The sequence below is a fragment of the Oncorhynchus masou genome, chromosome 14 (genome assembly GCF_036934945.1).
Source record: "Oncorhynchus masou masou isolate Uvic2021 chromosome 14, UVic_Omas_1.1, whole genome shotgun sequence".
In the NCBI taxonomy this organism is placed as follows: domain Eukaryota; kingdom Metazoa; phylum Chordata; class Actinopteri; order Salmoniformes; family Salmonidae; genus Oncorhynchus; species Oncorhynchus masou.
The window spans coordinates 33,175,128-33,246,999 of NC_088225.1; the positions used below are offsets into that span (position 1 = coordinate 33,175,128).

The following is a 71,872-nucleotide window of genomic DNA, read 5'->3' on the forward strand; positions in this document are numbered from 1 at the left end:
AGGAGGGTGTTGTGTTAAACAGGTCCTCTCAGAGAGGTAGTAGGAGGATGTTTAAAACAGGGCCTCTCAGAGAGGTAGTAGGAGGGTGTTGTGTTAAACAGGTCCTCTCAGAGAGGTAGTAGGAGAATATTTAAAACTGTTCCTCTCAGAGAGGTAGTAGGAGGATGTTGTGTTAAACAGGTCCTATCAGAGAGGTAGTAGGAGGGTGTTGTGTTAAACAGGTCCTCTCAGAGAGGTAGTAGGAGGGTGTTGTGTTAAACAGGTCCTCTCAGAGAGGTAGTAGGAGGATGTTGTGTTAAACAGGTCCTCTCAGAGAGGTAGTAGGAGGGTGTTGTGTTAAACAGGTCCTCTCAGAGAGGTAGTAGGAGGATGTTGTGTTAAACAGGTCCTCTCAGAGAGGTAGTAGGAGGATGTTTAAAACTGTTCCTCTCAGAGAGGTAGTAGGAGGATGTTGTGTTAAACAGGTCCTCTCAGAGAGGTAGTAGGAGGGTGTTGTGTTAAACAGGTCCTCTCAGAGAGGTAGTAGGAGGATGTTGTGTTAAACAGGTCCTCTCAGAGAGGTAGTAGGAGGATGTTGTGTTAAACAGGTCCTCTCAGAGAGGTAGTAGGAGGATGTTGTTTAAAACAGGTCCTCTCAGAGAGGTAGTAGGAGGATGTTGTGTTAAACAGGTCCTCTCAGAGAGGTAGTAGGAGGATGTTGTGTTAAACAGGTCCTCTCAGAGAGGTAGGAGGAGGATGTTGTGTTAAACAGGTCCTCTCAGAGAGGTAGTAGGAGAATGTTGTGTTAAACAGGTCCTCTCAGAGAGGTAGTAGGAGGATGTTGTGTTAAACAGGTCCTCTCAGAGAGGTAGTAGGAGGATGTTTATAACAGGTCCTCTCAGAGAGGTAGTAGGAGGATGTTGTGTTAAACAGGTCCTCTCAGAGAGGTAGTAGGAGGATGTTGTGTTAAACAGGTCCTCTCAGAGAGGTAGTAGGAGGATGTTGTGTTAAACAGGTCCTCTCAGAGAGGTAGTAGGAGGATGTTGTGTTAAACAGGTCCTCTCAGAGAGGTAGTAGGAGGATGTTGTGTTAAACAGGTCCTCTCAGAGAGGTAGTAGGAGAATGTTGTGTTAAACAGGTCCTCTCAGAGAGGTAGTAGGAGGATGTTGTGTTAAACAGGTCCTCTCAGAGAGGTAGTAGGAGGATGTTGTGTTAAACAGGTCCTCTCAGAGAGGTAGTAGGAGGATGTTGTGTTAAGCAGGTCCTCTCAGAGAGGTAGTAGGAGGGTGTTGTGTTAAACAGGTCCTCTCAGAGAGGTAGTAGGAGGATGTTGTGTTAAACAGGTCCTCTCAGAGAGGTAGTAGGAGGGTGTTGTGTTAAACAGGTCCTCTCAGAGAGGTAGTAGGAGGATGTTGTGTTAAACAGGTCCTCTCAGAGAGGTAGTAGGAGGATGTTGTGTTAAACAGGTCCTATCAGAGAGGTAGTAGGAGGGTGTTGTGTTAAACAGGTCCTCTCAGAGAGGTAGTAGGAGGGTGTTGTGTTAAACAGGTCCTCTCAGAGAGGTAGTAGGAGGATGTTGTGTTAAACAGGTCCTATCAGAGAGGTAGTAGGAGGGTGTTGTGTTAAACAGGTCCTCTCAGAGAGGTAGTAGGAGGGTGTTGTGTTAAACAGGTCCTCTCAGAGAGGTAGTAGGAGGATGTTTGTTAAACAGGGCCTCTCAGAGAGGTAGTAGGAGGGTGTTGTGTTAAACAGGTCCTCTCAGAGAGGTAGTAGGAGAATATTTAAAACTGTTCCTCTCAGAGAGGTAGTAGGAGGATGTTGGGTTAAACAGGTCCTATCAGAGAGGTAGTAGGAGGGTGTTGTGTTAAACAGGTCCTCTCAGAGAGGTAGTAGGAGGGTGTTGTGTTAAACAGGTCCTCTCAGAGAGGTAGTAGGAGGGTGTTGTGTTAAACAGGTCCTATCAGAGAGGTAGTAGGAGGATGTTGTGTTAAACAGGTCCTCTCAGAGAGGTAGTAGGAGGATGTTGTGTTAAACAGGTCCTCTCAGAGAGGTAGTAGGAGGGTGTTGTGTTAAACAGGTCCTCTCAGAGAGGTAGTAGGAGGATGTTGTGTTAAACAGGTCCTCTCAGAGAGGTAGTAGGAGGATGTTTAAAACTGTTCCTCTCAGAGAGGTAGTAGGAGGATGTTGTGTTAAACAGGTCCTCTCAGAGAGGTAGTAGGAGGGTGTTGTGTTAAACAGGTCCTCTCAGAGAGGTAGTAGGAGGATGTTGTGTTAAACAGGTCCTCTCAGAGAGGTAGTAGGAGGATGTTGTGTTAAACAGGTCCTCTCAGAGAGGTAGTAGGAGGATGTTGTGTTAAACAGGTCCTCTCAGAGAGGTAGTAGGAGGGTGTTGTGTTAAACAGGTCCTCTCAGAGAGGTAGTAGGAGGGTGTTGTGTTAAACAGGTCCTCTCAGAGAGGTAGTAGGAGGATGTTGTGTTAAACAGGTCCTCTCAGAGAGGTAGTAGGAGGATGTTGTGTTAAACAGGTCCTCTCAGAGAGGTAGTAGGAGGATGTTGTGTTAAACAGGTCCTCTCAGAGAGGTAGTAGGAGGATGTTGTGTTAAACAGGTCCTCTCAGAGAGGTAGTAGGAGGGTGTTGTGTTAAACAGGTCCTCTCAGAGAGGTAGTAGGAGGATGTTGTGTTAAACAGGTCCTCTCAGAGAGGTAGTAGGAGGACGTTGTGTTAAACAGGTCCTCTCAGAGAGGTAGTAGGAGGACGTTGTGTTAAACAGGTCCTCTCAGAGAGGTAGTAGGAGGATGTTGTGTTAAACAGGTCCTCTCAGAGAGGTAGTAGGAGGGTGTTGTGTTAAACAGGTCCTCTCAGAGAGGTAGTAGGAGGATGTTGTGTTAAACAGGTCCTCTCAGAGAGGTAGTAGGAGGGTGTTGTGTTAAACAGGTCCTCTCAGAGAGGTAGTAGGAGGGTGTTGTGTTAAACAGATCCTCTCAGAGAGGTAGTAGGAGGATGTTGTGTTCAACAGGTCCTCTCAGAGAGGTAGTAGGAGGGTGTTGTGTTAAACAGGTCCTCTCAGAGAGGTAGTAGGAGGATGTTGTGTTAAACAGGTCCTATCAGAGAGGTAGTAGGAGGGTGTTGTGTTAAACAGGTCCTCTCAGAGAGGTAGTAGGAGGGTGTTGTGTTAAACAGGTCCTCTCAGAGAGGTAGTAGGAGGATGTTTAAAACAGGGCCTCTCAGAGAGGTAGTAGGAGGGTGTTGTGTTAAACAGGTCCTCTCAGAGAGGTAGTAGGAGGATGTTGTGTTAAACAGGTCCTCTCAGAGAGGTAGTAGGAGGATGTTGTGTTAAACAGGTCCTCTCAGAGAGGTAGTAGGAGGATGTTGTGTTAAACAGGTCCTCTCAGAGAGGTAGTAGGAGGATGTTGTGTTAAACAGGTCCTCTCAGAGAGGTAGTAGGAGGATGTTGTGTTAAACAGGTCCTCTCAGAGAGGTAGTAGGAGGACGTTGTGTTAAACAGGTCCTCTCAGAGAGGTAGTAGGAGGATGTTGTGTTAAACAGGTCCTCTCAGAGAGGTAGTAGGAGGATGTTGTGTTAAACAGGTCCTCTCAGAGAGGTAGTAGGAGGGTGTTGTGTTAAACAGGTCCTCTCAGAGAGGTAGTAGGAGGATGTTGTGTTAAACAGGTCCTCTCAGAGAGGTAGTAGGAGGATGTTGTGTTAAACAGGTCCTCTCAGAGAGGTAGTAGGAGGGTGTTGTGTTAAACAGGTCCTCTCAGAGAGGTAGTAGGAGGGTGTTGTGTTAAACAGATCCTCTCAGAGAGGTAGTAGGAGGATGTTGTGTTCAACAGGTCCTCTCAGAGAGGTAGTAGGAGGGTGTTGTGTTAAACAGGTCCTCTCAGAGAGGTAGTAGGAGGATGTTGTGTTAAACAGGTCCTATCAGAGAGGTAGTAGGAGGGTGTTGTGTTAAACAGGTCCTCTCAGAGAGGTAGTAGGAGGGTGTTGTGTTAAACAGGTCCTCTCAGAGAGGTAGTAGGAGGATGTTTAAAACAGGGCCTCTCAGAGAGGTAGTAGGAGGGTGTTGTGTTAAACAGGTCCTCTCAGAGAGGTAGTAGGAGAATATTTAAAACTGTTCCTCTCAGAGAGGTAGTAGGAGGATGTTGTGTTAAACAGGTCCTCTCAGAGAGGTAGTAGGAGGATGTTGTGTTAAACAGGTCCTCTCAGAGAGGTAGTAGGAGGGTGTTGTGTTAAACAGGTCCTATCAGAGAGGTAGTAGGAGGGTGTTGTGTTAAACAGGTCCTCTCAGAGAGGTAGTAGGAGAGTGTTGTGTTAAACAGGTCCTCTCAGAGAGGTAGTAGGAGGGTGTTGTGTTAAACAGGTCCTATCAGAGAGGTAGTAGGAGGATGTTGTGTTAAACAGGTCCTCTCAGAGAGGTAGTAGGAGGATGTTGTGTTAAACAGGTCCTCTCAGAGAGGTAGTAGGAGGGTGTTGTGTTAAACAGGTCCTCTCAGAGAGGTAGTAGGAGGATGTTGTGTTAAACAGGTCCTCTCAGAGAGGTAGTAGGAGGATGTTTAAAACTGTTCCTCTCAGAGAGGTAGTAGGAGGATGTTGTGTTAAACAGGTCCTCTCAGAGAGGTAGTAGGAGGGTGTTGTGTTAAACAGGTCCTCTCAGAGAGGTAGTAGGAGGATGTTGTGTTAAACAGGTCCTCTCAGAGAGGTAGTAGGAGGGATGTTGTGTTAAACAGGTCCTCTCAGAGAGGTAGTAGGAGGATGTTGTGTTAAACAGGTCCTCTCAGAGAGGTAGTAGGAGGGTGTTGTGTTAAACAGGTCCTCTCAGAGAGGTAGTAGGAGGGTGTTGTGTTAAACAGGTCCTCTCAGAGAGGTAGTAGGAGGATGTTGTGTTAAACAGGTCCTCTCAGAGAGGTAGTAGGAGGATGTTGTGTTAAACAGGTCCTCTCAGAGAGGTAGTAGGAGGATGTTGTGTTAAACAGGTCCTCTCAGAGAGGTAGTAGGAGGATGTTGTGTTAAACAGGTCCTCTCAGAGAGGTAGTAGGAGGATGTTGTGTTAAACAGGTCCTCTCAGAGAGGTAGTAGGAGGATGTTGTGTTAAACAGGTCCTCTCAGAGAGGTAGTAGGAGGATGTTGTGTTAAACAGGTCCTCTCAGAGAGGTAGTAGGAGGACGTTGTGTTAAACAGGTCCTCTCAGAGAGGTAGTAGGAGGATGTTGTGTTAAACAGGTCCTCTCAGAGAGGTAGTAGGAGGGTGTTGTGTTAAACAGGTCCTCTCAGAGAGGTAGTAGGAGGATGTTGTGTTAAACAGGTCCTCTCAGAGAGGTAGTAGGAGGATGTTGTGTTAAACAGGTCCTCTCAGAGAGGTAGTAGGAGGGTGTTGTGTTAAACAGGTCCTCTCAGAGAGGTAGTAGGAGGGTGTTGTGTTAAACAGATCCTCTCAGAGAGGTAGTAGGAGGATGTTGTGTTCAACAGGTCCTCTCATAGAGGTAGTAGGAGGGTGTTGTGTTAAACAGGTCCTCTCAGAGAGGTAGTAGGAGGATGTTGTGTTAAACAGGTCCTCTCAGAGAGGTAGTAGGAGGGTGTTGTGTTAAACAGGTCCTCTCAGAGAGGTAGTAGGAGGATGTTGTGTTAAACAGGTCCTCTCAGAGAGGTAGTAGGAGTGTGTTGTGTTAAACAGGTCCTCTCAGAGAGGTAGTAGGAGGGTGTTGTGTTAAACAGGTCCTCTCAGAGAGGTAGTAGGAGGGTGTTGTGTTAAACAGGTCCTCTCAGAGAGGTAGTAGGAGGATGTTGTGTTAAACAGGTCCTCTCAGAGAGGTAGTAGGAGGGTGTTGTGTTAAACAGGTCCTCTCAGAGAGGTAGTAGGAGGACGTTGTGTTAAACAGGTCCTCTCAGAGAGGTAGTAGGAGGATGTTTAAAACAGGGCCTCTCAGAGAGGTAGTAGGAGGATGTTGTGTTAAACAGGTCCTCTCAGAGAGGTAGTAGGAGGATGTTGTGTTAAACAGGTCCTCTCAGAGAGGTAGTAGGAGGGTGTTGTGTTAAACAGGTCCTCTCAGAGAGGTAGTAGGAGGATGTTGTGTTAAACAGGTCCTCTCAGAGAGGTAGTAGGAGGGTGTTGTGTTAAACAGGTCCTCTCAGAGAGGTAGTAGGAGGATGTTGTGTTAAACAGGTCCTCTCAGAGAGGTAGTAGGAGGGTGTTGTGTTAAACAGGTCCTCTCAGAGAGGTAGTAGGAGGGTGTTGTGTTAAACAGGTCCTCTCAGAGAGGTAGTAGGAGGGTGTTGTGTTAAACAGGTCCTCTCAGAGAGGTAGTAGGAGGATGTTGTGTTAAACAGGTCCTATCAGAGAGGTAGTAGGAGGATGTTGTGTTAAACAGGTCCTATCAGAGAGTCGATGATTCATGACTGATGGTTTCCTTTATTTATTTTCCCTGATTCCCTGTATCTTGCTGGGTCTACAACCACCTAAAAGGAAGCGATTCCCAAACCTTCCATAACAAAGCCATCACCTACAGAGAGAGGAACCTGGCAAAGAGTCCCCTAAGCAAGCTGGTCCTGCGGCTCTGTTCACAAACACAAACAGACCCTACAGAGCACCAGGACAGCAACACAAATAGACCCAACCAAATCATGAGAAAACAAAAATAAAATTACTTGACAGACTGAACAAAAAAAATGAGCCAACTAGAATGTTATTTGTCCCTTAACAGAGAGGACACAATGCCTTTGACTCACCCAACATTAAGAAAGCTTTGACTATGTACAGACTTGTTATTGGCTCTCAAGAGAAGACAGGCGATGTGCTCACTTCCCACAAAATGAGGTGGAAACTGAGCTGCACTTCCTAACCTCCTGCCAAATGTATGACCATATTAGAGAGACATATTTCCCTCAGATTACACAGACCCACAAATCATTTCAAAACAAATCAATTTTGATAAACTCCCATATCTACTGGGTGAAATTCCACAGTGTGCCATCACAGCAGTAAGATGTGTGACCTGTTGCCACAAGAAAAGCCCAACCAGTGAAAAACCAACACCATTGTAAATACAACCCATAGTTATGTTTATTTATTTTCCCTTTTATACTTTAACTATTTGCACTGTATATATACATAATATGAGATTTGAATTCTCTTTATTCTTTTGGAACTTCTGTGATGTTTACTGTTCATTTTTGTTTATTATCTATTTCACTTGCTTTGACAATGTAAACATGTGTTTCCCATAACAATAAAGCCCCTTAATTGAATTGAGAGAGGGGGGTGAGAAAGAGAGAGATTGAGAAAGGGGCAGAGAGAGAGAGAGGGATTGAGAAAGGGGCAGAGAGAGAGAGAGAGAGAGAGAGAGAGATTGAGAAAGGGGCAGAGAGAGAGAGAGAGAGATTGAGAAAGGGGCGGAGAGAGAGCGAGATTGAGAAAGGGGCAAAGAGAGAGAGAGAGATTGAGAAAGGGGCAGAGAGAGGAGGTGAGAGAGAGAGAGAGAGAGAGAGAGAGAGAGAGAGAGAGAGAGAGAGAGAGAGAGAGTGAGAGTGAGAGAGAAAGGGGCAGAGAGACTGTCTTATGTCAGGTTTTTGCAGAGTTGAATATATTGTAAATGTTCCCTGAGTTGTTCTTTGCTCTGTGCTCTGCACCCGGTGTTCCACGGTCTGCTTTCTGCTTCCAAACACACCTACGTCCCTGTCTGAGTCACCAGTAATAAAACATACATGAGACCTGCTACACAACCAACAGAGAGGGAGGGAGGGAGGGAGGGAGGGAGGGAGGAGTAAGGGGAGGGAGGGGGGAGGGAGGGAGGAGTAAAGGGAGGGAGGGAGGGAGGGAGGGAGGAGTAAGGGAGGGGAGGGAGGGGGAGGGAGGGAGGAGGAGTAATGGAGGGAGGGAGGGAGGGAGGAGTAAGGGAGGGAGGAGGGAGGGAGGGAGGGAGTAAGGGAGGGAGGGAGGGGGAGGGAGGGAGGAGTAAGGGAGGGAGGGAGGAGAAAGGAGGGAGGAGTAAGGGAGGGAGGAGTAAGGGGAGGGAGGAGTAAGGGAGGGAGGCGTAGGGAGGGAGGAGCAAGGGAGGGAGGGAGGAGGGGGAGGGAGGGAGGAGAAAGAGAGGGAGGAGTAAGGGAGGGAGGAGTAAGGGGAGGGAGGAGTAGGGAGGGAGGAGCAAGGGAGGGAGGGAGAAGTAAGGGAGGGAGGAGTAAGGGAGGGAGGAGTAAGGGAGGGGGGAGGGAGGAGTAAGGTCTTTCTGAGGATGATGTGTAGAATAATGTCTATTTACAAGCAGATTTCATTCAAACTGTATATGCAACTAACCAACTAACCCACACCTCTCCTCTCCCCCTCTCTCCTCTCTCCCCTCTCTCCCCCTCTCTCCTCTCTCCCCTACCTCCTCCTCTCTCTCCCTCCCTCCTCTCTCCCCCTACCTCCCTCCCCCTCTCCCCTCTCTCCTCTCTCCCCTACCTCCTCCACTCTCTCCCCCACTCTCCCCTCCCTCCTCTCTCCCCCTACCTCCCCCTCTCTCCTCTCTCCTACCTCCTCCCCTCACTCCCTCTCTCTCCTCTCTCCTCCCCTCTCTCCCCCTCTCTCCTCTCTCCCCTACCTCCCCCTCTCTCCTCTCTCCCCTACCTCCTCCCCTCTCTCCCCCTCTCTCCCCCTCACTCCTCTCTCCCCTACCTCCTCCCCCCTCTCTCTGCCTCTCTCCTCTCTTCCCTACCTCCTCCCCTCTCTCCCCCTCCCCTACTTCCTCCCCTCTCTTCCCCTCTCCCCTCTCTCTCCTCTCTCCTCCCCTCTCTCCCCCTCTCTCCCCCCTCCTCCCTCCCTCAAGTGTACGGCCACAACATGAAGAGCAGTAATGATTTTGTGGGGAGGATCGTGATTGGCCAGTTCTCCACGGGTCCCCCTGAGACCTCCCACTGGCGCCACCTGTTGGCCAGTCAAAGAACTCCGGTTGAACAGTGGCACAGCCTGCGCTCACGGGCAGAGTGTGACCGCGTCTCCCCCGCCTCGCTGGAGGTCACATGATAGAGCTGGAGAGGGATCAGGAGTTAGAGGTTAAGGGTCAGAGGTCAGGAGGAGAGGTATAAGCTCAAAGTGTTGAGGTACACAGTAGGAAAGAGGAAGAGGAAAGGGGGTCAGGATTTAGAGGTTAGAGGTCGGGGTTTGATGTCAGGGAGGTGAGAAAAGGGGGTGAGAGGATGAGAGAGAGAGAGACAGGGAGAGGGACACAGAGAGAGAAGAGAGAGGGACACAGAGAGAGAAGAGAGAGGGACACATAGAGAGAAGAGAGAGGGAGAGAAGGAAGGAGAGACAGAGGTCAGGGTCAAGGCCACCAGCAGGGCCGGATTAAGAAATCATAGGCAGGGGCTCAACATTTTTAATGAACCTAATAGTAAAGACGTTATTTAACTGTAAAATATATATATTTGTCTCAGCCCCGGGCCCCAGGCCTACGGTTGGAGGTTCCAGTAAAAAATAATAATAGATGTATACATTTCTATTTTTCTCTGCCTCAAGGGCCTCGGGGCTTCAGCCCCTGCATTAATCAGGCCCTGCATTAATCAGGCCCTGCATTATTATTCAGGCCCTGCATTAATCAGGCCCTGCATTAATCAGGCCCTGCATTAATCAGGCCCTGCATTAATCAGGCCCTGCGTTAATCAGGCCTGCATTAATCAGCCCCTGCATTAATCAGCCCCTGCATTAATCAGGCCCTGCATTAATCAGGCCCTGCATTAATCAGGCCCTGCGTTAATCAGGCCTGCATTAATCAGCCCCTGCATTAAACAGGCCCTGCATTAATCAGGCCTGCATTAATCAGCCCCTGCATTAAACAGGCCCTGCATTAATCAGGCCCTGCATTAATCAGGCCCTGCATTAATCAGGCCCTGCATTAAACAGGCCCTGCATTAATCAGGCCTGCATTAATCAGCCCCTGCATTAAACAGGCCCTGCATTAATCAGGCCCTGCATTAATCAGGCCCTGCATTAATCAGGCCCTGCGTTATTCAGGCCCTGCATTAATCAGGCCCTGCATTAAACAGGCCCTGCATTAATCAGCCCCTGCATTAAACAGGCCCTGCATTAATCAGGCCCTGCATTAATCAGGCCCTGCATTAATCAGGCCCTGCATTAATCAGGCCCTGCGTTATTCAGGCCCTGCGTTAATCAGGCCCTGCATTAATCAGGCCCTGCGTTATTCAGGCCCTGCGTTATTCAGGCCCTGCGTTAATCAGGCCCTGCGTTATTCAGGCCCTGCGTTATTCAGGCCCTGCGTTAATCAGGCCCTGTCAACAAGATGAACCGTCCTCAGCTCTCCAAAATTGCTGCCTCTCTTCCCCCTCACCTTCCTGACTGACCTCCCAGCCGCCTAGCGGTGTGACCAGAGACAGAGGTTGTGTCCCAAATGGTACCCTATTCCCTATATAGTGCACTACTTTAGACTATGGGCCCCTTCTCCCTATGGGCCTCTCCTCCCTATGGGCCCCTCCTCCCTATGGCCCCCTCCTCCCTATGGGCCCCTCCTCCCTATGGGCCCCTCCTCCCTATGGGCCTCTCCTCCCTATGGGCCCCTCCTCCCTATGGGCCTCTCCTCCCTATGGGCCTCTCCTCCCTATGGGTCCCTCCTCCCTATGGGCCCCTCCTCCCTATGGGCCCCTCCTCCCCTATGGGCCCCTCCTCCCTATGGGCCCCTCCTCCCTATGGGCCTCTCCTCCCTATGGGCCCCTCCTCCCTATGGGCCTCTCCTCCCTATGGGCCCCTCCTCCCTATGGGCCTCTCCTCCCCTATGGGCCCCTCCTCCCTATGGGCCTCTCCTCCCTATGGGCCCCTCCTCCCCTATGGGCCCCTCCTCCCTATGGGCCCCTCCTCCCTATGGGCCCCTCCTCCCTATGGGCCTCTCCTCCCTATGGGCCCCTCCTCCCTATGGGCCCCTCCTCCCCTATGGGCCCCTCCTCCCTATGGGCCCCTCCTCCCTATGGGCCCCTCCTCCCTATGGGCCCCTCCTCCCTATGGGCCCCTCCTCCCTATGGGCCCCTCCTCCCTATGGGCCCCTCCTCCCTATGGGCCCCTCCTCCCTATGGGCCTCTCCTCCCTATGGGCCCCTCCTCCCTATGGGCCCCTCCTCCCTATGGGCCCCTCCTCCCTATGGGCCCCTCCTCCCTATGGGCCCCTCCTCCCTATGGGCCCCTCCTCCCTATGGGCCCCTCCTCCCTATGGGCCCCTCCTCCCTATGGGCCCCTCCTCCCTATGGGCCCCTCCTCCCCTATGGGCCCCTCCTCCCTATGGGCCTCTCCTCCCTATGGGCCCCTCCTCCTATGGGCCTCTCCTCCCTATGGGCCTCTCCTCCCTATGGGCCTCTCCTCCCTATGGGCCTCTCCTCCCTATGGGTCCCTCCTCCCTATGGGCCCCTCCTCCCTATGGGCCCCTCCTCCCTATGGGCCCCTCCTCCCTATGGGCCTCTCCTCCCTATGGGCCCCTCCTCCCTATGGGCCTCTCCTCCCTATGGGCCTCTCCTCCCTATGGGCCTCTCCTCCCTATGGGTCCCTCCTCCCTATGGGCCCCTCCTCCCTATGGGCCCCTCCTCCCTATGGGCCTCTCCTCCCTATGGGCCCCTCCTCCCTATGGGCCTCTCCTCCCTATGGGCCCCTCCTCCCTATGGGTCCCTCCTCCCTATGGGCCTCTCCTCCCCTATGGGCCCCTCCTCCCTATGGGCCTCTCCTCCCTATGGGCCCCTCCTCCCTATGGGCCTCTCCTCCCTATGGGCCCCTCCTCCCTATGGGCCTCTCCTCCCTATGGGCCTCTCCTCCCTATGGGCCTCTCCTCCCTATGGGCCCCTCCTCCCTATGGGCCTCTCCTCCCTATGGGCCTCTCCTCCCTATGGGCCCCTCCTCCCTATGGGCCCCTCCTCCCTATGGGCCTCTTCTCCCTATGGGCCCCTCCTCCCTATGGGCCCCTCCTCCCTATGGGCCCCTCCTCCCTATGGGCCCCTCCTCCCTATGGGTCCCTCCTCCCTTGGGCCCCTACCAGGTGCCCCTATACACTGGGTTACCAGGTGCCCTTATTGACTGGGTTACCAGGTGCCCTTATACATTGGGTTTCCAGGTGCCCTTATACACTGGGTTACCAGGTGCCCTAACCCAGCTGTATTGGGTTACCAGGTGCCTGTGGTGCGAGCATGGCTGTAGTGCCTCAGTGCTGACAGACTGGTGCTAACACAGGTACAGTGGACCGAGTCCCTAGGTTGAGACCATGCCTCTGCTCTTCACAGTGTTCAACTGACAACACATTGAATTGCGTCCCAAATTACACCCTATTCCGTACACAGTACACTACTGGGCCCTGGTCAAAAGTAGGGCACTATTTAGGTAACAGGGTGCTATATTTTGATTTGGGATGCAGCCATTAACTGATAACAAAAATAGTTGATGTTCTCTGAAGTGGTTGACTAACTAACGGTTGCTGATAATCGATGGTTTGAAATAGTTGGAAGTGGATCCAAACTTTACTGTCTGTGAGAATCATAGAGTTGGATAGAGTTGGCTCATCTTCACATCTGTTACATAATGGCTACCGTGACAGCATGGGCAGCGCTATTGAGAGCTTTCTCCATTTTAGAGTAGTTTCTACTACTACTTTTTACTAGATTTACTGCCCCCTGGAGGGTGTTGTCTGAACAGGTATAAAGACAAGGTTGGTGATTTACTGGCACCTGCAGTTATGTAATGATAGTATAGTATAATTCATTGGCTGATCAGTCCTACTGACCTGGATGGAATTTCTGTCATCCTTTCCTGACCGATAGCAAGTCCCAGCCAGTTGACTACTTCAAAATGGTGGAAGTCCTGGGCTCTGCCCATGCTACAACAGGCTTTGTGGCGCTAGAGCTGTCTATCCAAGTCTATGGTGGAAATTCTGCCTCTGTTTCTGCTGTGGTTGTCCCAAATGGCACCCTATTCCCAAATGTAGTGCAGTGCTTTGATCAGAGACCATAGGTTCACCTCCATAGGTCAATTGTTAGTGCACCATATAGGGAACAGGGTTCCATTTGGGACACATGTTGATTCTGTACAATACTGTATCAAGCCTAGTTCAGCCAACTTTACAGTGAAGATTGTATTACAAGTGATGAAAAAAGTATAAATACTAAATATACTGTGCTAGTGAAGATAATAATTTTTACATTTTCTGTCAAATTGATGCATATATATATATATATATATATATATATTAGATATATATTTATCTCAGAATTGTTTTTCTGTGTGTATATATTTATGGCCTTTTCTGCTGTTAAGGAAAAATGAACAAATCGATGTAAACGTAGTTAGATGATGTAGTTAGATAACGTAGTTAGATGATGTAGTTAGATGATGTAGTTAGATGATGTTGTTAGATGATGTAGTTAGATGATGTAGTTAGATACGTAGTTAGATGATGTAGTTAGATGATGTAGTTAGATAACATAGATGATGTAGTTAGATGATGTAGTTAGATGATGTAGTTAGATGATTTGGTTAGATAACGTAGTTAGATGATGTAGTTAGATGACGTCGTTAGGTGATGTAGTTAGAGGATGTAGTTAGATGACATAGTTAGATGATGTAGTTAGATGATGTAGTTAGATGATGTTTTTAGGTATTGTACAAAAGAAAAGAGTAGAGCCGAACGAGAAGAACAGATTGTGTGTCGTCAAACTTTTAAAACGGGTTTTTAAACATGTTTTTTTCTCAACGTTTCACAGCTTTAATCTAGAACCAAACAAGTAGTGATTTTACTGAGCTTTCTCCTCTTCCTCCTCCTCCTCCTCCTCCTCCTCCTCCTCCTCCTCCTCCTCCTCCTCCTCCTCCTCCAGCTCGGTCACCACAAACACAGGCTGCATCCCAAGTGGAACCCTGCTGCCTATGTAGTGCACAATCATGGCACGTAGGGTTTTAGTCCAAATCTAACTATAGAGGGACCCTCTGTCAACAGTACTGCACTATAGAGGGACCCTCTGTCAACAGTACTGCACTATAGAGGGACCCTCTGTCAACAGTACTGCACTATAGAGGGACCCTCTGTCAACAGTACTGCACTATAGAGGGACCCTCTGTCAACAGTACTGCACTATAGAGGGACCCTCTGTCAACAGTACTGCACTATAGAGGGACCCTCTGTCAACAGTACTGCACTATAGAGAGACCCTCTGTCAACAGTACTGCACTATAGAGGGACCCTCTGTCAACAGTACTGCACTATAGAGGGACCCTCTGTCAACAGTACTGCACTATAGAGGGACCCTCTGTCAACAGTACTGCACTATAGAGGGACCCTCTGTCAACAGTACTGCACTATAGAGAGACCCTCTGTCAACAGTACTGCACTATAGAGAGACCCTCTGTCAACAGTACTGCACTATAGAGGGACCCTCTGTCAACAGTACTGCACTATAGAGAGACCCTCTGTCAACAGTAATGCACTATAGAGGGACCCTCTGTCAACAGTACTGCACTATAGAGGGACCCTCTGTCAACAGTACTGCACTATAGAGGGACCCTCTGTCAACAGTACTGCACTATAGAGGGACCCTCTGTCAACAGTACTGCACTATAGAGTTCTTACTGGGGTTTAATATGTCCTAAATAGCACCCTGTTCCCGAGAAAGTGTACCCTATAGGCCTCTGGTCAAAAGTAGTGCACTATATAGGGAATAGGGCCCATAGGTCTCTGGTCTAAAGTAGTGCACTACATAGGGAATAGGGCCCATAGGTCTCTGGTCTAAAGTAGTGCACTACATAAGGAATAGGGCCCATACGTCTCTGGTCTAAAGTAGTGCACTATATAGGGAATAGGGCCCATAGGTCTCTGGTCAAACGTAGTGCACTACATAGGGAGTAGGGCCCATAGGTCTCTGGTCGAAAGTAGTGCACTACATAGGGAATAGGGCCCATAGGCCTCTGGTCAAACGTAGTGCACTACATAGGGAATAGGGCCCATAGGTCTCTTGTCGAAAGTAGTGCACTACATAGGGAATAGGGCCCATAGGCCTCTGGTCAAACGTAGTGCACTACATAGGGAATAGGGTGTAATTTGGGACAGACATGATATGTTGTGGTCTGCCAGTCTGTGTGTGCGCCAGTGTTCCTCTATCTGGAACCGGTGATATTTGCTGTCTGTTTTGGTACTACGCGTGTCTCTACGTTAGTTTGACTCATCTGTTTCATTGAGTATAAACACATATAATCTGGTGGTACAATCGCTGTCAAGAGCAACTGGTTGTTTTTTGTTGTTGAAGACACCTGGGGCCGTGTCAACGTATCAAACATCTCAGAGTGGAAGTGCGCTGATCTGAGATAAGTTTGCTCTTTTAAATATCAACGAATGAGATGATTTGGACAGGACATGGGGACCTGATACCAGAACAGCGTTCCTACTCTGAGAGACTTGATATAAATACAGCCCCTGGTCATTATAGTTACAATGTCGCTGTGTCTGACCCAAAGCAATAGTTCCTGTGTTAACTGTCTGACTTATGAATCTCTCCTAGCTGTACAGCTCTGTCTTGTAGTGGAAGTCCTGGCACAGTGGATGTTTAAAGACTGGATGTTTGTTAATAGTAAGATGTACATAGACATACACACGGTTACCTACCTCTTCCACCTCTCCCAGACCTCTTCCACCTCTCCCAGACCTCTTCCACCTCTCCCAGACCTCTTCCACCTCTCCCAGACCTCTTCCACCTCTCCCAGACCTCTTCCACCTCTCCCAGACCTTTGTGATGTTTCCATATCAAAGTTGTTGTTTTGCATCCAATAAAACACCAAATAAAGCTCAATGGTTGTGCAATGATGAATCAGTGTGTGTGTGTGTGTGTGTGTGTGTGTGTGTATGTATGTGTGTGTGTGTGCGTGTGTGTGTGTGTGTATGTGTGTGTGTGTGTGTGTGTGTGTGTGTGTGTGTGTGTGTGTGTGTGTGTGTGTGTGTGTGTGTGTGTGTGTGTGCGGTGTGTGTAGGAACATGATCAGCTTAACCTCTCCATGGGCTAACAGCTACGGGTCACACACAACATGACCATATAGTGTGTGTGTGTGAACGTTCCGGTTGTTTTGGTTGGAGAGGAATGCCCACGCTTAACAGAGGAGGCGAGGGACACAGACCCTGACATGCACACACACACACACACAGGGAGATCCGACATGGCTCTCTGCCACAGAGCTAAGGAACACTGGGAACCAGCTGAGACAGGGACACACAACACACACTTTTTTCTGCCCCTGTTTTGTTTTGAGGGGAATTATCTAAAGGTGGAGTTGCCAGTTCAAACCCCCTTAATCCCCTGCTCCCTCAGCCTCACACCTTCCAGGTCACTGCCTGGTCAATCTGTACTGACAACCCACCTCTTAGGCTAAACCACCCCCCTTACAATAGACAAGGCAACACATAACCTGTTGCTTCCCAAATAGCCCTCTATTCACTTTGTAGTGTGCTACATTTCAACAGAGCCCAATGGGTATTTTAGGGTGTACTTTGGGATGTACACACACCTCACTACACTTATAAAGTCCTGGTCTCTTCCATAACGACATGTCTAGTAACTACAGTGGTTGGTTATATAACTACTGTCCTGGTCTCTTCCTAGTAACTACAGTGGTTGGTCATATAACTACTGTCCTGGTCTCTCCATAGTAACTACAGTGGTTGGTTATATAACTACTGTCCTGGTCTCTTCATAGTAACTACAGTGGTTGGTTATGTAACTACTGTCCTGGTCTCTCCATAGTAACTACAGTGGTTGGTTATATAACTACTGTCCTGGTCTCTTCCATAACGACATGTCTAGTAACTGCACTGGTTGGTTATAGAACTACTGTCCTGGTCTCTTCCATAACGACATGTCTAGTAACTACAGTGGTTGGTTCTATAACTACTGTCCTGGTCTCTTCCATAACGACATGTCTAGTAACTACAGTGGTTGGTTATGTAACTACTGTCCTGGTCTCTTCCATAACGACATGTCTAGTAACTACAGTGGTTGGTTATATAACTACTGTCCTGGTCTCTTCCATAACGACATGTCTAGTAACTACAGTGGTTGGTTATGTAACTACTGTCCTGGTCTCTTCATAGTAACTACAGTGGTTGGTTATATAACTACTGTCCTGGTCTCTTCATAGTAACTACAGTGGTTGGTTATATAACTACTGTCCTGGTCTCTCCATAGTAACTACAGTGGTTGGTTATATAACTACTGTCCTGGTCTCTCCATAGTAACTACAGTGGTTGGTTATATAACTACTGTCCTGGTCTCTTCCATAACGACATGTCTAGTAACTACAGTGGTTGGTTATATAACTACTGTCGTGGTCTCTTCATAGTAACTACAGTGGTTGGTTATATAACTACTGTCCTGGTCTCTTCCATAACGACATGTCTAGTAACTACAGTGGTTGGTTATATAACTTCTGACCTGGTCTCTTCATAGTAACTACAGTGGTTGGTTATATAACTACTGTCCTGGTCTCTTCATAGTAACTACAGTGGTTGGTTATATAACTACTGTCCTGGTCTCTTCATAGTAACTACAGTGGTTGGTTATATAACTACTGTCCTGGTCTCTCCATAGTAACTACAGTGGTTGGTTATATAACTACTGTCCTGGTCTCTCCATAGTAACTACAGTGGTTGGTTATATAACTACTGTCCTGGTCTCTTCCATAACGACATGTCTAGTAGCTACAGTGGTTGGTTATATAACTACTGTCGTGGTCTCTTCATAGTAACTACAGTGGTTGGTTATATAACTACTGTCCTGGTCTCTTCCATAACGACATGTCTAGTAACTACAGTGGTTGGTTCTATAACTACTGTCCTGGTCTCTTCCATAACGACATGTCTAGTAACTACAGTGGTTGGTTATGTAACTACTGTCCTGGTCTCTTCCATAACATGTTAGTAACTACAGTGGTTGGTTATATAACTACTGTCCTGGTCTCTTCCATAACGACATGTCTAGTAACTACAGTGGTTGGTTATGTAACTACTGTCCTGGTCTCTTCATAGTAACTACAGTGGTTGGTTATATAACTACTGTCCTGGTCTCTTCATAGTAACTACAGTGGTTGGTTATATAACTACTGTCCTGGTCTCTCCATAGTAACTACAGTGGTTGGTTATATAACTACTGTCCTGGTCTCTCCATAGTAACTACAGTGGTTGGTTATATAACTACTGTCCTGGTCTCTTCCATAACGACATGTCTAGTAACTACAGTGGTTGGTTATATAACTACTGTCGTGGTCTCGTCATAGTAACTACAGTGGTTGGTTATATAACTACTGTCCTGGTCTCTTCCATAACGACATGTCTAGTAACTACAGTGGTTGGTTATATAACTACTGACCTGGTCTCTTCATAGTAACTACAGTGGTTGGTTATATAACTACTGTCCTGGTCTCTTCATAGTAACTACAGTGGTTGGTTATATAACTACTGTCCTGGTCTCTTCATAGTAACTACAGTGGTTGGTTATATAACTACTCTCCTGGTCTCTCCATAGTAACTACAGTGGTTGGTTATATAACTACTGTCCTGGTCTCTTCCATAACGACATGTCTAGTAACTACAGTGGTTGGTTCTATAACTACTGTCCTGGTCTCTTCCATAACGACATGTCTAGTAACTACAGTGGTTGGTTATGTAACTACTGTCCTGGTCTCTTCCATAACGACATGTCTAGTAACTACAGTGGTTGGTTATATAACTACTGTCCTGGTCTCTTCCATAACGACATGTCTAGTAACTACAGTGGTTGGTTATGTAACTACTGTCCTGGTCTCTTCATAGTAACTACAGTGGTTGGCTATATAACTACTGTCCTGGTCTCTTCATAGTAACTACAGTGGTTGGTTATATAACTACTGTCCTGGTCTCTCCATAGTAACTACAGTGGTTGGTTATATAACTACTGTCCTGGTCTCTCCATAGTAACTACAGTGGTTGGTTATATAACTACTGTCCTGGTCTCTTCCATAACGACATGTCTAGTAACTACAGTGGTTGGTTATATAACTACTGTCGTGGTCTCGTCATAGTAACTACAGTGGTTGGTTATATAACTACTGTCCTGGTCTCTTCCATAACGATATGTCTAGTAACTACAGTGGTTGGTTATATAACTACTGACCTGGTCTCTTCATAGTAACTACAGTGGTTGGTTATATAACTACTGTCCTGGTCTCTTCATAGTAACTACAGTGGTTGGTTATATAACTACTGTCCTGGTCTCTTCATAGTAACTACAGTGGTTGGTTATATAACTACTGTCCTGGTCTCTCCATAGTAACTACAGTGGTTGGTTATATAACTACTGTCCTGGTCTCTCCATAGTAACTACAGTGGTTGGTTATATAACTACTGTCCTGGTCTCTTCCATAACGACATGTCTAGTAGCTACAGTGGTTGGTTATATAACTACTGTCGTGGTCTCTTCATAGTAACTACAGTGGTTGGTTATATAACTACTGTCCTGGTCTCTTCCATAACGACATGTCTAGTAACTACAGTGGTTGGTTATATAACTACTGTCCTGGTCTCTCCATAGTAACTACAGTGGTTGGTTATATAACTACTGTCCTGGTCTCTTCATAGTAACTACAGTGGTTGGTTATATAACTACTGTCCTGGTCTCTTCATAGTAACTACAGTGGTTGGTTATATAACTACTGTCCTGGTCTCTTCCATAACGACATGTCTAGTAACTACAGTGGTTGGTTATATAACTACTGTCCTGGTCTCTTCATAGTAACTACAGTGGTTGGTTATATAACTACTGTCCTGGTCTCTCCATAGTAACTACAGTGGTTGGTTATATAACTACTGTCCTGGTCTCTTCATAGTAACTACAGTGGTTGGTTATATAACTACTGTCCTTGTCTCTTCATAGTAACTACAGTGGTTGGTTATATAACTACTGTCCTGGTCTCTTCATAGTAACTACAGTGGTTGGTTATATAACTACTGTCCTGGTCTCTTCATAGTAACTACAGTGGTTGGTTATATAACTACTGTCCTGGTCTCTTCATAGTAACTACAGTGGTTGGTTATATAACTACTGTCCTGGTCTCTTCATAGTAACTACAGTGGTTGGTTATATAACTACTGTCCTGGTCTCTTCATAGTAACTACAGTGGTTGGTTATATAACTACTGTCCTGGTCTCTCCATAGTAACTACAGTGGTTGGTTATATCACTACTGTCCTGGTCTCTTCATAGTAACTACAGTGGTTGGTTATATAACTACTGTCCTGGTCTCTTCATAGTAACTACAGTGGTTGGTTATATAACTACTGTCCTGGTCTCTTCATAGTAACAACAGTGGTGGGTTATATAACTACTGTCCTGGTCTCTTCCATAACGACATGTCTAGTAACTACAGTGGTTGGTTATATAACTACTGTCCTGGTCTCTTCATAGTAACTACAGTGGTTGGTTATATAACTACTGTCCAGGTCTCTTCCATAACGACATGTCTGGTAACTACAGTGGTTGGTTATATAACTACTGTCCTGGTCTCTTCATAGTAACTACAGTGGTTGGTTATATAACTACTGTCCAGGTCTCTTCCATAACGACATGTCTAGTAACTACAGTGGTTGGTTATATAACTACTGTCCTGGTCTCTTCATAGTAACTACAGTGGTCGGTTATATAACTACTGTCCAGGTCTCTTCCATAACGACATGTCTAGTAACTACTGTGGTTGGTTATATAACTACTGTCCTGGTCTCTTCATAGTAACTACAGTGGTTGGTTATATAACTACTGTCCTGGTCTCTCCATAGTAACTACAGTGGTTGGTTATATAACTACTGTCCTGGTCTCTTCCATAGCGACATGTCTAGTAACTACAGTGGTTGGTTATATAACTACTGTCCTGGTCTCTTCATAGTAACTACAGTGGTTGGTTATATAACTACTGTCCTGGTCTCTTCCATAACGACATGTCTAGTAACTACAGTGGTTGGTTATGTAACTACTGTCCTGGTCTCTCCATAGTAACTACAGTGGTTGGTTATGTAACTACTGTCCTGGTCTCTTCATAGTAACTACAGTGGTTGGTTATATAACTACTGTCCTGGTCTCTTCATTGTAACTACAGTGGTTGGTTATATAACTACTGTCCTGGTCTCTCCATAGTAACTACAGTGGTTGGTTATATAACTACTGTCCTGGTCTCTCCATAGTAACTACAGTGGTTGGTTATATAACTACTGTCCTGGTCTCTCCATAGTAACTACAGTGGTTGGTTATATAACTACTGTCCTGGTCTCTTCATAGTAACTATAGTGGTGGGATATATAACTACTGTCCTGGTCTCTCCATAGTAACTACAGTGGTTGGTTATATAACTACTGTCCTGGTCTCTTCCATAACGACATGTCTAGTAACTACAGTGGTTGGTTATGTAACTACTGTCCTGGTCTCTACATAGTAACTACAGTGGTTGGTTATGTAACTACTGTCCTGGTCTCTTCATAGTAACTACAGTGGTTGGTTATATAACTACTGTCCTGGTCTCTTCATTGTAACTACAGTGGTTGGTTATATAACTACTGTCCTGGTCTCTCCATAGTAACTACAGTGGTTGGTTATATAACTACTGTCCTGGTCTCTCCATAGTAACTACAGTGGTTGGTTATATAACTACTGTCCTGGTCTCTCCATAGTAACTACAGTGGTTGGTTATATAACTACTGTCCTGGTCTCTTCATAGTAACTACAGTGGTTGGTTATATAACTACTGTCCTGGTCTCTTCATTGTAACTACAGTGGTTGGTTATATAACTACTGTCCTGGTCTCTTCATAGTAACAACAGTGGTGGGTTATATAACTACTGTCCTGGTCTCTTCCATAACGACATGTCTAGTAACTACAGTGGTTGGTTATATAACTACTGTCCTGGTCTCTTCATAGTAACTACAGTGGTTGGTTATATAACTACTGTCCAGGTCTCTTCCATAACGACATGTCTGGTAACTACAGTGGTTGGTTATATAACTACTGTCCTGGTCTCTTCATAGTAACTACAGTGGTTGGTTATATAACTACTGTCCAGGTCTCTTCCATAACGACATGTCTAGTAACTACAGTGGTTGGTTATATAACTACTGTCCTGGTCTCTTCATAGTAACTACAGTGGTCGGTTATATAACTACTGTCCAGGTCTCTTCCATAACGACATGTCTAGTAACTACTGTGGTTGGTTATATAACTACTGTCCTGGTCTCTTCATAGTAACTACAGTGGTTGGTTATATAACTACTGTCCTGGTCTCTCCATAGTAACTACAGTGGTTGGTTATATAACTACTGTCCTGGTCTCTTCCATAGCGACATGTCTAGTAACTACAGTGGTTGGTTATATAACTACTGTCCTGGTCTCTTCATAGTAACTACAGTGGTTGGTTATATAACTACTGTCCTGGTCTCTTCCATAACGACATGTCTAGTAACTACAGTGGTTGGTTATATAACTACTGTCCTGGTCTCTTCATAGTAACTACAGTGGTTGGTTATATAACTACTGTCCTGGTCTCTCCATAGTAACTACAGTGGTTGGTTATATAACTACTGTCCTGGTCTCTTCATAGTAACTACAGTGGTTGGTTATATAACTACTGTCCTTGTCTCTTCATAGTAACTACAGTGGTTGGTTATATAACTACTGTCCTGGTCTCTTCATAGTAACTACAGTGGTTGGTTATATAACTACTGTCCTGGTCTCTTCATAGTAACTACAGTGGTTGGTTATATAACTACTGTCCTGGTCTCTTCATAGTAACTACAGTGGTTGGTTATATAACTACTGTCCTGGTCTCTTCATAGTAACTACAGTGGTTGGTTATATAACTACTGTCCTGGTCTCTTCATAGTAACTACAGTGGTTGGTTATATAACTACTGTCCTGGTCTCTCCATAGTAACTACAGTGGTTGGTTATATCACTACTGTCCTGGTCTCTTCATAGTAACTACAGTGGTTGGTTATATAACTACTGTCCTGGTCTCTTCATAGTAACTACAGTGGTTGGTTATATAACTACTGTCCTGGTCTCTTCATAGTAACAACAGTGGTGGGTTATATAACTACTGTCCTGGTCTCTTCCATAACGACATGTCTAGTAACTACAGTGGTTGGTTATATAACTACTGTCCTGGTCTCTTCATAGTAACTACAGTGGTTGGTTATATAACTACTGTCCAGGTCTCTTCCATAACGACATGTCTGGTAACTACAGTGGTTGGTTATATAACTACTGTCCTGGTCTCTTCATAGTAACTACAGTGGTTGGTTATATAACTACTGTCCAGGTCTCTTCCATAACGACATGTCTAGTAACTACAGTGGTTGGTTATATAACTACTGTCCTGGTCTCTTCATAGTAACTACAGTGGTCGGTTATATAACTACTGTCCAGGTCTCTTCCATAACGACATGTCTAGTAACTACTGTGGTTGGTTATATAACTACTGTCCTGGTCTCTTCATAGTAACTACAGTGGTTGGTTATATAACTACTGTCCTGGTCTCTCCATAGTAACTACAGTGGTTGGTTATATAACTACTGTCCTGGTCTCTTCCATAGCGACATGTCTAGTAACTACAGTGGTTGGTTATATAACTACTGTCCTGGTCTCTTCATAGTAACTACAGTGGTTGGTTATATAACTACTGTCCTGGTCTCTTCCATAACGACATGTCTAGTAACTACAGTGGTTGGTTATGTAACTACTGTCCTGGTCTCTCCATAGTAACTACAGTGGTTGGTTATGTAACTACTGTCCTGGTCTCTTCATAGTAACTACAGTGGTTGGTTATATAACTACTGTCCTGGTCTCTTCATTGTAACTACAGTGGTTGGTTATATAACTACTGTCCTGGTCTCTCCATAGTAACTACAGTGGTTGGTTATATAACTACTGTCCTGGTCTCTCCATAGTAACTACAGTGGTTGGTTATATAACTACTGTCCTGGTCTCTCCATAGTAACTACAGTGGTTGGTTATATAACTACTGTCCTGGTCTCTTCATAGTAACTATAGTGGTGGGATATATAACTACTGTCCTGGTCTCTCCATAGTAACTACAGTGGTTGGTTATATAACTACTGTCCTGGTCTCTTCCATAACGACATGTCTAGTAACTACAGTGGTTGGTTATGTAACTACTGTCCTGGTCTCTACATAGTAACTACAGTGGTTGGTTATGTAACTACTGTCCTGGTCTCTTCATAGTAACTACAGTGGTTGGTTATATAACTACTGTCCTGGTCTCTTCATTGTAACTACAGTGGTTGGTTATATAACTACTGTCCTGGTCTCTCCATAGTAACTACAGTGGTTGGTTATATAACTACTGTCCTGGTCTCTCCATAGTAACTACAGTGGTTGGTTATATAACTACTGTCCTGGTCTCTCCATAGTAACTACAGTGGTTGGTTATATAACTACTGTCCTGGTCTCTTCATAGTAACTACAGTGGTTGGTTATATAACTACTGTCCTGGTCTCTTCATTGTAACTACAGTGGTTGGTTATATAACTACTGTCCTGGTCTCTTCATAGTAACAACAGTGGTGGGTTATATAACTACTGTCCTGGTCTCTTCCATAACGACATGTCTAGTAACTACAGTGGTTGGTTATATAACTACTGTCCTGGTCTCTTCATAGTAACTACAGTGGTTGGTTATATAACTACTGTCCAGGTCTCTTCCATAACGACATGTCTGGTAACTACAGTGGTTGGTTATATAACTACTGTCCTGGTCTCTTCATAGTAACTACAGTGGTTGGTTATATAACTACTGTCCAGGTCTCTTCCATAACGACATGTCTAGTAACTACAGTGGTTGGTTATATAACTACTGTCCTGGTCTCTTCATAGTAACTACAGTGGTCGGTTATATAACTACTGTCCAGGTCTCTTCCATAACGACATGTCTAGTAACTACTGTGGTTGGTTATATAACTACTGTCCTGGTCTCTTCATAGTAACTACAGTGGTTGGTTATATAACTACTGTCCTGGTCTCTCCATAGTAACTACAGTGGTTGGTTATATAACTACTGTCCTGGTCTCTTCCATAGCGACATGTCTAGTAACTACAGTGGTTGGTTATATAACTACTGTCCTGGTCTCTTCATAGTAACTACAGTGGTTGGTTATATAACTACTGTCCTGGTCTCTTCCATAACGACATGTCTAGTAACTACAGTGGTTGGTTATGTAACTACTGTCCTGGTCTCTCCATAGTAACTACAGTGGTTGGTTATGTAACTACTGTCCTGGTCTCTTCATAGTAACTACAGTGGTTGGTTATATAACTACTGTCCTGGTCTCTTCATTGTAACTACAGTGGTTGGTTATATAACTACTGTCCTGGTCTCTCCATAGTAACTACAGTGGTTGGTTATATAACTACTGTCCTGGTCTCTCCATAGTAACTACAGTGGTTGGTTATATAACTACTGTCCTGGTCTCTCCATAGTAACTACAGTGGTTGGTTATATAACTACTGTCCTGGTCTCTTCATAGTAACTATAGTGGTGGGATATATAACTACTGTCCTGGTCTCTCCATAGTAACTACAGTGGTTGGTTATATAACTACTGTCCTGGTCTCTTCCATAACGACATGTCTAGTAACTACAGTGGTTGGTTATGTAACTACTGTCCTGGTCTCTACATAGTAACTACAGTGGTTGGTTATGTAACTACTGTCCTGGTCTCTTCATAGTAACTACAGTGGTTGGTTATATAACTACTGTCCTGGTCTCTTCATTGTAACTACAGTGGTTGGTTATATAACTACTGTCCTGGTCTCTCCATAGTAACTACAGTGGTTGGTTATATAACTACTGTCCTGGTCTCTCCATAGTAACTACAGTGGTTGGTTATATAACTACTGTCCTGGTCTCTCCATAGTAACTACAGTGGTTGGTTATATAACTACTGTCCTGGTCTCTTCATAGTAACTATAGTGGTGGGATATATAACTACTTGTCAAGCCTTGGTCTTAGTATTTTGTGTTTTTAGTTAATTAGTTGGTCAGACCAGGGTGTGACATGGGTTTATGTTATTGTGTTGTCGTATTGTTTTTTTTGTAGGCATTGGGATTGTGGTTGATTAAGGGTGTGTTTAGTTTAGGTTTGGCTGCCTGAGGCGGTTCTCAATCAGAGTCAGGTGATTCTTGTTGTCTCTGATAGGGAACCGTATTTAGGTAGCCTGGGTTTCACTGTGTATTTCATGGGTGATTGTTCCTGTCTCTGTGTAGTTTCACCAGATAGGCTGTAATAAGGTTTCACGTTCCGTTTTGTTGTTATTTATTTATATCAGTTATTTCATGTACCGCGATTCATTCATTAAAAATCATGAGTAACCAACACGCTGCATTTCGGTCCGACTCTCTTTCGACAAACGAAGAACGCCGTTACAGAATCACCCACCACACACGGACCGAGCAGCATGTTAACAGGCAGGAGCCACAGGAGAGGCAACAGAAGCAGCTTCAGTGGGAGAGGCTGCACCACTTGGAGAATTGGACATAGGAGGAAGAACTGGACGGAAAAGGACCCTGGGCTCAGCCTGGTGAATATCGCCGCCCCAAGGAGGAACTAGAGGCGGTTAAAGCGGAGAGGCGCTGGTATGAGGAGGCAGCACGGCGACGTGGATGGAAGCCCGGGAATCAGGCCAAAAAATTTCTTGGGGGGGGGACTTTGGCTACGCCAGGTAGGAGACCTGCGCAAACTCCCTGTGCTTACCGGGGGGCAAGAGAGACCGGGCAGGCACCGTGTTATGCAGTGGTGCGCACGGTGTCCCCAGTGCGGTGCATAGCCCGGTGTAGTATATTTCAGCTCCGCGTATCGGCCGGGCTAGATTGAGCATCGAGCCAAATGCCATGAAGCCGGCTCTACGCATCTGGACCCCAGTGCGTCTCCTTGGGCCGGCTTACATGGCACCAGCCTTGCGCTCGGTGTCTCCGGTTCGACTACATAGCCCAGTGCGGGCTATTCCACCTCGCAGCACTGGCAGGGCAACCGAGAGTATTCAACCAGGTAAGGTTGGGCAGGCTCGGTGCTCAAGAGCTCCAGTGCGCCTGCACGGTCCGGTCTATCCAGTACCACCTCCACACCCCAGCCCTCCGGTAGCAGCTCCCCGCACCAGGCTTCCTGTGCGTGTCTTCGGCCCAATACCACCAGTGCCAGCACCACGCATCAGGCCTACAGTGCGCCTCGCCTCTCCTGCGCTGTCGGAGCCTTTCTTCTCTCCTGCGCTGTCTGAGTCTCCCACCTGTTCAGTGCTTCTAGAGCCTTCCTCCTCTACAGCGCTGCTGGAGTCTCCTGTCTGTTCAGCGCTATCAGAGCCTTTCTCCTCTCCAGCGCTGCCGGAGCCTCCTGTCTGCTTGGAGCAGCTAGAGCTGCCAGTCTGCATGGAGCAGCTAGAGCTGCCAGTCTGCATGGAGCAGCCAGTGCTGCCAGTCTGCTTGGAGCAGCCAGAGCTGCCAGTCTGCATGGAGCTGCCAGTCTGCATGGAGCTGCCAGTCTGCAAGGAGCTGCCAGTCTGCAAGGAGCTGCCAGTCTGTAAGGAGTTGCCAGTCTGCATGGAGCTGCCAGTCTGCAAGGAGCTGCCAGTCTGCAAGAAGCTGCCAGTCTGCAAGGAGCTGCCAGTCTGCAAGGAGCTGCCAGTCGGCAAGGAGCTGCCAAAGCTGTTAGTCTGCATGGAACAGTCAGAGCTGTCAGTCTGCAAGAAGCCGCCAGAGCTGTCAATCTGCATGGAGCAGCCAGAGCCGCCAGTCAGCATGGAGCAGCCAGAGCCGTCAGTCAGCATGAAGCAGCCAGAGCCGTCAGTCTGCCAGGATCCGCCAGTCAGCCAGACTCTTCCAGATCTGCCAGTCAGCCAGACTCTTCCAGATCTGCCAGTCAGCCAGACTCTTCCAGATCTGCCAGTCAGCCAGACTCTTCCAGATCTGCCAGTCAGCCAGACTCTTCCAGATCTGCCAGTCAGCCAGACTCTTCCAGATCTGCCAGTCAGCCAGACTCTTCCAGATCTGCCAGTCAACCAGACTCTTCCAGATCTGCCAGTCAGCCAGACTCTTCCAGATCTGCCAGTCAGCCAGACTCTTCCAGATCTGCCAGTCAACCAGACTCTTCCAGATCTGCCAGTCAGCCAGACTCTTCCAGATCTGCCAGTCAGCCAGACTCTTCCAGATCTGCTAGTCAACCAGACTCTTCCAGATCCGCGAGTCAACCAGACTCTTCCAGATCCGCCGGTCAGCCAGGATCTGCCAGAACTGCCAGCCAGCCAGGATCTGCCGGATTCAACTGCCTGGCTGGGCTTCCTCTCAGTGTTGGGCTTCCTCTCAGTGCTGGGCTTCCTCTGTTCCAAGCTGCCCCTCTGTCCCGAGCTGCCCCTCTGTCCCAAGCTGCCCCTCTCTCGAGCTGCCCTTCTGTCCCGAGCTGCCCCTCTGTCTCGAGCTACCCCTCAGTCCAGTGGGGTTCTGGGTGAGGACTACTAGGCCATGGTCGGCGGCGAGGGTGGATTATCCCAGGACGCGTAGAGGAGGAACTATGACATTAATGGAGTGGGGTCCACGTCCCGAGCCGGAACCGCCACCATGGACAGACGCCCACCCGGACCCTCCCTATGGTTTTGAGGTGCGTCCGGGAGTCCGCACCTTAGGGGGGGGGGGTTCTGTCACGCCTTGGTCTTAGTATTTTGTGTTTTTAGTTAATTAGTTGGTCAGGCCAGGGTGTGACATGGGTTTATGTTATTGTGTTGTCGTATTGTTTTTTTGTAGGCATTGGGATTGTGGTTGATTAGGGGTGTGTTTAGTTTAGGTTTGGCTGCCTGAGGCGGTTCTCAATCAGAGTCAGGTGATTCTTGTTGTCTCTGATAGGGAACCGTATTTAGGTAGCCTGGGTTTCACTGTGTATTTCGTGGGTGATTGTTCCTGTCTCTGTGTAGTTTCACCAGATAGGCTGTAATAAGGTTTCACGTTCCGTTTTGTTGTTATTTATTTATATCAGTTATTTCATGTACCGCAATTCATTCATTAAAAAACATGAGTAACCAACACGCTGCATTTCGGTCCGACTCTCTTTCGACAAACGAAGAACGCCGCTACACTACTGTCCTGGTCTCTTCATAGTAACTACAGTGGTTGATTATATAACTACTGTCCTGGTCTCTTCATAGTAACTACAGTGGTTGGTTATATAACTACTGTCCTGGTCTCTTCCATAACTACATGTCTAGTAACTACAGTGGTTGGTTATATAACTACTGTCCTGGTCTCTTCATAGTAACTACAGTGGTTGGTTATATAACTACTGTCTTGGTCTCTTCATAGTAACTACAGTGGTTGGTTATATAACTACTGTCCTGGTCTCTCCATAGTAACTACAGTGGTTGGTTATATAACTACTGTCCTGGTCTCTTCATAGTAACTACAGTGGTTGGTTATATAACTACTGTCCTGGTCTCTTCATAGTAACTACAGTGGTTGGTTATATAACTACTGTCCTGGTCTCTTCATAGTAACTACAATGGTTGGTTATGTAACTACTGCTCTAACTAGCTGTTCTTACTTACCACTCTTTCTTTAGTGTACCTGCTCAGTTTAATTAACTAACGAGGTGCAGGTAAGATCCGTGTGTTCTTGTCTTTTTAGTACATACTTATCAAATAGAAGCGTGGTAAGTCCTATGTACTGTCACTACCGAGTGGTTCTATAGCTTCGCTAGAATAAGGTTGTTTACCAATGTGTTGTGGTAGTTGTTGAATAAGGTTGTTTACCAATGTGTTGGGTGGTTGTTGAATAAGGTTGTTTACCAATGTGTTGTGGTGGCTGTTGAATAAGGTTGTTTACCAATGTGTTGTGGTGGTTGTTGAATAAGGTTGTTTACCAATGTGTTGTGGTGGTTGTTGAATAAGGTTGTTTACCAATGTGTTGTGGTGGTTGTTGAATAAGGTTGTTTACCAATGTGTTGTGGTGGTTGTTGAATAAGGTTGTTTACCAATGTGTTGTGGTGGTTGTTGAATAAGGTTGTTTACCAATGTGTTGTGGTGGTTGTTGAATAAGGTTGTTTACCAATGTGTTGTGGTGGTTAAGGCTGGTCATGTGATGGAGAAGGAACTCAAACAGTCAAGACACAAAACAACCACAGTCTGTTTTTCTTATTGAATGTATTAAAGAATTGATCAAAGTATTGGTGATTGGTCCTAGATCTACTACATGGGAGTACATGTAAACGTTCACACATACACATCAACAACAACTGTCTCAAATAGCACACTAGTTCCTTTTACAGTGCACTACTGTTGACCTGAGTCACATAGAGCTCTGTCATAACGTTGTGCCCTACATAGGGAATAGGGTACCATTTGAGAGTTGACCAAACATCAAAGTATCTTAGTGGTAACAGGGCTGCAGGGTGAAGAGGTGAGAAGGAACACAGGACAGAACGCAGACTGCTGAAGGACCGGCTGCTTCAGAACAGAACAGACTGCTGAAGGACCGGGCTGCTTCAGAACAGAATGCAGACTGCTGAAGGACCGGCTGCTTCAGAACAGAATGCAGACTGCTGAAGGACCGGGCTGCTTCAGAACAGAATGCAGACTGCTGAAGGACCGGCTGCTTCAGAACAGAATGCAGACTGCTGAAGGACCGGCTGCTTCAGAACAGAACAGAATGCTGAAGGACCGGGCTGCTTCAAAACAGAATGCTGAAGGACCGGCTGCTTCAGAACAGAACGCAGACTGCTGAAGGACCGGCTGCTTCAGAACAGAATGCTGAAGGACCGGGCTGCTTCAGAACAGAATGCAGACTGCTGAAGGACCGGCTGCTTCAGAACAGAACGCAGACTGCTGAAGGACCGGCTGCTTCAGAACAGAATGCAGACTGCTGAAGGACCGGCTGCTTCAGAACAGAATGCTGAAGGACCGGGCTGCTTCAGAACAGAACAGAATGCTGAAGGACCGGGCTGCTTCAGAACAGAATGCTGAAGGACCGGCTGCTTCAGAACAGAACGCAGACTGCTGAAGGACCGGCTGCTTCAGAACAGAATGCTGAAGGACCGGGCTGCTTCAGAACAGAATGCAGACTGCTGAAGGACCGGCTGCTTCAGAACAGAACGCAGACTGCTGAAGGACCGGCTGCTTCAGAACAGAACGCAGACTGCTGAAGGACCGGCTGCTTCAGAACAGAATGCAGACTGCTGAAGGACCGGCTGCTTCAGAACAGAATGCTGAAGGACCGGGCTGCTTCAGAACAGAATGCTGAAGGACCGGGCTGCTTCAGAACAGAATGCAGACTGCTGAAGGACCGGGCTGCTTCAGAACAGAATGCAGACTGCTGAAGGACCGGCTGCTTCAGAACAGAATGCAGACTGCTGAAGGACCGGGCTGCTTCAGAACAGAATGCTGAAGGACCGGGCTGCTTCAGAACAGAATGCTGAAGGACCGGGCTGCTTCAGAACAGAATGCAGACTGCTGAAGGACCGGGCTGCTTCAGAACAGAATGCTGAAGGACCGGCTGCTTCAGAACAGAATGCTGAAGGACTGGCTGCTTCAGAACAGAACGCAGACTGCTGAAGGACCGGCTGCTTCAGAACAGAATGCAGACTGCTGAAGGACCGGCTGCTTCAGAACAGAATGCAGACTGCTAAAGGACCGGCTGCTTCAGAACAGAATGCAGACTGCTGAAGGACCGGCTGCTTCAGAACAGAATGCAGACTGCTAAAGGACCGGCTGCTTCAGAACAGAATGCAGACTGCTGAAGGACCGGCTGCTTCAGAACAGAACGCAGACTGCTGAAGGACCGGCTGCTTCAGAACAGAATGCAGACTGCTGAAGGACCGGCTGCTTCAGAACAGAATGCAGACTGCTGAAGGACCGGGCTGCTTCAGAACAGAATGCAGACTGCTGAAGGACCGGGCTGCTTCAGAACAGAATGCAGACTGCTGAAGGACCGGCTGCTTCAGAACAGAATGCAGACTGCTGAAGGACCGGCTGCTTCAGAACAGAATGCTGAAGGACCGGCTGCTTCAGAACAGAATGCTGAAGGACCGGCTGCTTCAGAACAGAATGCTGAAGGACCGGCTGCTTCAGAACAGAATGCTGAAGGACCGGCTGCTTCAGAACAGAATGCTGAAGGACCGGCTGCTTCAGAACAGAATGCTGAAGGACCGGCTGCTTCAGAACAGAATGCTGAAGGACCGGCTGCTTCAGAACAGAATGCTGAAGGACCGGCTGTCCAACTTCTAACAGATACCTACTTTTCGAAGAGAAAAGCAGAGGGATCGAGGAAAGGAAGAAGGGATTGAGGGAAGGAATGAGGGATTGATGGAAGGAAGGAAGGAGAGATGGAAGGATGGAAGAAAGTAGAGATGGAAGGAAGGAAGGAAGGAAGGAAGGAAGGAAGGAAGGAAGGAAGGAAAGGAAGGAAGAAGGGATGAGGGATGAAGGATGAGGGATGAGCGATGGAGGGAAGGAAGGAAGGATGGTTGATGACTGGCCTTCACATGATAAGTCCCATGTATTCCTCTGTGTGTGTGATGTCGTGAATGGCACCCTATTCAATACCTAGTGCATTATACTATGGGAGGGAGGGAGGGAGGGAGGGAGGGAGGGAGGGAGGGAGGGAGGGAGGGAGGGAGGGAGGGAGGGAGAAGAAGAATAGAGGGAGGAGAAGAAGAGAGGGAGGGTTGAGGGAGGAGAAGAAGAGAGGGAGGGTTGAGGGAGGAGAAGAAGAGAGGGAGGGTTGAGGGAGGAGAAGAAGAGAGGGAGGGTTGAGAAGAAGAGAGGGAGGGTTGAGGGAGGAGAAGAAGAGAGGGAGGGTTGAGGGAGGAGAAGAAGAGAGGGAGGGTTGAGGGAGGAGAAGAAGAGAGGGAGGGTTGAGGGAGGAGAAGAAGATAGGGAGGGTTGAGGGAGGAGAGTGGGAGAGTTGAGAGAGGAGAAGAAGAGAGGGAGGGTTGAGATGAAGGAGAAGAGAGGGAGGGTTGAGGGAGGAGAAGAAGAGAGGGAGGGTTGAGGGAAGATAAGAAGAAAGGGATGGAGGAGAGAGGAGAAGAAGAGAGGGAGGTTGAGGAAGGAGAAGGCGACAACAGCAGCAAAAAAGTTCCCCAATATCATCGTTTTCAGTGGGGCTCTGTGTGTGTGTGTGTGTGTGTGTGTGTGTGTGTGTGTGTGTGTGTGTGTGTGTGTGTGTGTGTGTGTGTGTGTGTGTGTGTGTGTGTGTGTGTGTGTGTGTGTGTGTGTGTGTGTGTGTGTGTGTGTGTGTGTGTGTGTGTGTGTGTGTGTGTGTGTGTGTGTGTGTGTGTGTGTTGGACCCCGGAGGTCTAGTTGTCCACTGTGGGGATCTTGCACACGAAGGGAAAGGCTTTGTCACAGCTGTTATCATTCCAGGACCTCAGCGCTGTCAGAAACACACACACACACACACACAGCGCTGTTAGAGACAAAAACAACACTACATTGACTGACTGACTCATCAGCTACGGACGTATGTGTGTGTGTTTGTTTGTGTGACTCATTACACAGTTGTCTGTACTGGCACCCAGTTGTGTGTGTGTGTGTGTGTGTGTGTGTGTGTGTGTGTGTGTGTGTGTGTGTGTGTGTGTGTGTGTGTGTGTGTGTGATCAGCAGGGACACATACTTGGACAGAAACTCAGAGAAACACATCTGAAATGACCAATTATGAACCTATAGGGGTATCCCCTGGCTCTGTCGTGAACCTTTAGATCATCCCCTGGCTCAATCATGAACCTTCAGGTCATCCCCAGGCTCAATCATGAATCTGTAGGTCATCCTCAGGCTCAATCATGAACCTGTAGGTCATCCCCAGGCTCAATCATGAACCTGTAGGTCATCCCCTGGCTCAACCATGAATCTGTAGGTCATCCCCAGGCTCAATCATGAACCTGTAGGTCATCCCCTGGCTCAATCATGAACCTGTAGGTCATCCCCAGGCTCAATCATGAACCTGTAGGTCATCCCCAGGCTCAATCATGAACCTGTAGGTCATCCCCAGGCTCAATCATGAACCTGTAGGTCATCCCCAGGCTCAATCATGAACCTGTAGGTCATCCCCGGGCTCAATCATGAACCTGTTGGTCATCCCCAGGCTCAATCATGAACCTGTAGGTCATCCCCTGGCTCAATCATGAACCTGTAGGTCATCCCCTGACTCAATCATGAACCTGTAGGTCATCCCCTGGCTCAATCATGAACCTGTAGGTCATCCCCAGGCTCAATCATGAACATGTAGGTCATCCCCAGGCTCAATCATGAACCTGTAGGTCATCCCCTTGCTCAATCATGAACCTGTAGGTCATCCCCAGGCTCAATCATGAACCTGTAGGTCATCCCCAGGCTCAATCATGAACATGTAGGTCATCCCCAGGCTCAATCATGAACCTGTAGGTCATCCCCAGGCTCAATCATGAACCTGTAGGTCATCCCCAGGCTCAATCATGAACCTGTAGGTCATCCCCAGGCTCAATCATGAACCTGTAGGTCATCCCCAGGCTCAATCATGAACCTGTAGGTCATCCCCAGGCTCAATCATGAACCTGTAGGTCATCCCCTTGCTCAATCATGAACCTGTAGGTCATCCCCAGGCTCAATCATGAACCTGTAGGTCATCCCCAGGCTCAATCATGAACCTGTAGGTCATCCCCAGGCTCAATCATGAACCTGTAGGTCATCCCCTGGCTCAATCATGAACCTGTAGGTCATCCCCAGGCTCAATCATGAACCTGTAGGTCATCCCCAGGCTCAATCATGAACCTGTAGGTCATCCCTTACCTCAGTTATGTTTTATTGGGTAATACACTGTGTGTATGCATTATTGTGTGTGTTTATGCTTATTGACTTCTTGTGTGTGTTTATGCTTATTGACTGCCTGTGTGTGTTTATGCATTATTGACTGCCTGTGTGTGTTTATGCATTATTGACTGCCTGTGTGTGTTTATGCTTATTGACTGCCTGTGTGTGTTTATGCATTATTGACTGCCTGTGTGTGTTTATGCATTATTGACTGCCTGTGTGTGTTTATGCTTATTGACTGCCTGTGTGTGTTTATGCATTACTGACTGCCTGTGTGTGTTTATGCATTATTGACTGCCTGTGTGTGTTTATGCTTATTGACTGCCTGTGTGTGTTTATGCATTACTGACTGCCTGTGTGTGTTTATGCATTATTGACTGCCTGTGTGTGTTTATGCATTATTGACTGCCTGTGTGTGTTTATGCATTATTGACTGCCTGTGTGTGTTTATGCATTATTGACTGCCTGTGTGTGTTTATGCTTACTGACTGCCAGTGTGTGTTTATGCATTATTGACTGCCTGTGTGTGTTTATGCTTATTGACTGCCTGTGTGTGTTTATGCTTATTGACTGCCTGTGTGTGTTTATGCATTATTGACTGCCTGTGTGTGTTTATGCATTATCGCGCCTGTGTGTGTTTATGCATTATCGCGCCTGTGTGTGTCTCACCGCTGTTCTGCCTGTACCAGATCTCGACACAGTCTTCATTTTCGGGGATGCGGTGTATGCCGTCGTCAGGCTGGTTGCCATCCCAGTAGCTGTATCCATAGTTACTGCCGTCGGTCCACTCCAGAGTGCCCTCCTACAGTCAGGAATAGTATGACATGGTACATGTAACAACCTGGGCAGACTGCTTTAATGAAAAGAGAAGTTTAGCTAAAACCTAAAACTGACCCTAACCTAAACTCTGACTTTACTCTCAACTGTGACCTCATTTTAGCCCGTTTGGAAAGTAAATAAGAGGTTTGCCCGTCAGATATGACCTGTTAGCTGTTTCCCATGAGAGTTGTACTCGTAGTTATGACGGCTGGTTCAAACACCCGAGGTTAGAAACACCACTGATCTGGGGACAGCTTAGTGTTTTACAACCCTAACGGTTAGGGTTAGGATAGTGAGAAGTGTGAAACTGATCCTAGATCTATTCATAAAGAGGGGACTTCTACCCCTGGTCCATTTAAAGGGCGGGAGCAGATATACAGACTGGATGACATTAGTGATAATCAACACCAACCCTGGCTGAACCACACAAACCTGAGTCTGCATCCTAACACTATTACCTTTATTTAACTAGGCAAGTCAGTTAAGAACAAATTTTTATTTACAATGCCTAGGAACAGTGGGTTAACTGCCTGTTCAGGGGCAGAATTGTGTGACAGATTTTTACCTTGTCAGCTCAGGGATTTGAACTTGCAACCTTCCGGTTACTAGTCCAATGCTCTAACCACTAGGCTACGCTGCCACCCCATTAGTGATAATCAACACCAACCCTGGCTAAACCAAACAAACCTGGGTCTGCGTCCTCAATGGATTCCTGTTCCCTTCGTAGTGCATTACATTTGACCAGAGACGAGCTCTCCTCTGATCAACAGTAGACTACTATAGGAATAAGGGGTGTCATTTGGGACGTAGGCCCTGTCTAGGTTCTCTATCTCTGGAGGTGATGGCTTGGTGACTCTGCAGTGGGTTTACCAGCAGTGTGTTAATGAACCAGCCTTTCAGTTCTAGAGTGAAATATCTACGTCAGACTGGCTTCCTATAGAGCTGGACTGACAGGCTCCTGTTGGATTCATTTTGTTTTTATTTGATCGTTATTTATACAGGGATTTTCTCATTGAGATAACATCTCTTTTCCAAGAGAGACCTGGTCCAATAGCAGCAGGGAGAACAACGTTTCAGACAAAACAACATGCATACACTAACACAACATTAAACAATACTATAACCACACATACAGTACAACAAAAACATTTTATGTTAACAAACATGAAAGTCTTGACTAAAAACAGCTGTCCTAAAGACAATTACACTCTTCTATGGCATATACATCGATCAAATGTTTCATCAAATTTCAAAATGTTCAGGAGAGAATTCCAGGACCACGGAGCTAAGTAACTAAAACTATTTCTACCATGACCTGTTCTAGTTGTTGGTACTGTTAGAAGTAAACCCTCTGGGATCTATTAGCATATCCAGCAAACTGGGAACGTTCCTAGAACATTAGCTTAGATTTCCATTCATTTCTAGTTGGGGTTTTATCTAACATTAGTATTATAACGTCCCAAAAACATTCAAATAATTATTCCGAAAACAATTTTAACTGAAATCTCATTGGAATGTTTGAACGTTCACTAAAACGTTATACACAACATCTGTAACAATCACCAAAGAAGAATTCCCCAAACGTTCTCATGAGGTTTCCAGATGATGTAACAATCACCAAAGAAGAATTCCCCAAACGTTCTCATGAGGTTTCCAGATGATGTAACAATCACCAAAGAAGAATTCCCCAAACGTTCTCATGAGGTTTCCAGATGATGTAACAATCACCAAAGAAGAATTCCCCAAACGTTCTCATGAGGTTTCCAGATGATGTAACAATCACCAAAGAAGAATTCCCCAAACATTCTCATTAGGTTTCCAGATGATGTAACAATCACCAAAGAAGAATTCCCCAAACGTTCTCATTAGGTTTCCAGATGATGTAACAATCACCAAAGAAGAATTCCCCAAACGTTCTCATGAGGTTTCCAGATGATGTAACAATCACCAAAAAGAATTCCCCAAACGTTCTCATGAGGTTTCCAGATGATGTAACAATCACCAAAGAAGAATTCCCAAACGTTCTCATGAGGTTTCCAGATGATGTAACAATCACCAAATAAGAATTCCCCAAACGTTCTCATGAGGTTTCCAGATGATGTAACAATCACCAAAGAAGAATTCCCAAACGTTCTCATGAGGTTTCCAGATGATGTAACAATCACCAAAGAAGAATTCCCAAACATTCTCATTAGGTTTCCAGATGATGTAACAATCACCAAAGAAGAATTCACCAAACATTCTCAATAGGTTTCCAGATGATGTAACAATCACCAAAGAAGAATTCCCAAACGTTCTCATTAGGTTTCCAGATGATGTAACAATCACCAAAGAAGAATTCCCCAAACGTTCTCATGAGGTTTCCAGATGATGTAACAATCACCAAAGAAGAATTCCCCAAACATTCTCATTAGGTTTCCAGATGATGTAACAATCACCAAAGAAGAATTCACCAAACGTTCTCAATAGGTTTCCAGATGATGTAACAATCACCAAAGAAGAATTCCCAAACGTTCTCATGAGGTTTCCAGATGATGTAACAATCACCAAAGAAGAATTCCCCAAACGTTCTCATGAGGTTTCCAGATGATGTAACAATCACCAAAGAAGAATTCCCCAAATGCTCTCAATAGGTTTCCAGATGATGTAACAATCACCAAAGAAGAATTCCCCAAACGTTCTCATGAGGTTTCCAGATAATGTAACAATCACCAAAGAAGAATTCCCCAAACGTTCTCATGAGGTTTCCAGATGATGTAACAATCACCAAAGAAGAATTCCCCAAACATTCTCATTAAGTTTCCAGATGATGTAACAATCACCAAAGAAGAATTCCCCAAACGTTCTCATGAGGTTTCCAGATGATGTAACAATCACCAAATAAGAATTCCCCAAACATTCTCATTAGGTTTCCAGATGATGTAATAATGTTTTTAAAACACACTGCCACAACTTAATGTGAGTGGGGACGTTCTGGAAACATCAGACAAACGTTCTACACAAACATTGTCTTATCATTAGCACAACTGGATAGTTTTTGTCTTATGAGAACATTTGCCGCAACCTAACAAATGTTCTGGGAACTTTCACAAAAACTATTTTGGTTTGCTGGGTAGATATATAGTAATCTATAAAATGTTTACTTTAAAGAAAATGTTTTTTTAATATATTTTTTAATTTTACATTTTTATGTACACATAATATACTTTAACAGTATGCATTAAGATGCCTGTAAAATAATGAAAGTGTCCAAATCGAATGTAAACATTAATACATGCATTTCTATAGCTTCCTAAATCTATTCTAGTGCCGAGAGGATGGCACAGCGTTTTCAACACAGGGTTTTAATTTGTTTGACTATTTTCTACATTGTAGAATAATAGTTAAGACATAAAAACTATGAAATAACACATATGGAATCATGTAGTAAGCAAGAAAGTGTTCAAAATATATTTTACATTTGAGATTCTTCAAAGTAGCCAGACTTTGCCTTGATGACAGCTTTGTATACTCTTGGCATTCTCTCAACCAGCTTCATGAGGTAGTCACCTGGAATGTATTTCAATTAACAGGTGTGCCTTGTTAAAAGTACATTTGTGGAATGTATTTCCTTCTTTCAGCCAATTGGTTGTGTTGTGACAAGGTAGGGGTGGTATACAGACAATAGCCCTATTTGGTAAAAAACCAAGTCCACATTTTTGGTTCCAACCACCGTGTCTTTGTGAGACGCAGAGTCAGTGAACCGATGATCTGCGCATGCGTGGTTCCCACCGTGAAGCATGGAGGAGGAGGTATGATGGTGTGGGGGTGCTTTGCTGGTGACACTGTCTTTGATTTATATAGAATTCAAGGTACACTTAACCAGCATGGCTCCCACAGCATTCTGCAGCGATACGCCATCCCATTTGGTTTAGGCTTAGTGAGACTATCATTTGATTTTCAACAGGACAATGACCCAACACACCTCCAGGCTGTGTAAGGGCTATTTTACCAAGAAGGAGAGTGATGAAGTGCTGCATCAGATGACCTGGCCTCTACAATCACCTGACCTCAACCCAATTGAGATGGTTTGGGATGAGTTGGACTGCAGAGTAAAGGATAAGCAGCCAACAAGTACTCAGCTTATGTGTGAACTCCTTCAATAATCTGGGAAAAGCATTCCAGATGAAGCTGGTTGAGAGAATGCCAAGAGTGTGAAAAGCTGTCATCAAGGCAAAGGGTGGCTACTTTGAAGAATCTAAAATCTAAAATCAATTTTAATTTGTTTAACACATTTTTGGTTACAACTTGATTCCATATGTGCTATTTCATAGTTTTAAAGTCTTCCCTATTATTCTACAATTTAGAAAATAGTAAAAATAAATAAAGAAAAACCCTTGAATGAGTAGGTTTGACTGGTACCATAAATCCTAGTTGGAAGATTGTTTGTATTACGTCTGAGGAGACATCTGCAGAGATGGAATTCACGATAACTGCTGCAGATGTCAACCCCCAGAGAACATTACCTTAAAAAGACACGTACAGTGTGTTTGTCGACAACATACGAGGTAGTGAATATCCAGTGGTGTTTAATAGGGTTTCTGGAAAACGACCCAGAAGATTCCGGGAGGGAATAAGCAGGAAATCCAGAATCCTGGGAATTCTGGGAAAGATCCTGGAACGTTTGAACCCTCAGTGCTTACCTGTCTCCTGTCGTGAAGGCCGATCCATATGTCTGTTGGTATCCCTGGGATACGGCTGTTGACGAGATCGTAGACGAACACATTCTCCTCCCAGCTGAGAACTCAGACAAGGGATGGTTAGAGTTAGAGAGAGGTGTCTGTGTGTGTGTGTGTGTGTGTGTGTGTGTGTGTGTGTGTGTGTGTGTGTGTGTGTGTGTGTGTGTGTGTGTGTGTGTGTGTGTGTGTGTGTGTGTGTGTGTGTGTGTGTGTGTGTGTATGTGTGTGTGTGTGTGTGTGTGTGTGTGTGTGTGTATCCTCTCACCTGTAGTGTGGCAGTGTGTGGACCTTTGTGTGTGTGTATATGGACAGGTATCCCTCTCACCTGTGTACGGAGGTGAGTTTGGCAGACTTGAGACCGTTGGAGAATTCAGCACAGTACAGGTCAGCCTCGGCCCAGGTACGGTTCAGAGGGAAGAAACGGTAGCAGTGACCTTCAAACTCAGTCCAGAACAACGGACAGGTGACGGGAAGGCCTGGTTCTGGCAACTGGAGGGGGAAGGCTGGGGGAGGAAGGGAGGGGAAGGGAAGGGGAAGGGAAGGGAGGGGAAGGGAAGGGAAGGGAGGGGAGGGGGGAGGGAGGGAGGGAGGGAGGGAGGGAGGGAGGGAGGGAGGGAGGGAGGGAGGGAGGGAGGGAGGGAAGGGAAGGGGAGGGAAGGGGGAGGGGGGGGAGGGAAGGGAAGGGAAGGGAAGGGAAGGGAAGGGAAGGGAGGGGAGGGAGGGAGGGAGGGAGGGAGGGAGGGAGGGAGGGAGGGAGGGAGGGAGGGAGGGAGGGAGGGAGGAGGGAGGGAGGGGAGGGAGGGAGGGAGGGGAAGGGAAGGGAAGGGAAGGGAAGGGAAGGGGAGGGGAGGGGAGGGGAGGGAAGGGGAGGGAGGGGGGGGGATGGGAGGGAGGGAGGGAGGGAGGGAAGGGAAGGGCAGGGGAGGGAAGGGGAGGGAAGGGGAAGGGAAGGGAAGGGAAGGGAAGGGAAGGGAAGGGAAGGGAGGGAGGGGGAGGGGAACGGAAAGGGGAGGGGGAGGGGAGGGAAGGGGAGGGAAGGGAAGGGAAGGGAGGGGAGGGGGAGGGGAACGGAAAGGGGAGGGAGGGGAGAACCTCATCATTCTGAAGTGATAACCTCATCATTCTTAAGTGGTAACCTCATCATTCTGAAGTGGTAACCTCATCATTCTGAAGTGGTAACCTCATCATTCTGAAGTGATGACCTCATCATTCTTAAGTGGTAACCTCATCATTCTGAAGTGGTAACCTCATCATTCTGAAGTGGTAACCTCATCATTCTGAAGTGATAACCTCATCATTCTGAAGTGATATCCTCATCATTCTGAAGTGATATCCTCATCATTCTGAAGTGGTAACCTCATCATTCTGAAGTGATAACCTCATCATTCTTGATAACCTCATCATTCTGAAGTGATATCCTCATCATTCTGAAGTGATAACCTCATCATTCTGAAGTGATAACCTCATCATTCTGAAGTGATAACCTCATCATTCTGAAGTGATAACCTCATCATTCTGAAGTGATAACCTCATCATTCTTGATAACCTCATCATTCTGAAGTGATAACCTCATCATTCTGAAGTGATATCCTCATCATTCTGAAGTGATAACCTCATCATTCTTGATAACCTCATCATTCTGAAGTGATATCCTCATCATTCTGAAGTGATAACCTCATCATTCTGAAGTGATAACCTCATCATTCTGAAGTGATAACCTCATCATTCTGAAGTGGTAACCTCATCATTCTGAAGTGGTAACCTCATCATTCTGAAGTGATAACCTCATCATTCTGAAGTGATAACCTCATCATTCTGAAGTGATAACCTCATCATTCTGAAGTGATAACCTCATCATTCTTGATAACCTCATCATTCTGAAGTGATAACCTCATCATTCTGAAGTGATAACCTCATCATTCTGAAGTAATAACCTCATCATTCTGAAGTGATAACCTCATCATTCTGAAGTGATAACCTCATCATTCTGAAGTGATAACCTCATCATTCTGAAGTGATAGTCTCATCATTCTGAAGTGATAACCTCATCATTATTGATAACCTCATCATTCTGAAGTGGTAACCTCATCATTCTGAAGTGATAACCTCATCATTCTGAAGTGGTAACCTCATCATTCTGAAGTGGTAACCTCATCATTCTGAAGTGATAACCTCATCATTCTGAAGTGATAACCTCATCATTCTGAAGTGATAGCCTCATCATTCTGAAGTGATAACCTCATCATTCTGAAGTGATAACCTCATCATTCTGAAGTGATAGCCTCATCATTCTGAAGTGATACCCTCATCATTCTGAAGTGATAACCTCATCATTCTGAAGTGATAGCCTCATCATTCTGAAGTGATAGCCTCATCATTCTGAAGTGATAGCCTCATCATTCTGAAGTGATAACCTCATCATTCTGAAGTGATAACCTCATCATTCTGAAGTGATAGCCTCATCATTCTGAAGTGATACCCTCATCATTCTGAAGTGGTAACCTCATCATTCTGAAGTGATAACCTCATCATTCTGAAGTGATAACCTCATCATTCTGAAGTGATAGCCTCATCATTCTGAAGTGATAACCTCATCATTCTTGATAACCTCATCATTCTGAAGTGATAACCTCATCATTCTGAAGTGATAACCTCATCATTCTGAAGTGATAACCTCATCATTCTGAAGTGATAACCTCATCATTCTGAAGTGATAGTCTCATCATTCTTGATAACCTCATCATTCTGAAGTGATAACCTCATCACTCTGAAGTGATAACCTCATCATTGTAGGCTATGCATTTTAAATGTATGTATTTCAGACCTTGACTAATAACGTTCTGCACTATGTCATGTTTCAGGTGGACCCCAGGAAGAGCAGCTGATGCTTTTGCAGCGGCTAATGGGGATCCAATGAAATACCAAATTGTCACGTGTTTATGCACTTACCCAAAGCTAGACTTTCAGTCACTCTGTATCCCTTCACCAAGAGTTTCAGTCACTCTGTATCCCTTCACCAAGAGTTTCAGTCACTCTGTATCACTTCACCAAGAGTTTCAGTCACTCTGTATCACTTCACCAATACTTTCAGTCACTCTGTACCACTTCACCAAGACTATCAGTCACTCTGTATCCCTTTACCAAAGGTAGACTATCAGTCACTCTGTATCTCTTCACCAAGAGTTTCAGTCACTCTGTATCCCTTCACCAAGACTATCAGTCACTCTGTATCTCTTCACCAAGAGTTTCAGTCACTCTGTATCCCTTCACCAAAGGTAGACTTTCAGGTACTCTGTTACTGTATATGTTGAAAGAGAACAGGCTGCACTTCTCTTAACATGTTCAGACTAGGGCCTCACATGTGGCGCAGAGGTCTAAGGCACCGCAGTGCTAGAGGCGTCACTACAGACCCGAGGTCGATCCCGGGCTGTATCACAACCGGCCGTGATCGGGGGTTTCATAGGGCGGCGCACAATTGGCCATCTGGGTTAGTAATCTGGGTTAGTCATCTGGGTTAGTCATCTGGGTTAGTCATCTGGGTTAGTCATCTGGGTTAGCCATCTGGGTTGGCCATCTGGTTTAGTCATCTGGGTTAGTCATCTGGGTTAGTCATCTGGGTTAGTCATCTGGGTTAGCCATCTGGGTTGGCCATCTGGGTTAGTCATCTGGGTTAGTCATCTGGGTTAGTCATTTGGGTTGGCCAGTGAGGGCTTTACTTGGCTCATCGCACTCTAGCGACTCCTTGTGGCGGGAGGGCGCCTGCAGGCTGACCCCGGTCATCAGGTGAACGACCATACTCTCCCTAAAAATCTAAATAGAGGTGCATGGCAGAGACACAGATAGCAGACGTTCTCCTGAAACTACACGTCTCTGAGCCCGCTTGATTTCCAATAGACTCCGGATACCCCAACTAAACTCTCACAACAGCTACATACATGTCCGTTAGACTCCAGATACCCCAACTAAACTCTCACAACAGCTACATACATGTCCGTTAGACTCCAGATACCCCAACTAAACTCTCACAACAGCTACATACATGTCAGTTAGACTCCAGGTACCCCAACTAAACTCTCACAACAGCTACATACATGTCCGTTAGACTCCAGATACCCCAACTAAACTCTCACAACAGCTACATACATGTCAGTTAGACTCCAGGTACCCCAACTAAACTCTCACAACAGCTACATACATGTCCGTTAGACTCCAGATACCCCAACTAAACTCTCACAACAACTTCCATCATGTCAGTTCAATTCTTCTTCTTTTATCAAAACCAGTTAGATTAAATCCAGCCACACAGCCTCCAAGGAGAAGAAGAAACAACCAGAAACAAGATTTCTTGAAGTTAAAGAAATGACAAAAGGCAGTTTATAAATCTCTTGAAATATTACAACTAAAACAGTAAACACAGACACAATTGTCTTGAGTAACGAGGAGAAAAACGGCTAAATACTCTCATGAGAAACAAGACATTGTAACATCAATAAGATACATCTAGAAATATCAAATAAAGGTTTAAAAGACTGTACATGTCACAGTATAGGCATGTAGTCATGCAATTTCTATATGAGAACATGCATCTAGTCTCTAGCTCCACCAGCCCTAGGCGGTCTCTCCCTCCAGCTGCCCCAGGAAGGAGGCCTGTGGTCAGGTTGGCTCCCTGCTCATGCCCCCTGATCCTCTCGTTCGGCTGGAAGCCTGGTTCTTCAACCCGGGTGGTTAACTAACAAAGAAACAAAGAAACTAACAAACTAACTACCTAACTAACTGACCAATCAATCACTCAAACAAACAAATGTATTTATAAAGCCCTTTTACATCAGCTGATATCTCAAAGTGCTGTACAGAAACCCAGCCTAAAACCCCAAACAGCAAGCAATGCAGATGTAGAAGCACGGTCGCTAGGAAAAACTCCCTAGAAAGGCAGGAACCTAGGAATAAACGTTCATAGATGACCAGCAGGGTCAAATAATAATTATAATCACATAATCACAAGCTAGCTACCTAACTAACTAACGGACTAACTGACTAACTAACTAACTAACTGACTGACTAACTAACTAACTAACTGACTGACTAACTAACTAACTAACTAACTAACTAACTGACTAACTAACTGACTAACTAACTGACTAACTAACTGACTAACTAACTTACCAACTAACTAACTAACTGACTAACTGACTGACTAATTAACTAACTGACTAACTAACTGACTAACCAAATGTGAGTGACTAACTAACTAACTAACAAATTAACTAACTAACTAATTAACTAACTGACTAACTAACTGACTAACTAACTAACTAACTAACTGACTGACTAACTGACTAACCCAATGTGAGTGACTAACTAACTAACTAACTAACTGACAAACTGACAAAGTGACTAACTAACTAACTAACTGACTAAGTGACTAACCAACTAACTAACTAACTAACAAATTAACTAACTAACTAACTAATTAACTAACTGGCTAACTAACTAACTAACTAACTAACTAACTAACTGACTAACTAACTAACTGACTAACTAACTAACTGACTAACTAACTGACTAACTAACTAACTAACTAACTAACTGACTGACTGACTAACTGACTAACCCAATGTGAGTGACTAACTAACTAACTAACTAACTAACTAACTAACTAACTAACTAACTGGCTAACTGACAAACTGACTAACTAACTAACTAACTGACTAAGTGACTAACCAACTAACTGACTAACTAACTGACTAACTAAATAACTAACTGACTAACTAACTAACTAACTGACTAACTAACTGACTAACTAACTAACTAACTAACTAACTAACTAACTAACTACATGACAAACTGACTAACTAACTAACTAACTGACTAACTAACTTACTAACTAACTGACTAACTAACTAACTAACTAACTAACTAACTAACTAACTAACTAACTGACTAACTAACTAACTGACTAACTGACTAACTGACTAACTAACTAACTAACTTACTAACTGACTAACCCAATGTGAGTGACTAACTAACTAACTAACTGACAAACTGACTAACTAACTAACTAACTGACTAACTAACTAACCCAATGTGAGTGACTAACTAACTGACTAACTAACTAACTGACTAACTAACTAACTAACTAACTAACTAACTAACTGACTAACCCAATGTGAGTGACTGTATATAGAGCATTGGAAGATGCTGTCACCTTTCCCCTTCTAGGATACCAAAGACTACCAGGAATACATTGGGTTTATTTTACCTCAGTGTATTTTAATAAATACTTTCTTAACACTTATTTTTCTTAAAACTGTTTTGTTGGTTATTAAGGGCTTGTAAGTCAGCATTTCACTGTAAGGTCTACTACACCTGTTGTATTCAGCAATTCACTGTGAGGTCTACTACACCTGTTGTATTCAGCATTTCACTGTAAGGTCTACTACACCTGTTGTATTCAGCAATTCACAATAAGGTCTACTACACCTGTTGTATTCAGCATTTCACTGTAAGGTCTACTACACCTGTTGTATTCAGCAATTCACAATAAGGTCTACTACACCTGTTGTATTCAGCATTTCACTGTAAGGTCTACTACACCTGTTGTATTCAGCAATTCACAATAAGGTCTACTACACCTGTTGTATTCAGCAATTCACAATAAGGTCTACTACACCTGTTGTATTCAGCAATTCACAATAAGGTCTACTCTACCTGTTGTATTCAGCATTTCACTGTAAGGTCTACTCCACCTGTTGTATTCAGCATTTCACAATAAGGTCTACTACACCTGTTGTATTCAGCAATTCACAATAAGATCTACCTACACCTGTTGTATTCAGCATTTCACAATAAGGTCTACTACAGGGTCCTGTGTCCTGTGTGGCTCAGTCGGTAGAGCATGGCGCTTGCAACGCCAAGCGTCGTGGGTTCGATTCCCGCTGGGGCCACCCATATGTAAAAGTAGTGGCCCCAGCCGACTTGTAAGTCGCTTTGGACAAAAGCGTCTGCTAAATGGGATATATTATTATTATTTTGTATTCAGCATTTCACTGTAAGGTCTACTACACCTGTTGTATTCAGCATTTCACAATAAGGTCTACTACACCTGTTGTATTCAGCATTTCACAATAAGGTCTACTACACCTGTTGTATTCAGCATTTCACAATTAGGTCTACTACACCTGTTTTATTCAGCATTTCACAATAAGGTCTACTACACCTGTTGTATTCAGCATTTCACAATAAGGTCTACTACACCTGTTGTATTCAGCGCATGTGACAAATAGAATGTGATTTGATCTTCTTCAATGACTCTACCCAGACGAAGCACAACTTCCTCCCCCAAGCGTTTGTTCAACGCCGCAGACGCCGCAGCCGCCACACCTAAACAGCAGTACTCACCGTGTGTGATCTTGACGTTGGTGGAAGGGATGGTCCTCGCAGGACGAGCCCAGAGGAGCAGGGTCAGACACAACTCCCAGCAGAGCATCTTCCAACAGAAACTCAGGAAGACAGGCAGAGAGAGAGGGAATCTAGATCCACTGACTCGGAATATGGGTGTGTGTTTGAGTGTGTGTGTGTGTGGCTCTTCTGTGTGATGAGAGGGGGGAAGTGTATGTGTGTGTGTGTGTGTGTGTGTGTGTGTGTGTGTGTGTGTGTGTGTGAGTCAGTGTTGAGTAGAAGCTCTGGGAGATTAGATGATGTCTCTAAGTCTTGCGCAGGAAGAAATCAGTGTGTGTGTATGTGAGAGAGAGAGAGAGGGGGGGCTGAGAGAGAGAGGGCGTAGAGAGAGAGAGATCGAGAGAGAAAGGACAGAGAGAGGGCAGAGAGAGGGAGAGAGAGAGAGCGAGAGAGAGAGAGAGGGGGAGAGGGAGAGGGAGAGAGAGAGAGAGAGTGAGAGAGAGAGAGAGAGTGGAGTGTTCATTTTATTGTTTATTTCACTTTTGTTTATTATCTACTTCACTTGCTTTGGCAATGTTAACCTATGTTTCCCATGTCAATAAAGCCCCTTGAATTGAAAAATGCTCCCCAACCTCTTCTTGTTTTGCAAGGCTTCTCAGTCGATCACATTATTGGCTCTGCAAGGGAGAGAACGAAAGAACAACAGAGAGAAAACTAGAGAGGAGAAGGAGGAGAGACTCACACCCAAATACACATGTCCAACACTGAAGGGGAGGGGAGAAGACTTTAACCCCCAACACTGAAGGGAGAGAAGTCTTTAACCCTCCACACTGAAAGGAGAGAAGACTTTAACCCTCAACACTGAAGGGGAGAAGTCTTTAACCCTCAACACTGAAGGGGAGAAGTCTTTAACCCTCAACACTGAAGGGAGAGAAGACGTTAACCCCTCAACACTGAAGGGAGAGAAGTCTTTAACCCTCAACACTGAAGGGAGAGAAGACTTTAACCCTCAACACTGAAGGGAGAGAAGTCTTTAACCCTCAACACTGAAGGGAGAGAAGTCTTTAACCCTCAACACTGAAGGGAGAGAAGTCTTTAACCCTCAACACTGAAGGGAGAGAAGACTTTAACCCTCAACACTGAAGGGGGAGAAGTCTTTAACCCTCAACACTGAAAGGAGAGAAGACTTTAACCCTCAACACTGAAGGGGGAGAAGTCTTTAACCCTCAACACTGAAGGGGGAGAAGTCTTTAACCCTCAACACTGAAGGGAGAGAAGACGTTAACCCCTCAACACTGAAGGGGGAGAAGTCTTTAACCCTCAACACTGAAGGGAGAGAAGTCTTTAACCTTCAACACTGAAGGGAGAGAAGTCTTTAACCCTCAACACTGAAGGGAGAGAAGTCTTTAACCCTCAACACTGAAGGGAGAGAAGTCTTTAACCCTCAACACTGAAGGGAGAGAAGTCTTTAACCCTCAACACTGAAGGGAGAGAAGACTTTAACCCTCAACACTGAAGGGGGAGAAGACTTTAACCCCCAACACTGAAGGGAGAGAAGAGAGAAGTTAAACCCTCAAAATATTATTAAACATAACAAATGATTCAAAAACACTTTCACAAACAAACCAGATGTAACACTGAAGTATTCTGTCATCACCGCATACACGTGCATAGTCTCATCCAGATTATATAACATGTTACATCAGCCACGTCTCATCAGATTATATAACATGTTACATCAGCCACGTCTCATCAGATTATATAACATGTTACATCAGCCACGTCTCATCAGATTATATAACATGTTACATCAGCCACGTCTCATCAGATTATATAACATGTTAGATCAGCCACGTCTCATCAGATTATATAACATGTTACATCAGCCACGTCTCATCAGATTATATAACATGTTAGATCAGCCACGTCTCATCAGATTATATAACATGTTACATCAACCACGTCTCATCAGATTATATAATATGTTACATCATCATAGCCCTGACAGTTTGACCTGGATATAAATCTATATATTGTAGCCCTGACAGTTTGACCTCGATATAAATCTATGTATTGTAGCCCTGACAGTTTGACCTGGATGTAAATCTATATATCATAGCCCTGACAGTTTGACCTGGATGTGTCTGACCTCTTGTAGCCGGGCCCTCTGTTTCTGACCTCTTGTAGCCGGGCCCTCAGTTTCTGACCTCTTGTAGCCGGGGCCTCTGTTTCTGATCTCTTGTAGCCGGGGCCACTGTTTCTGACCTGAGTATAAGTATGTTAGAATCCTCTGTTTTGGAGTTGAATCTGGAGATGGACAGTAAAGCCATAAAAGTCCTGAAAGATGGTGGAGTTGGTGCCTCTGGGGCAATCAGTCCTGAAAGATGGTGGAGTTGGTGCCTCTGGGGAGATCAGTCCTGGTAGTTGGTGGAGTTGGTGCCTCTGGGGCAATCAGTCCTGAAAGATGGTGGAGTTGGTGCCTCTGGGGCAATCAGTCCTGAAAGATGGTGGAGTTGGTGCCTCTGGGGCGATCAGTCCTGGTAGTTGGTGGAGTTGGTGCCTCTGGGGCGATCAGTCCTGAAAGATGGTGGAGTTGGTGCCTCTGGGGGGATCAGTCCTGAAAGATGGTGGAGTTGGTGCCTCTGGGGCGATCAGTCCTGGTAGTTGGTGGAGTTGGTGCCTCTGGGGCGATCAGTCCTGAAAGATGGTGGAGTTGGTGCCTCTGGGGTGATCAGTCCTGAAAGATGGTGGAGTTGGTGCCTCTGGGGCAATCAGTCCTGAAAGATGGTGGAGTTGGTGCCTCTGGGGCGATCAGTCCTGAAAGATGGTGGAGTTGGTGCCTCTGGGGCGATCAGTCCTGAAAGATGGTGGAGATGGTGCCTCTGGGGCAATCAGTCCTGAAAGATGGTGGAGTTGGTGCCTCTGGGGCGATCAGTCCTGAAAGATGGTGGAGTTGGTGCCTCTGGGGGGATCAGTCCTGAAAGATGGTGGAGTTGGTGCCTCTGGGGCGATCAGTCCTGGTAGTTGGTGGAGTTGGTGCCTCTGGGGCGATCAGTCCTGAAAGATGGTGGAGTTGGTGCCTCTGGGGCGATCAGTCCTGAAAGATGGTGGAGTTGGTGCCTCTGGGGCGATCAGTCCTGAAAGATGGTGGAGTTGGTGCCTCTGGGGAGATCAGTCCTGAAAGATGGTGGAGTTGGTACCTCTGGGGGGATCAGGTGGATGTTAGAGGGCCTTTTATGAAACAATGGGTCTGTTTCATATGACTGGGTTTAGATGTTCGTGTTTTAGTGTTTGTTATTCATGTACTGGGTGATTGATATGTATGTACACTGTAATGGTTGTTGATTGTTATGTATGTACACTGTAATGGTTGTTGATTGATGTGGTGTTTATTGATGTGTTGTTGATTGATGTGTTGCTTATTGATGTGTTGTTTATTGATGTGTTTGACAGGTCGTCACTGTAAATAACAATTTGTTCTTAATAATTGACTTACCTGTATAAATAAAGGTGAAATTAATATTGTTTACAAATAAATAAATATCTGAATACTCACTTTGAAAGGTATATGAAAGTAATTGAGATATTTGAAGCCAGGTCTGCTATGTCGTTCCACTGTGTGTGACATTACGTTAGAAACTTTGAACTAACAGAGGTTTACTGTGGTCAGTGGAGTTTACTGGATAACACACACACACACACACACACACACACACACACACACACACACACACACACACACACACACACACACACACACACACACACACACACACACACACACACACACACAGATAGTGGGGATCATGTGTGGAAACCTGCTGTAGATAAAGGGGACACACAGAGCAGGCCATCTCTCAACTTAACTTAAAGGGGTAGTTCACTCAAATGACTAAATTACATATTGGTTTCCTGTCCATAGACTGCTTCCAGAATAAGGAAACCAAAACCTAATTTAGTAATATGGGTGAACTATCCCTTTACCTATTTAGAGAGCCCATAGACCTAGACATAGATATAGACATAGACATACCACAACGGGAGGTGACGTGAGACAAGAAAGAGAAGCTGTCATACATATCAAACACAGAGCTCAAATCTATAATGATACTATATATATTCCATATTTTCTATATAGCATCTACACTGATGATACAAAACATTAAGAACACTTTCCTAATATTGAGTTGCACCCCCTTTTGCCCTCAGAACAGCCTCAATTCATTGGGGTTTGGACTCTACAAGGTGTTGAAAGCGTTCCACAGGGATGCTGGCCCATGTTGACTCTACAAGGTGTTGAAAGCGTTCCACAGGGATGCTGGCCCATGTTGACTCTACAAGGTGTTGAAGGGTTCCACAGGGATGCTGACCCATGTTGACTCTACAAGGTGTTGAAAGCATTCTACAGGGATGCTGGCCCATGTTGACTCTACAAGGTGTTGAAAGTGTTCCACAGGGATGCTGGCCCATGTTGACTCTACAAGGTGTTGAATGTGTTCCACAGGGATGATGGCCCATGTTGACTCTACAAGGTGTTGAAAGCGTTCCACAGGGATGCTGGCCCATGTTGACTCTACAAGGTGTTGAAAGTGTTCCACAGGGATGCTGTCCCATGTTGACTCTACAAGGTGTTGAAAGTGTTCCACAGAGATGCTGGGCCATGTTGACTCTACAAGGTGTTGAAAGCGTTCCACAGGGATGCTGGCCCATGTTGACTCTACAAGGTGTTGAAAGCGTTCCACAGGGATGCTGGCCCCATGTTGACTCTACAATGTGTTGAAAGCGTTCCACAGGGATGCTGGCCCATGTTGACTCTACAAGGTGTTGAAAGGGTTCCACAGAGATGCTGGCCCATGTTAACTCTACAAGGTGTTGAAAGGGTTCCACAGGGATGCTGCCCCATGTTGACTCTACAAGGTGTTGAAAGCGTTCCACAGGGATGCTGGCCCATGTTGACTCTACAAGGTGTTGAAAGCGTTCCACAGGGATGCTGGCCCATGTTGACTCCAATACTTCCCACAGTTGTATCAAGTTGTCTGGATGTCCTTTGGGTGGTGGACCATTCTTGTCTTGCCCATTTACCCTCTGAATAGCAACACATACACAATCCTTGTCTCAATTGTCTCAAGGCTTAAAAATCCTTCTTTAACCAGGTCTCCTGATCTGATCACCACAGTGTTTCTGGATCAGGGGCTCATGGCATAGTTCTTCTCAGCCCCATGACCCCTTAAGCTGGGTACAGAGGGAGGAATGTGCCCTACTGGCTCCAGACATCTCTGGTGCTCTCAGACCAGGAGACTGTCTGGGACGGAGCAGCAGTTAAGTGTGTGTGTGTGTGTGTGTGTGTGTGTGTGTGTGTGTGTGTGTGTGTGTGTGTGTGTGTGTGTGTGTGTGTGTGTGTGTGTGTGTGTGTGTGTGTGTGTGTGTGTGTGTGTGTGTGTGGTGCTGAAAATCGATGGTGGCAGAGGGGTAGAATTCCTCAGGTCAGGGAGGGCAAGAGGAAAGGAGTCAAAGGTCAGATCCATAGGAGTCAGGCTGGAGTGTCCTAGAAACAGCATCATTAGAGGACATTCTATGTTCCATAGGAGTCAGGATGGAGTGTGCTAGAAACAGCATCACTAGAGGACATTCTATGTTCCATAGGAGTCAGGCTGGAGTGTCCTAGAAACAGCATCGCTAGAGGACATTCTATGTTCTATAGGAGTCAGGATGGAGTGTCCTAGAAACAGCATCACTAGAGGACATTCTATGTTCCATAGGAGTCAGGATGGAGTGTCCTAGAAACAGCATCGCTAGAGGACATTCTATGTTCCATAGGAGTCAGGCTAGAGTGTCCTAGAAACAGCATCACTAGAGGACATTCTATGTTCCATAGGAGTCAGGCTGGAGTGTCCTAGAAACAGCATCACTAGAGGACATTCTATGTTCCATAGGAGTCAGGCTAGATTGTCCTAGAAACAGCATCGTTAGAGGACATTCTATGTTCCATAGGAGTCAGGCTAGAGTGTCCTAGAAACAGCATCATTAGAGGACATTCTATGTTCCATAGGAGTCAGGCTAGTGTCCTAGAAACAGCATCACTAGAGGACATTCTATGTTCCATAGGAGTCAGGATGGAGTGTCCTAGAAACAGCATCGTTAGAGGACATTCTATGTTCCATAGGAGTCAGGCTAGAGTGTCCTAGAAACAGCATCACTAGAGGACATTCTATGTTCCATAGGAGTCAGGCTAGAGTGTCCTAGAAACAGCATCACTAGAGGACATTCTATGTTCCATAGGAGTCAGGCTAGAGTGTCCTAGAAACAGCATCACTAGAGGACATTCTATGTTCCATATGAGTCAGGCTGGAGTGTCCTAGAAACAGCATCACTAGAGGACATTCTATGTTCCATAGGAGTCAGGCTAGAGTGTCCTAGAAACAGCATCATTAGAGGACATTCTATGTTCCATAGGAGTCAGGCTAGTGTCCTAGAAACAGCATCGTTAGAGCACATTCTATGTTGCATAGGAGTCAGGCTAGAGTGTCCTAGAAACAGCATCGTTAGAGCACATTCTATGTTGCATAGGAGTCAGGCTAGAGTGTCCTAGAAACAGCATCGTTAGAGGACATTCTATGTTCCGTAGGAGTCAGGCTAGAGTGTCCTAGAAACAGCATCGTTAGAGGACATTCTATGTTCCATAGGAGTCAGGCTAGAGTGTCCTAGAAACAGCATCGCTAGAGGACATTCTATGTTCTATAGCAAAATACCTGGCTAATAACTAGGATCTAGCCTGTACAGATCTCAGATCTGTACAGATTATGTAGATCTGACACCAGCAGACTATTAACTAGGACTTAGCCTGATCTGAGATCTGTACAGATTATGTAGATCTGACACCAGCAGACTATTAACTAGGACTTAGCCTGATCTGAGATCTGTACAGATTATGTAGATCTGACACCAGCAGACTATTAACAACATTTGTCGTCCTTAACGTAGGAAATGCTGCTAGCTAGCTAGCCAACAGCTAGCCAACCTCTACCGAATTGAACTCTAACTACCCGGTCAACATTCCGCGTCGCTCCACAGGTAGTATCACATTTTCATTTCACTTCATTACAGTACAACGGTTTGATTTGTTTGATCGTAGCTAGCCAGCTACATAGCCGTCTTTGTATCTAAGTCAATTGTGTAGTCTAGAGCGATTTTCTAGGTTAGCTGGCCAGCTATTGTCGTTCTTCTAACGTAGCTAGCCAGCTAGCCCCCGAATAGCAGCACTGTAGTAACTATTACAGTACAACGGTTTGTTTTGTTTGATCGTAGCTAGCTAGCTACATAGCCGTCTTTGTATCTAAGACAATTGTGTAGCCTAGAGCGATTTTCTAGGTTAGCTGGCCAGCTATTGTCGTTCTTCTAACGTAGCTAGCCAGCTAGCCCCCGAATAGCAGCACTGTAGTAACTATTACAGTACAACGGTTTGTTTTGTTTGATCGTAGCTAGCTAGCTACATAGCCGTCTTTGTATCTAAGACAATTGTGTAGCCTAGAGCGATTTTCTAGGTTAGCTGGCCAGCTATTGTCGTTCTTCTAACGTAGCTAGCCAGCTAGCCCCCGAATAGCAGCACTGTAGTAACTATTACAGTACAACGGTTTGTTTTGTTTGAACTCTAATCCAGGCACTTGTCATCTCCCGTCTGGATTACTGCAACTCGCTGTTGGCTGGGCTCCCTGCCTGTGCCATTAAACCCCTACAACTCATCCAGAACGCCGCAGCCCGTCTGGTGTTCAACCTTCCCAAGTTCTCTCACGTCACCCCGCTCCTCCGCTCTCTCCACTGGCTTCCAGTTGAAGCTCGCATCCGCTACAAGACCATGGTGCTTGCCTACGGAGCTGTGAGGGGAACGGCACCGCAGTACCTCCAGGCTCTGATCAGGCCCTACACCCAAGCAAGGGCACTGCGTTCATCCACCTCTGGCCTGCTCGCCTCCCTACCATTGAGGAAGTACAGTTCCCGCTCAGCCCAGTCAAAACTGTTCGCTGCTCTGGCCCCCCAATGGTGGAACAAACTCCCTCACGACGCCAGGACAGCGGAGTCAATCACCACCTTCCGGAGACACCTGAAACCCCACCTCTTCAAGGAATACCTAGGATAGGATAAGTAATCCTTCTCACCACCCCCCCCTTAATGATTTAGATGCACTATTGTAAAGTGGCTGTTCCACTGGATGTCAGAAGGTGAATTCACCAATTTGTAAGTCGCTCTGGATAAGAGCGTCTGCTAAATGACTTAAATGTAAAATGTAAATGTAAGGACTTAGCCTGACCTGAGATCTGTACAGATTCTATAGTTTTGACATCAACAGACTATTAACAAGGTCCTAGCCTGATCTGAGATCTGTACAGATTATATAGATTTGACACCAGCAGACTATTAACAAGGACTTAGCCTGACCTGAGATCTGTACAGATTCTATAGTTTTGACATCAACAGACTATTAACAAGGTCCTAGCCTGATCTGAGATCTGTACAGATTATATAGCTCTCCAAACTAGACCAGCAGGCTAATAACTAGGATAACTTGTGTGTGTGTGTGAGAGAGAGAACGAGAGACAGACAGACAGACAGACAGACAGACAGACAGACAGACAGGCAGACAGGCAGACAGACAGACAGACAGACAGACAGACAGACAGACAGACAGACAGACAGACAGACAGACAGACTGACCCTCTCCTTGACAGCATGTTATTCTGTTCTGATGTTCTGATTATACCTGGCCCCCTCATGACTGTGTGTGTGTGTGTGTGTATAGGTGGGTGGGTGGATGGACCTGTGACCCAGATAATCCCAGATTGAAGGGTGGAGCAGGAATGGATATTTTCAGGGTGTGTGTGTGAGGGAGTGAGTGAGTACGTAATCAGTGTGTGGTGTTTTCCAGAGACTACCTCACAGGGTGGATCCCTATTCCGTGGACGTGTCCCAAATGGCACCCTAATTCCCTGCATAGTGCACTACTTTTGACCAGAGCCCTATGGGTAGTGCACTACTTTTGACCAGAGCCCTATGGGTAGTGCACTACTTTTGACCAGAGCCCTATGGGTAGTGCACTACTTTTGACCAGAGCCCTATGGGTAGTGCACTACATAAGGAATAGGGCTCTATTTGGGCTACGGGCCATGTTAGGATGATGACGATGATGCCGAGGCTTCCAAATATGCCAGTCTTACTCTAAATACAAGCACTGTTCTGGTGGACTCTGGGGTTGATTTGAAGTCCAATCTAAGGACTACGGACCGAATTAAAATCAAATCAAATTTTAACTGTCAAATACAAATATTTATCAGATGCTGTTGATGAGGGTGTAGCGAGATGCTTTGTGTTCCTGACTGTAACAGTGCAGTCATATGGAACAGTTCACCACAATACACACACGTCGAAAAGTAAAATAATGGATTTAAGAAATGTATAAATATCAGGAAAAATCAAAAAAAAATCAAAATCAAATTTTATTTGTCACATACACATGGTTAGCAGATGTTAATGCGAGTGTAACGAAATGCTTGTGCTTCTAGTTCCGACAATGCAGTAATAACCAACAAGTCATCTAACTAACAATTCCTAAACTACTGTCTTATACACAGTGTAAGGGGATAAAGAATATGTACATAAGGATATATGAATGAGTGATGGTACAGAGCAGCATAGGCAAGATACAGTAGATGGTATCGAGTACAGTATATACATATGAGATGAGTATGTAAACAAAGTGGCATAGGACGAGCAATGTCGGAGTGGCCTTGACTAAAATACAGGAGAATAGAATACAGTATTTACATATGTAATGAGTAAATATAAATAAATCAAATACAGGAGAATAGAATACAGTATTTACATATGAGATGAGTAAATATAAATAAATAAAATACAGGAGAATAGAATACAGTATTTACATATGTAATGAGTAAATATAAATAAATAAAATACAGGAGAATAGAATACAGTATTTACATATGAGATGAGTAAATATAAATAAATAAAATACAGGAGAATAGAATACAGTATTTACATATGAGATGAGTAAATATAATAGATAGATAGATAGACTGGACATATACCATTACAGGATAATGGTGGGTCATCTTTAGACTGGACATATACCATTACAGGATAATGATGGGTCATCTTTAGTCTGGACATATACCATGACAGGATAATGGTGGGTCATCTTTAGTCTATGTAGGCGTGTAACATTTGGGGGTTTGGCACAGAATGGGGGCTAATGATCGCTGATAATGGGGGCTTTAAGGTCGATTTGTGGTCCCAGTCCGTGCCTGAATGGAGGGACAGGGTTTTAAAAAAGTATTATTTAACAAGGCAAGTGGGGTGAGAACACATTTTTATTTACAATGACGGCCTACCCCGACCAAACCCCGACCAAACCCCGATCAAACCCCGACCAAACCCAGATCAAACCCCGACCAAACCCAGACCAAACCCAGACCAAACCCCGACCAAACCCCGACCAAACCCAGACCAAACCCAGACCAAACCCAGACCAAACCCCGACCAAACCCAGAACAAACCCCGACCAAACCCAGACCAAACCCCGACCAAACCCAGACCAAACCCCGACCAAACCCAGACCAAACCCAGACCAAACCCCGACCAAACCCCGACCAAACCCAGACCAAACCCAGACCAAACTCCGACCAAACCCCGACCAAACCCCGACCAAACCCGGATCAAACCCCGACCAAACCCCGACCAAACCCCGATCAAACCCCGACTAAACCCCGACCAAACCCCGACCAAACCCGGATCAAACCCCGACCAAACCCCGACCAAACCCCGATCAAACCCCGACCAAACCCAGACCAAACCCCGACCAAACCCCGATCAAACCCCGATCAAACCCCGATCAAACCCCGACCAAACCCAGACCAAACCCCGATCAAACCCCGACCAAACCCCGACCAAACCCCGACCAAACCCTGACCAAACCCGGATCAAACCCCGACCAAACCCCGACCAAACCCGGATCAAACCCCGACCAAACCCCGACCAAACCCGGATCAAACCCCGACCAAACCCAGACCAAACCCCGACCAAACCCCGACCAAACCCAGACCAAACCAAGCAAACCCCGACCAAACCCAGACCAAACCCCGACCAAACCATGACCAAACCCCGACCAAACCCCGACCAAACCCAGACCAAACCCAGACCAAACCCCGACCAAACCCAGACCAAACCCAGATCAAACCCAGACCAAACCAAGCAAACCCAGACCAAACCCAGACCAAACCCAGACCAAACCAAGCAAACCCAGACCAAACCCAGACCAAACCCAGACCAAACCCCGACCAAACCCCGACCAAACCCCGACCAAACCCAGACCAAACCCCGACCAAACCCAGATCAAACCCAGACCAAACCAAGCAAACCCAGACCAAACCCAGACCAAACCCAGACCAAACCAAGCAAACCCAGACCAAACCCAGACCAAACCCAGACCAAACCCCGATCAAACCCCGACCAAACCCCGACCAAACCCCGACCAAACCCTGACCAAACCCGGATCAAACCCCGACCAAACCCCGATCAAACCCCGACCAAACCCCGACCAAACCCGGATCAAACCCCGACCAAACCCCGACCAAACCCGGATCAAACCCCGACCAAACCCAGACCAAACCCCGACCAAACCCCGACCAAACCCCGACCAAACCCAGACCAAACCAAGCAAACCCCGACCAAACCCAGACCAAACCCCGACCAAACCATGACCAAACCCCGACCAAACCCCGACCAAACCCAGACCAAACCCAGACCAAACCCCGACCAAACCCAGACCAAACCCAGATCAAACCCAGACCAAACCAAGCAAACCCAGACCAAACCCAGACCAAACCCAGACCAAACCAAGCAAACCCAGACCAAACCCAGACCAAACCCAGACCAAACCCGGATCAAACCCCGACCAAACCCAGATCAAACCCCGACCAAACCCAGAACAAACCAAGCAAACCCGGACCAAACCCAGACCCGATTGGGCTCTCTAACTTGTTATTGAAGCACTGAGAACCTGATGGGAGTGTGAAAAAAAGTACTTCTCTACCATGTCCAGACAGTTATAACCTGTCTTCTCTACCATGTCCAGACAGGTATAACTTCTGTCTTCTCTACCATGTCCAGACAGTTATAACTTCTGTCTTCTCTACCATGTCCAGACAGTTATAACCTGTCTTCTCTACCATGTCCAGACAGTTATAACTTCTGTCTTCTCTAACATGTCCAGACAGTTATACCTTCTGTCTTCTCTACCATGTCCAGACAGTTATAACCTGTCTTCTCTACCATGTCCAGACAGTTATAACCTGTCTTCTCTACCATATCCAGACAGTTATAACATCTGTCTTCTCTACCATGTCCAGACAGTTATAACTTCTGTCTTCTCTACCATGTCCAGACAGTTATAACATCTGTCTTCTCTACCATGTCCAGACAGTTATAACCTGTCTTCTCTACCATGTCCAGACAGTTATAACCTGTCTTCTCTACCATGTCCAGACAGTTATAACTTCTGTCTTCTCTACCATGTCCAGACAGTTATAACCTGTCTTCTCTACCATGTCCAGACAGTTATAACTTCTGTCTTCTCTAACATGTCCAGACAGTTATAACCTGTCTTCTCTACCTTGTCCAGACAGTTATAACTTCTGTCTTCTCTACCATGTCCAGACAGTTATAACTTCTGTCTTCTCTACCATGTCCAGACAGCTATAACTTCTGTCTTCTCTACCATGTCCAGACAGTTATAACTTCTGTCCTCTCTACCATGTCCAGACAGTTATAACTTCTGTCCTCTCTACCATGTCCAGACAGTTATATCTTCTGTCTTCTCTACCATGTCGACAGTTATAACTTCTGTCTTCTCTACCATGTCCAGACAGTTATAACTTCTGTCCTCTCTACCATGTCCAGACAGTTATATCTTCTGTCTTCTCTACCATGTCCAGACAGTTATAACTTCTGTCTTCTCTACCATGTCCAGACAGTTGTATCTTCTGTCCTCTCTACCATGTCCAGACAGTTATAACTTCTGTCCTCTCTACCATGTCCAGACAGTTATAACCTGTCTTCTCTACCATGTCCAGACAGTTATAACTTCTGTCCTCTCTACCATGTCCAGACAGTTATAACCTGTCTTCTCTACCATGTCCAGACAGGTATAACTTCTGTCTTCTCTACCATGTCCAGACAGTTATAACTTCTGTCTTCTCTACCATGTCCAGACAGTTATAACTTCTGTCTTCTCTACCATGTCCAGACAGTTATAACTTCTGTCCTCTCTACCATGTCCAGACAGTTATAACTTCTGTCTTCTCTACCATGTCCAGACAGTTATAACTTCTCTCTTCTCTACCATGTCCAGACAGTTATAACTTCTGTCCTATCTACCATGTCCAGACAGTTATAACTTCTGTCTTCTCTACCATGTCCGGACAGTTATAACTTCTCTCTTCTCTACCATGTCCAGACAGTTATAACTTCTCTCTTCTCTACCATGTCCAGACAGTTATAACTTCTCTCTTCTCTACCATGTCCAGACAGTTATAACTTCTGTCCTATCTACCATGTCCAGACAGTTATAACTTCTCTCTTCTCTACCATGTCCAGACAGTTATAACTTCTCTCTTCTCTACCATGTCCAGACAGTTATAACTTCTGTCCTATCTACCATGTCCAGACAGTTATAACTTCTCTCTTCTCTACCATGTCCAGACAGTTATAACTTCTCTCTTCTCTACCATGTCCAGACAGTTATAACTTCTCTCTTCTCTACCATGTCCAGACAGTTATAACCTGTCTTCTCTACCATGTCCAGACAGCTATAACTTCTGTCTTCTCTACCATGTCCAGACAGGTATAACTTCTGTCTTCTCTACCATGTCCAGACAGTTATAACTTCTGTCTTCTCTACCATGTCCAGACAGTTATAACTTCTGTCTTCTCTACCATGTCCAGACAGTTATAACTTATGTCTTCTCTACCATGTTCGACAGTTATAACTTCTCTCTTCTCTACCATGTCCAGACAGTTATAACTTCTCTCTTCTCTACCATGTCCAGACAGTTATAACTTCTGTCCTATCTACCATGTCCAGACAGTTATAACTTCTCTCTTCTCTACCATGTCCAGACAGTTATAACTTCTCTCTTCTCTACCATGTCCAGACAGTTATAACCTGTCTTCTCTACCATGTCCAGACAGTTATAAGCCGTGTTGCCCTTCTTTAGTCAGCTGTCATCACCGCCCTTCACTGTCAGAGAGAAACCCCTTGACTTGGACACTGTTTATTGTACTGCACTGTTTCCTGGCAACATGACGTGTGTGTGTATGTGTGTGTGTGCAAAGTGGAGGCCAAGGAAAGTTAGTGTGGAGAGAGAGAGGGGAGGGGGGGCTACAGCAGCGCCTAGATCTTCGGCACAGATTCTGTCAGACCTGGGCCCTGACAGTTAAACCCTGTAGGACAGAAATAATGGATTCCCAAAAAAGGTCCAGTTGCCAGGACAACGAATACAAATTCCATCTAGACACCGTGGCCCTAGAGCACACAGAAAACTATACATATCTCGGCCTAAACATCAGCGCCACAAGTAACTTCCACAAAGCTGTGAACGATCTGAGAGACAAGGCAAGAAGGGCCTTCTACGCCATCAAAAGGAACATAAAATTCTACATACCAATTAGGATCTGGCTAAAAATACTGGAATCAGTCTTAAAATCCATTGCCCTTTATGGTTGTCAGGTCTGGGGTCTGCTCACCAACCAACACAAAATGGGACAAACACCAAATTGAGAATCTGCATGCAGAATTCTGCAATAACATTCTCAGTGTACAACGTAAAACACCAAATAATGTATGCTGAGAAGAATTAGGCCGAAACCCGCTAATGATCAAAATCCAGAAAAGAAACGTTAAATTCTACAACCACCAAGAAAGCGATTCCCAAACCTTCCATAAAAAAGCCATCATCTACAGAGAGATGAACCTGGAGAAGAGTCCTGTAGCAGCCTGGAGAAGAGTCCTGTAGCAACCTGGAGAAGAGTCCCGTAGCAGCCTGGAGAAGAGTCCCGTAGCAGCCTGGAGAAGAGTCCCGTAGCAACCTGGAGAAGAGTCCCGTAGCAGCCTGGAGGAGAGTCCCGTAGAAGCCTGGAGAAGAGTCCCGTAGCAGCCTGGAGAAGAGTCCCGTAGCAACCTGGAGAAGAGTCCCGTAGCAACCTGGAGAAGAGTCCCGTAGCAGCCTGGAGAAGAGTCCCGTAGCATCCTGGAGAAGAGTCCCGTAGCAACCTGGAGAAGAGTCCCGTAGCAGCCTGGAGAAGAGTCCCGTAGCAACCTGGAGAAGAGTCCCGTAGCAGCCTGGAGAAGAGTCCCGTAGCATCCTGGAGAAGAGTCCCGTAGCAGCCTGGAGAAGAGTCCCGTAGCAACCTGGGGAAGAGTCCCGTAGCAGCCTGGAGAAGAGTCCCGTAGCAGCCTGGAGAAGAGTCCCGTAGCAGCCTGGAGAAGAGTCCCGTAGCAGCCTGGAGAAGAGTCCTGTAGCAGCCTGGAGAAGAGTCCCGTAGCAGCCTGGAGAAGAGTCCCGTAGCAGATTGGAGAAGAGTCCCGTAGCAGCCTGGAGAAGAGTCCCGTAGAAGCCTGGAGAAGAGTCCCCTAGCAACATGGAGAAGAGTCCCGTAGCAGCCTGGAGAAGAGTCCCGTAGCAGCCTGGAGAAGAGTCCCGTAGCAGCCTGGAGAAGAGTCCCGTAGCAGCCTGGAGAAGAGTCCCGTAGCAGCCTGGAGGAGAGTCCCGTAGAAGCCTGGAGAAGAGTCCCGTAGCAAGCCTGGAGAAGAGTCCCATAGCAGCCTGGAGAAGAGTCCCGTAGAAGCCTGGAGAAGAGTCAAGTAGTAGCCTGGAGAAGAGTCCCGTAGCAGCCTGGAGAAGAGTCCCGTAGCAACCTGGAGAAGAGTCCCGTAGAAGCCTGGAGAAGAGTCCCATAGTAGCCTGGAGAAGAGTCCCGTAGCAACCTGGAGGAGAGTCCCCTAGCAACCTGGAGAAGAGTCCCGTAGCAGCCTGGAGAAGAGTCCCGTAGCAGCCTGGAGAAGAGTCCCGTAGCAGCCTGGAGAAGAGTCACGTAGCAGCCTGGAGAAGAGTCCCGTAGAAGCCTGGAGAAGAGTCCCGTAGCAACCTGGAGAAGAGTCCCATAGTAGCCTGGAGAAGAGTCCCATAGCAGCCTGGAGAAGAGTCCCGTAGAAGCCTGGAGAAGAGTCAAGTAGAAGCCTGGAGAATAGTCCCGTAGCAGCCTGGAGAAGAGTCCCGTAGCAGATTGGAGAAGAGTCCCGTAGCAGCCTGGAGAATAGTCCCCTAGCAACCTGGAGAAGAGTATGGTAGCAACCGAGAGAAGAGTTCCCTAGCAACATGGAGAAGAGTCCCCTAGTAACCTGGAGAAGAGTCCCATAGCAACCTGGAGAAGAGTCCCATAGCAACCTGGAGAAGAGTCCCATAGCAACCTGGAGAAGACTCCCCTAGCAACATGGAGAAGAGTCCCATAGCAACCTGGAGAAGAGTCCCCTAGCAACCTGGAGAAGAGTCCCCTTGTAACATGGAGAAGAGTCCCGTAGCAACCTGGAGAAGAGTCCCATAGCAGCCTGGAGAAGAGTCCCATAGCAACCTGGAGAAGAGTCCCTAGCAACATGGAGAAGAGTCCCATAGCAACCTGGAGAAGAGTCCCATAGCAACCTGGAGAAGAGTCCCATAGCAACCTGGAGAAGAGTCCCCTAACAACCTGGAGAAGAGTCCCCTAGTAACCTGGAGAAGAGTCCCGTAGCAACCTGGAGAAGAGTCCCATAGCAGCCTGGAGAAGAGTCCCATAGCAACCTGGAGAAGAGTCCCATAGTAACCTGGAGAAGAGTCCCATAGCAGCCTGGAGAAGAGTCCCCTAGCAACCTGGAGAAGAGTCCCCTAGTAACCTGGAGAAGAGTCCCGTAGCAACCTGGAGAAGAGTCCCGTAGCAACCTGGAGAAGAGTCCCCTAGTAACCTGGAGAAGAGTCCCGTAGCAACCTGGAGAAGAGTCCCATAGCAGCCTGGAGAAGAGTCCCCTAGTAACCTGGAGAAAGTTCCGGGCAGCCTCTCTCCCTCCACCATGAATACCTCCAGACTGAGGCAGACGGTGGACTGTTGCCCCCACACCGCCTCTCTCCCTCCACCATGAATACCTCCAGACTGAGGCAGACGGTGGACTGTCGCCCCCACACAGCCTCTCTCCCTCCACCATGAATACCTCCAGACTGAGGCAGACGGTGGACTGTCGCCCCCACACAGCCTCTCTCCCTCCACCATGAATACCTCCAGACTGAGGCAGACGGTGGACTGTCGCCCCCACACAGCCTCTCTCCCTCCACCATGAATACCTCCAGACTGAGGCAGACGGTGGACTGTTGCCCCCACACCGCCTCTCTCCCTCCACCATGAATACCTCCAGACTGAGGCAGACGGTGGACTGTCGCCCCACACCGCCTCTCCCCTCCACCATGAATACCTCCAGACTGAGGCAGACGGTGGACTGTCGCCCCCACACAGCCTCTCTCCCTCCACCATGAATACCTCCAGACTGAGGCAGACGGTGGACTGTCGCCCCCACACAGCCTCTCTCCCTCCACCATGAATACCTCCAGACTGAGGCAGACGGTGGACTGTCGCCCCACACCGCCTCTCTCCCTCCACCATGAATACCTCCAGACTGAGGCAGACGGTGGACTGTCGCCCCCACACCGCCTCTCTCCTCCACCATGAATACCTCCAGACTGAGGCAGACGGTGGACTGTTGCCCCCACACAGCCTCTCTCCCTCCACCATGAATACCTCCAGACTGAGGCAGACGGTGGACTGTCGCCCCCACACCGCCTCTCTCCCTCCACCATGAATACCTCCAGACTGAAGCAGACGGTGGACTGTTGCCCCCACACAGCCTCTCTCCCTCCACCATGAATACCTCCAGACTGAGGCAGACGGTGGACTGTTGCCCCCACACAGCCTCTCTCCCTCCACCATGAATACCTCCAGACTGAGGCAGACGGTGGACTGTCGCCCCCACACCGCCTCTCCCCTCCACCATGAATACCTCCAGACTGAGGCAGACGGTGGACTGTCGCCCCCACACAGCCTCTCTCCCTCCACCATGAATACCTCCAGACTGAGGCAGACGGTGGACTGTCGCCCCACACCGCCTCTCCCTCCACCATGAATACCTCCAGACTGAGGCAGACGGTGGACTGTCGCCCCCACACAGCCTCTCTCCCTCCACCATGAATACCTCCAGACTGAGGCAGACGGTGGACTGTCGCCCCCACACAGCCTCTCTCCCTCCACCATGAATACCTCCAGACTGAGGCAGACGGTGGACTGTCGCCCCACACAGCCTCTCTCCCTCCACCATGAATACCTCCAGACTGAGGCAGACGGTGGACTGTTGCCCCCACACCGCCTCTCTCCCTCCACCATGAATACCTCCAGACTGAGGCAGACGGTGGACTGTCGCCCCCACACAGCCTCTCTCCCTCCACCATGAATACCTCCAGACTGAGGCAGACGGTGGACTGTCGCCCCCACACAGCCTCTCTCCCTCCACCATGAATACCTCCAGACTGAGGCAGACGGTGGACTGTCGCCCCCACACCGCCTCTCTCCCTCCACCATGAATACCTCCAGACTGAGGCAGACGGTGGACTGTCGCCCCCACACCGCCTCTCTCCCTCCACCATGAATACCTCCAGACTGAGGCAGACGGTGGACTGTCGCCCCCACACCGCCTCTCTCCCTCCACCATGAATACCTCCAGACTGAGGCAGACGGTGGACTGTCGCCCCCACACAGCCTCTCTCCCTCCACCATGAATACCTCCAGACTGAGGCAGACGGTGGACTGTCGCCCCCACACAGCCTCTCTCCCTCCACCATGAATACCTCCAGACTGAGGCAGACGGTGGACTGTCGCCCCCACACAGCCTCTCTCCCTCCACCATGAATACCTCCAGACTGAGGCAGACGGTGGACTGTCGCCCCCCACACAGCCTCTCTCCCTCCACCATGAATACCTCCAGACTGAGGCAGACGGTGGACTGTCGCCCCCACACAGCCTCTCTCCCTCCACCATGAATACCTCCAGACTGAGGCAGACGGTGGACTGTTGCCCCCACACCGTCGTGGCGCAGGCGAGTGCCCTCCCGGACATCAGCGTAATAATGTACGCTATCTTCAAGAGGTCCGAGGGGAACGAAGAAGGCTGCAGCTCGACAACGAGGGAGCACTGGGAGAGAAAGGCCCGGCAGGTTATGGAATCTCCGGCGGAGGTAAGCGGGGTTCTCGGGAAACCGGGGTGACGGAGCCGCTACCAGCCGGGTTAGTGAGGGGATGGGAGATTACCGTTGTGGTAGTTTGCCTTGTAGGCAACCCCACGGAATTGCTCCCGCATTGCGTCCAAGGCTAGGTTGTGACGTATGGCCATGGCCTGGAACCCTTCCATCAGACCGCAAAGCAAATCCTCGTGCCGACCAATGGTGGCTCCTTGGGAGGAGATGGCGTTGCGGAGCTGGTCCTCGTCTGCTGGCTCAGTCATGGCCAGTTAGAAACTATCAGCAATCAAGGTAAGACCCAGGTCCAGACTGTGTGAAGTAACAATGTTTATAGTAACAACAGGGTCAGGCAAACGACAGGTCGAGGCAGGCAGGGGGTCGATAATCCAGAAGTGGAGCAAAGGTACAGGATGACAGGCAGGCTCAGGGTCAGGCAGAGTGGTCAGGCAGGGGGATACAGGGTCAGGCAGAGTGGTCAGGTGGGTGGATACAGAGTCAGGCAGAGTGGTCAGGAGGGTGGATACAGGGTCAGGCAGAGTGGTCAGGCGGGTGGATACAGGGTCAGGCAGAGTGGTCAGGCGGGTGGATACAGGGTCAGGCAGAGTGGTCAGGCGGGTGGATACAGGGTCAGGCAGAGTGGTCAGGTGGGTGGATACTGGGTCAGGCTGAGTGGTCAGGCGGGTGGATACAGGGTCAGGCAGAGTGGTCAGGTGGGTGGATACAGGGTCAGGCAGAGTGGTCAGGCGGGTGGATACAGGGTCAGGCAGAGTGGTCAGGAGGGTGGATACAGGGTCAGGCAGAGTGGTCAGGCGGGTGGATACAGGGTCAGGAGGGTGGATACAGGGTCAGGCAGAGTGGTCAGGCGGGTGGATACAGGGTCAGGCAGAGTGGTCAGGCGGGTGGATACAGGGTCAGGCAGAGTGGTCAGGTGGGTGGATACAGGGTCAGGCAGAGTGGTCAGGAGGGTGGATACAGGGTCAGGCAGAGTGGTCAGGAGGGTGGATACAGGGTCAGGAGGGTGGATACAGGGTCAGACAGAGTGGTCAGGTGGGTGGATACAGGGTCAGGCAGAGTGGTCAGGTGGGTGGATACAGAGTCAGGCAGAGTGGTCAGGAGGGTGGATACAGGGTCAGGCAGAGTGGTCAGGCGGGTGGATACAGGGTCAGGCAGAGTGGTCAGGCGGGTGGATACAGGGTCAGGCAGAGTGGTCAGGCGGGTGGATACAGGGTCAGGCAGAGTGGTCAGGTGGGTGGATACGGGGTCAGGCGGAGTGGTCAGGCGGGTGGATACAGGGTCAGGCAGAGTGGTCAGGTGGGTGGATACAGGGTCAGGCAGAGTGGTCAGGCGGGTGGATACAGGGTCAGGCAGAGTGGTCAGGAGGGTGGATACAGGGTCAGGCAGAGTGGTCAGGCGGGTGGATACAGGGTCAGGAGGGTGGATACAGGGTCAGGCAGAGTGGTCAGGCGGGTGGATACAGGGTCAGGCAGAGTGGTCAGGCGGGTGGATACAGGGTCAGGCAGAGTGGTCAGGTGGGTGGATACAGGGTCAGGCAGAGTGGTCAGGAGGGTGGATACAGGGTCAGGCAGAGTGGTCAGGAGGGTGGATACAGGGTCAGGAGGGTGGATACAGGGTCAGACAGAGTGGTCAGGCGGGTAGATACAGGGTCAGGCAGAGTGGTCAGGTGGGTGGATACAGGGTCAGGCAGAGTGGTCAGGAGGGTGGATACAGGGTCAGGCAGAGTGGTCAGGAGGGTGGATACAGGGTCAGGCTGGTGGATACAGGGTCAGGCAGAGTGGTCAGGCGGGTGGATACAGGGTCAGGCAGAGTGGTCAGGAGGGTGGATACAGGGTCAGGCAGAGTGGTCAGGTGGGTGGATACAGGGTCAAGCAGAGTGGTCAGGTGGGTGGATACAGGGTCAGGCAGAGTGGTCAGGAGGGTGGGTACAGGGTCAGGCAGAGTGGTCAGGCAGGCTGAGGGTCAGGCAGAGTGGTCAGGAGGGTGGATACAGGGTCAGGCAGAGTGGTCAGGTGGGTGGATACAGGGTCAGGCAGAGTGGTCAGGCGGGTGGATACAGGGTCAGGCAGAGTGGTCAGGCAGGGGGATACAGGGTCAGGCAGAGTGGTCAGGTGGGTGGATACAGAGTCAGGCAGAGTGGTCAGGAGGGTGGATACAGGGTCAGGCAGAGTGGTCATGCGGGTGGATACAGTGTCAGGCAGAGTGGTCAGGCGGGTGGATACAGGGTCAGGCAGAGTGGTCAGGCGGGTGGATACAGGGTCAGGCAGAGTGGTCAGGTGGGTGGATACGGGGTCAGGCGGAGTGGTCAGGCGGGTGGATACAGGGTCAGGCAGAGTGGTCAGGTGGGTGGATACAGCGTCAGGCAGAGTGGTCAGGAGGGTGGATACAGGGTCAGGCAGAGTGGTCAGGAGGGTGGATACAGGGTCAGGCAGAGTGGTCAGGCGGGTGGATACAGGGTCAGGAGGGTGGATACAGGGTCAGGCAGAGTGGTCAGGCGGGTGGATACAGGGTCAGGCAGAGTGGTCAGGCGGGTGGATACAGGGTCAGGCAGAGTGGTCAGGTGGGTGGATACAGGGTCAGGCAGAGTGGTCAGGAGGGTGGATACAGGGTCAGGCAGAGTGGTCAGGAGGGTGGATACAGGGTCAGGAGGGTGGATACAGGGTCAGACAGAGTGGTCAGGCGGGTGGATACAGGGTCAGGCAGAGTGGTCAGGTGGGTGGATACAGGGTCAGGCAGAGTGGTCAGGAGGGTGGATACAGGGTCAGGCAGAGTGGTCAGGAGGGTGGATACAGGGTCAGGCTGGTGGATACAGGGTCAGGCAGAGTGGTCAGGCGGGTGGATACAGGGTCAGGCAGAGTGGTCAGGAGGGTGGATACAGGGTCAGGCAGAGTGGTCAGGTGGGTGGATACAGGGTCAAGCAGAGTGGTCAGGTGGGTGGATACAGGGTCAGGCAGAGTGGTCAGGAGGGTGGGTACAGGGTCAGGCAGAGTGGTCAGGCAGGCTGAGGGTCAGGCAGAGTGGTCAGGAGGGTGGATACAGGGTCAGGCAGAGTGGTCAGGTGGGTGGATACAGGGTCAGGCAGAGTGGTCAGGCGGGTGGATACAGGCAGAGTGGTCAGGAGGGTGGATACAGGGTCAGGCAGAGTGGTCAGGCGGGTGGATACAGGCAGAGTGGTCAGGAGGGTGGATACAGGGTCAGGCAGAGTGGTCAGGCGGGTGGATACAGGCAGAGTGGTCAGGAGGGTGGATACAGGGTCAGGCAGAGTGGTCAGGCGGGTGGATACAGGCAGAGTGGTCAGGAGGGTGGATACAGGGTCAGGCAGAGTGGTCAGGCGGGTGGATACAGGGTCAGGCAGAGTGGTCAGGCGGGTGGATACAGGCAGAGTGGTCAGGAGGGTGGATACAGGGTCAGGCAGAGTGGTCAGGTGGGTGGATACAGGGTCAGGCAGAGTGGTCAGGCGGGTGGATACAGGGTCAGGAGGGTGGATACAGGGTCAGACAGAGAGGTCAGGCGGGTGGATACAGGGTCAGGCAGAGTGGTCAGGAGGGTGGATACAGGGTCAGGCAGAGTGGTCAGGTGGGTGGATACAGGGTCAGGCAGAGTGGTCAGGCGGGTGGATACAGGGTCAGGAGGGTGGATACAGGGTCAGGCAGAGTGGTCAGGCGGGTGGATACAGGGTCAGATAGAGTGGTCAGGCGGGTGGATACAGGGTCAGGCTGGTGGATACAGGGTCAGGCAGAGTGGTCAGGAGGGTGGATACAGGGTCAGGCAGAGTGGTCAGGAGGGTGGATACAGGGTCAGGCAGAGTGGTCAGGTGGGTGGATACAGGGTCAGATAGAGTGGTCAGGAGGGTGGATACAGGGTCAGGCAGAGTGGTCAGGCGGGTGGATACAGGGTCAGATAGAGTGGTCAGGCGGGTGGATACAGGGTCAGGCTGGTGGATACAGGGTCAGGCAGAGTGGTCAGGAGGGTGGATACAGGGTCAGGCAGAGTGGTCAGGCGGGTGGATACAGGGTCAGGCAGAGTGGTCAGGCGGGTGGATACAGGGTCAGGAGGGTGGATACAGGGTCAGGCAGAGTGGTCAGGAGGGTGGATACAGGGTCAGGCAGAGAGGTCAGGCGGGTGGATACAGGGTCAGGCAGAGTGGTCAGGCGGGTGGATACAGGGTCAGGAGGGTGGATACAGGGTCAGGCAGAGTGGTCAGGAGGGTGGATACAGGGTCAGGCAGAGTGGTCAGGAGGGTGGATACAGGGTCAGGCAGAGTGGTCAGGAGGGTGGATACAGGGTCAGGCAGAGAGGTCAGGTGGGTGGATACAGGGTCAGGCAGGTGGATACAGGGTCAGGACAGTCAAGGGTGAAAAACCAGGAGGGCGAGAGAAAAAAGAGATTGGAAAAACAGTAGCTGAGACAAACCGCTGGTTGACTTGAACAAACAAGATGAACTGGCACAGACAGACAGAAAACACCGGTATAAATACACAGAAGATAAGTGGAGAAGATGAGCAACACCTGGAGGGGCTGGAGACAAGCACAGAGACAGGTGAGAGAGAGAGAGAGAGAGAGAGAGAGAGAGAGAGAGAGAGAGAGAGAGAGAGAGAGAGAGAGAGAGAGAGAGAGAGAGGACTGAGAGAGAGAGAGGGAGAGAGAGAAGGAGAAAGAGAGAGAAGGAGAGAGAGAGAGAAGGAGAGAGAGAGAGAGAAGGAGAGAGAGAGAAGGAGAGAGAGAGAGGCAGAGAGC

At 47.4% G+C, this 71,872-nt stretch overlaps 2 protein-coding genes across 2 annotated transcripts in view; one reads left to right on the forward strand and one right to left on the reverse strand.

Annotated features, from left to right (window-relative positions):
• LOC135554763 (synaptotagmin-17-like) overlaps positions 1-9,508 on the forward strand; it is a 55,573-nt gene extending 46,065 nt beyond the window's left edge. Inside the window, exon 9 of the mRNA XM_064987193.1 lies at positions 8,778-9,508. Coding sequence (XP_064843265.1) covers positions 8,778-8,974 — 197 coding nt within the window. The 3' untranslated portion in view covers positions 8,975-9,508. The remainder of the gene's footprint in view (positions 1-8,777) is intronic.
• A 23,716-nt stretch (positions 9,509-33,224) lies between these two features.
• On the reverse strand, positions 33,225-48,035 carry LOC135553782 (C-type lectin domain family 19 member A-like). Its single transcript, XM_064985730.1, has 5 exons — positions 47,746-48,035; positions 40,673-40,850; positions 40,312-40,405; positions 35,480-35,612; positions 33,225-33,398 (listed from the first exon to the last, which is right to left on the reverse strand). The coding sequence occupies exons 1-5, from the start codon at positions 47,831-47,833 to the stop codon at positions 33,322-33,324; spliced, it is 570 nt and encodes a 189-aa protein (XP_064841802.1). The 5' UTR covers positions 47,834-48,035; the 3' UTR covers positions 33,225-33,321.
• Between the last annotated feature and the right edge of the window lie 23,837 nt (positions 48,036-71,872).

What these genes read in the sequence shown, in the direction of transcription:
- LOC135553782 (XM_064985730.1), bottom strand. Translation starts at nt 47,833, where the DNA reads ATGCTCTGCTGGGAGTTGTGTCTGACCCTGCTCCTCTGGGCTCGTCCT. An exon ending in AAACTCACCTCCGTACACAG is followed by an intron (nt 40,406 to 40,672) that starts GTGAGAGGGATA and finishes CTGAGTTCTCAG; the next exon opens with CTGGGAGGAGAATGTGTTCG. An exon ending in CTGGTACAGGCAGAACAGCG is followed by an intron (nt 33,399 to 35,479) that starts GTGAGACACACA and finishes TGTTTCTGACAG; the next exon opens with CGCTGAGGTCCTGGAATGAT.